General features: G+C 46.2%; 2 protein-coding genes across 2 annotated transcripts; both read left to right on the forward strand.

Moving 5' to 3' along the window:
- Positions 1-3,826: 3,826 nt before the first annotated feature.
- Positions 3,827-16,437, forward strand: PHAX (phosphorylated adaptor for RNA export). Its single transcript, XM_040969583.1, has 5 exons — positions 3,827-3,961; positions 5,722-6,326; positions 8,709-8,829; positions 13,167-13,250; positions 15,639-16,437. The coding sequence occupies exons 1-5, from the start codon at positions 3,866-3,868 to the stop codon at positions 15,906-15,908; spliced, it is 1,176 nt and encodes a 391-aa protein (XP_040825517.1). The 5' UTR covers positions 3,827-3,865; the 3' UTR covers positions 15,909-16,437.
- Positions 16,438-20,777: 4,340 nt separating this feature from the next.
- Positions 20,778-24,973, forward strand: TEX43 (testis expressed 43). The gene is made up of 3 exons (XM_040976362.1): positions 20,778-20,931; positions 21,413-21,521; positions 24,735-24,973. The coding sequence occupies exons 1-3, from the start codon at positions 20,846-20,848 to the stop codon at positions 24,942-24,944; spliced, it is 405 nt and encodes a 134-aa protein (XP_040832296.1). The 5' UTR covers positions 20,778-20,845; the 3' UTR covers positions 24,945-24,973.
- Positions 24,974-71,293: the final 46,320 nt, after the last annotated feature.

The following is a 71,293-nucleotide window of genomic DNA, read 5'->3' on the forward strand; positions in this document are numbered from 1 at the left end:
GAATTTAGTGTGTGTGTGTGCTCTGAAATAAACGGCTTCCACCCATTAATTTACTCCCAAGCCTATTTTAACACCAATGAACTTGCAGTCAGCCTTTCCAATAAAATAAATAAAAATTAAAATCTTTAAACAAAAGAAAAAAAGAAGCTTACAGCTTTTGACAGTCTTAGCTCCAGACATTGTGGTCATTTGGGGAGCAAACTAGTGGATGCAACATCTCTCTCTCTCTCTCTGTCCTATCTATGACTCTACCTTTCAAATAAAAATAAATCTTTTTTATACAACAGATCTTTAAGAAATTATTTTGTCATTAATAAAAGGCAGAGAGAGGAAGAGATAAAGAGTTTCCATCTACTAGTTTGCTCCCTAAACGTGCGCAACAGCTATGGCTGAGTCAGCCTGAAACCAAAAGCGAGGAACACCATCCGAGTGCTTCATGTGAGTGGCATGGATCCAAACTCTCGAGGCTCGCGGTGTTAGAACTCGCCACTGCCAGAACTCACTTCTGGAGGCCAACATTCACCTGTGAGAACAGCATCCATACTGACCCTAAGGGTCTCCCACGACGCCACACTAGGGCCAACCCTCCAACACCCAAACCCATGGGGGGAAACTCATACTCTATCAGAAAGTGGCACTACTATCCTGGGAGAACTATTGTTACTCAAGAGTTCACAAGCAACGATACTAGAGCAGAATGCTAGATTACTATTTTGCAGGGAGGACATCTTCAGAGAGCATCTTCCAGTCATATCCTGTCACTGCTGCATTCTAACCAAGAGAAAAAGTGCCTATCTGGTTGCTCAAGGAGGCCAGAAAGGCTCCTTAACACAAGAACTGCTCCTTAACAACCCAAGTCCTGATGTTGGCACTATGGATCAATGCATAAAGCAGCAGGCTGGCACCTGCATCCCCTATGGTATCGGTTGGCGTCCTGGCTGCTCCACTTCTGATCCAAATTGCTGATATGCCTGGGAAAGCACAGGGAAGGATGGCCCAAATGCTTGGGCCTCCTGCACCTGTGTGGGAGACCTGGAAGAAGTTCCTGCTTCCTGGTTTCACAGCCTGGCCAGCCCCAGCTACCGCAGACATCTGGATGAAAGATCTCTCTCTCTCTGTACATAACTCTGCCTTTCAAAAACACACACACATTCTTCAAACATATATACACTATATATGTACATATGTGCATTTAATAGCACAGGCTTCCCCAATGGAGATCTTGGAACTTGCTGTATCAATGACAAAGAATGTGGCTGATAAAAGAGCTGGCAAGAAGGTGCCTGGCAATGAGTTTCACTGGAAAAAGTGAAGAGACAGAACTTGCCACAGGTCGTAAGTTAGGCGGGCATCTTGGCAAAGGACCTAGAGCCCAGTCTGCATTCAGATGGGTTTTCATGGGCATTCCCCATTTCCTCTCCCTGGCCCCTTTTCTGGGAAAATCTAGGCAAGGGGGTTTTGGATGTGGAATTTCTGTAACTTCTCTCTTCTTCCCTGCCTCCCCACCCAGAGACAAAACTAGCCATCAAGGATTTTGTCTGTCAGAGAAGCAAATGACTCCTTCAGTCCAGTGACTATAACCTCGCCAGGCCACCTGCATCAACTCCCTCAGCTTGGTGGATTGCATTTCATTAAGGACAGGCAAGGGCACCTCGGACTAAGGCAGACAGACTAGAGGCTGGGTCCTGCATTCAGGACCTGTTGCCTGGTCTCACTGCACACAGACCTACTTTCTTTAAAACTTTCCATTATCTTCAGCCACTCTGACACACTTAGGTTAATATCTACCTAGTTGCCTTAATGACAATTAAAGTAGAGGTTGGCACTATGGTGTAGTGGGTTAAACCTCTGCCTGTAATGCTGACATCTCAGTTGGAGAAGGTTTGAGTCCCAGCTGCTCAGTTTTCCCTTCAGCTCTCTGCTAAAGGCCTGGAAAGGCAGTTGAGAATGGTCCAATACTTGGGGCCCTGCTCTTATGTGTGGAACTGGGAGGAAGCTCCCAGCTCTTGGCTTTGGATTGGGCAGTCTGGCCATCGAGGCCATTTGAGGAGTGAACCAGTAGAAGGAAGATATGTCTCTATCTGTCCTTCTCTATATAATTCTACCTTTCAAATAAAAATTAAAAAGAGTAAAAAACTCAAATTATAAGCCAATTCTAAAATTTGAATGGAACTACAAAGGATCTGGAACAGCCCAAACAATTTTTCAGGAAAGAAAAACATTTGTATTACCTAATTTCAAAGGTAGATCCTCATATGTACAATATCCATTGATGCTATCAAGCAAAATCAATAGGAAACAGCAGCATTTCCAACAAATGATGGCCTACTGATTTAATCTTCATATGCAAGGAAAGAGAGGGGTAGGGGAGAAGAGAGTATGCAAGGCAGGTTGACTCATACTGCAGACCATATATAATAATTAATTCAAAACTCACCACAGACCTAACACTTGAAAACTTCAAGAGAAACACAGAGGACAGTATCTCTCTGGGTGCTGCTGTACTCATCATAGAATGCTGAGTTACTGGGCCCGGCACAACAGTTCAACTGGCTAATCCCCCACCTCCAAGTGCCAGGATCCCACCCACGTGGTTGCCAGCTTGTGCCCTAGTTGCTCTACTTCCTGTTCAGCTGCTTGCATGCGGCCTAGGAAAGCAGCAGAAGACAGCTCAAGTCTTATGGATCCTGCACCCACATGGGAGACCTGGAAGGCATTCCTGACTCCTGGCTTTAGATCGGTTCAGCTCTGGCTGTTGTGGCCATCTGGGAAGTGAACCAGCAGATGGAAGATCTCTCTCTCTCCTTCTCTCTTTAAGTCTGCCTTTCAAATAAAAGTAAAAATAAAATAAATTATATATATATGTATATATATCTCCAGAAATATATGTATCTCTAGACATGATCAAACGCCCCCATCCGGGAACACCCCAGAGTTGGGGGGAAAAAACAGGGTTATTCTGTGTTCTGCAAACACAAAAAGCAGCAATCAGAAAACAAATCAATCCCTACGCTTGTAAGCATTAAATATGTGTGCTCCTCAAAGAACACTATCAAGTCGAACACACATTTCTGACTTTAAAAACAGACAAAAACAAAGCGAACATTCCTCCCCACCCCTTCATTAGAGCACACAGATAAACGTGAGCTCAGCTCTGCCTTCACTCGGGTGGTCTCCTGCCCGGAGCTCCCAGGCCCCCAGCGGGCGGACGGGCGCCCCCTCACCCCTCACACAGCCCCCTCGCCCCTCACACAGCCCGCCCGCCCCCTCACACAGCCCGCCCGGCCCCTCACACAGCCCCCTCGCCCCTCACACAGCCCCCTCGCCCCTCACACAGCCCGCCCGCCCCTCACACAGCCCCCTCGCCCCTCACACAGCCCGCCCGCCCCTCACACAGCCCGCCCGCCCCTCACACAGCCCGCCCGCCCCTCACACAGCCCGCCCGCCCCTCACACAGCCCCCGCCCCTCACACAGCCCCCCGCCCCTCACACAGCCCCCCGCCCTCACACAGCCCGCCCGCCCCCTCACACAGCCCCCCGCCCCTCGCCCCCCCCTCGCCCCTCACACAGCCCCCCCGCCCCTCACACAGCCCCCTCGCCCCTCACACAGCCCGCCCGCCCCCTCACACAGCCCCCCCGCCCCCTCACACAGCCCGCCCGCCCCTCACACAGCCCCCTCGCCCCTCACACAGCCAGCCCGCCCCTCACACAGCCCCCTCGCCCCTCACACAGCCCGCCCCGGCCGGCCTCGCGTTCCCGGCGTGGGGCGCTGCGAACCCGCCGTCCCCCGCGCGAGGGCGCCGGAGCAGCCGCCGCGCCGCCGGAAGTGCGCTCCTGAGGCGCCGGGCGCTCCCGCCACGGGAAGATGGCGCTGGAAGCGGGCGACATGGAAGATGGGCAGCTTTCCGACTCGGACTCCGACATGGTGGTCGCGCCCAGCGACAGGCCGCTGCCGGTGCCGGTAGGGACGGGAGGCGGCGGCGGGAGAGGGGCGGCCGGGCGCGCGGAGCGCCGGCCCCGGGGAGGCGGGGAGCGGGCGCGCGGAGCCTGCTGGAGGCGGCCGTGTGCCCTGGGCCTGCCAGGCCGCCGGTCGCGTTGTAAAACCTAGCGGCTTCCCGGGCCGGCGCCGGCACGTCGTGTGGCACGGACGCGCGGGGACCTGGGGGGCGAGGGCCCGGATCCCCTCCGCGACCCGCGGGGCCTGGCCGCAGCGCCCCACGCCCACCCGGCTCCCGGGCCGCGCGCGTTGCGGGGTGGCATGGCGCGGGCGCGGTGGCCCGCAGATGCGAAGCGCAGTGTTCAATGCGAGATGCTGCGGGGCAGCGTGTGTCCCACGGGCGTCCTGTTTGTGCAGGGCCGAGGAGGGGGTTGCAGGATGGCTGTGCTCCTCAAGGAGCGCTGCTCTCACTGGGCGCGCACCACCCGGCCAACAGCACCTTGTTCCCAGGAGTCTGTGCGGTTAATAATGCGGTGGTAGCTTTTTAAAGCGCCTACGACACTGCTTGTATATAAATGTCAGGAATTCGATACCAGTGTAATTTGTTCTTAGTGGTTTTCCCTAAATTGCTGTCACAAACTCAGCAGTTTGCCAAAGCAATGTTGGTGGGGGTGGGGGTCTGTGTGTGGCATGGCAGGTAAGGCAGCCTGCACACAGTGGTGCCCATGGTGCCGGTGTGCATTAGAGTCCTGGCTGGCTGCTCCACTTATTCATTTTTAAATTATTTATTGGAAAGTCAGATATACAGAGAGGTCAGATATGCAGAGAGGAGAGACAGAGAGGAAGATCTACTGTCCATTGAATCACTCCCCAAGAGGCCGCAGCAGCCGGAGCTGCCCCAATCCGAAACCAGGAACCTGGAGCCTCCTCTAGGTCTCCCAGGTGGTGCAAGATCCCAAGGCTTTGGGCCACCCCCCACTGCTTTCCCAGGTCACAAGCAAGGAGCTGGATGGGAAGTGGAGCAGCTGGGATATGAATCGTTGCCACATGGGATCCCAGTGCTTGAAAGCAGAGGATTAGCCGATTGAGCCATTATGCTGGGCTCAGCACTCCATTTTTCCTGCCTCTCTTCTTTCTTTGTACCTCTGGCTTTCAAATAAAAAAAAAATTTTTTTTGAAGTAACGTCAGGTGTTTCTGCTCATATAAGTTTACCTGCTGATCCAAAGGAAGGCAGTCACAAAGCTATATTAAGGACGTTGATGTGTTCATAGCCAAGATCGGTGGTATCTGGAAAGAAAGAAAACAATTCTAATTGCTAGAAACAGATTGTGGGCATTCGCAAGCATTAAGTGCTGCCTTACTTCTAGAAACAAGAATTGTACCTCCTCCAGCTCCCCAGGGTTTATTTATTTATTTGAGCACAGAGAGAAAGAGGTCTTTGATCCACTAGGTCGCTCCTCGGCTGCCTGCAATAATCAGGGCTGGGCTAAGCCAGGGGCCCAAGCACTTGGGTCGTCTGCTGCTGTTTTCCCAGGTGTATTAGTAGGGACTCAAATACGGGATGTGAGGTGTCCCAAACAGTGGTGTAACCGTTACACTATAACTATACCCACCCCTACCACATTCTTAGCTTTAAATTGGGTGTATTTCGTAAGATGTTTTTGCAGTCACTTCTGTTCCAAAATTGTCCAGTTGTGTATCTAAGTGAGTTTTTTAAAAGCTGTATGTGGTGGGTGGAGGGCATGTGCTTTGGGGAACTGACTGTATTGCCTTTGCTTTGCAGAAGGCTCTAGTGGGGGACAGCGCCATGAGGGGCTTCCAGAGCGCCACAGCAGCGTGTGCACCAGCAGCACACTACCGGACTGTTCAAAGTGTGGATTCAAGTGAGGAGAGCTTTTCTGATTCTGACGATGATAGCTCTCTTTGGAAACGCAAGAGGCAGAAGTGCATCAACCCTCCTCGCAGGCCAGAGTTTGACCAGGGCGGTCAGAAGCCGCCTGCTGCCGGCGGAAAGAAGGTGAACAACATCTGGGGCGCTGTGCTGCAGGAACAGAACCAGGATGCCGTGGCCACTGAACTGGGCATCTTGGGCATGGAGGGCACCATCGACAGGAGCAGGCAGTCGGAGACATACAACTATCTGCTTGCTAAGAAACTTAGGAGGGAATCTCAAGAACATACAAGAGATTTAGACAAAGAGCTGGATGACTATATGCACGGTGGCAAAAAGATGGGCTCAAAGGAAGAGGAGAATGGGCAAGGTCATCTCAAACGGAAACGACCCGTCAAAGACAGAGTAGGACCCAGGCTAGAAATGGACTATAAAGGCCGGTATGAGGTCACGGAGGAAGATTCTCCAGAGAAGGTGGCTGATGAAATTGCTTTCAGGTGAGTCCCTAAAATTGACCTTCAAGTGAGTCCTTGACTGGAATCTCCTCTGTTGGCAGATGTATTCATGATGCTGCTTTGAATTTTATTCGTTTTTTTTTTTTTTTTTCTTAAAGGATTTTGGGCTTATTTGGTTATGTGAATGTGTTTGTATTTCCTTAAACTTGGACACTCTTAAGAGAATAATCTTGGAGACTTTTATAACTTTAAGTAACTCTTTGCATTTCCTGCCAATGAACTCTTCTATAAGACCTTTTAAAAAGTATTTTATTTGAAAATCAGACAGTAGCTCCCATCCACTGGTCACTCCCTGAATGCCCACAACAGCCAGGTCTGGACCAGGCCAAAGCCAGGAGCTGGGAACCATCTAGGTTTACCACATGGGCTGTAGGGAGCCACAAATTCGGCCTAGCCTGCTGTCTCTCATTTACCAAGAAGCTGAGTCCGAAGCAGGACTAAGTCTTGAACCAGGGCTGTCTGACATGGGGTGCAGACATTGGCAGCAGCACCTTAGTGCCTGTGTAAATGGCCACCCCTTTTGTAAATCACGTCTCTTACATACGATAACACTTGTTTCTAGTATTGGGCTTTTTTGTTTTGTTTTGTTGTTTTTAAGCAAATTTATCAAGCTGTACAAAACTTTTTCCTATTTGTTTAATTTTATATATTTGAAAGACACAGAAAGAAAGAGATCTGCAATAGCCAGAACTGGGCCAGGCAAAGCCAGAGGGCAGGGACTTCATGATGGTTTCCTGTCTGGATGACAGGGACCCAAGTGCTTGAGCCTTCATCTGCTTCCTTCCCATGGTGTCCATTAGCAGAAAACTTGATCAGAAGCCCAGGCAGGACAGAGTCATAAGCACTCAGGGAATGCATGTGTACCAGGTATTGGCTTAACCTGCTGTGCTGGAACCCCAGCCATTTCCAGTATGACCATTTGGCAATTTACAGTTGTTAATCACAGTTCTTACTCCCATGCAACTTCCGATCTACTCTCTGTATAAATTTGCCTTTTCCAGGCATTTCACAGTAAGTGAAATTACACAGCTAACTTATTTCACTTAGTGTGAATGTTTTGAGTCATGCTGTAAGAACAAGTCAGTCCATCGTTGTGTGTGTGTGTGTGTCTCCATACTGAGTGGGTATCTTCTGTTGGGAACCTTCACCTGCACATATTTGGGCAAATATATAGCAGTAGTATTGCTTTTTGAGAGTTAAACTTACCATTCATGTATTTTTAAACTCACCTTTATTAAGTTTTCATTACATCTAAGTTGCTCATGTACAGTGTGTCACAAACTTGAAATTAGATATGGTTCAGGAGTAATATATGGGCAGACATTTGTACAGTAAGAGGTTTTACTGAAAAGGCAGGTTTAACTGAGAGAAGGAATGACAAGAAATCTTCCATCCGCTGGTTCTTTCCCCCAGATGCTTGCAATGGCCAGAGCTGAGCCAATCTAAAGCCAGGAGCTTCTTCCCAGTTTCCCACATGGATGCAGGGGCCTCAGGACCTGGGTCATCCTCCACGGTTTTCCCAAGCCATTAGCAGGGAGCTGGATGGGAAGTGGAGCAGCTGGCACCCATATGGGATATTGAGCACCCATGCTGGGCCCACACTAATATGAATTTTTATACTGGGAAAAAATGGATAGGGTCATAGATTTAGCTTCAGACCAGAACAAGGCCCTAGTTCCTTCGCTCTATCCTCGCTTGAAGACTGTCTTCTATTGAAGAGACAAGATGCCAGGTCTGCGAGACATTGGTGCTATTAGTCCTCCCTCTTTTGTACGAAGTGGTGGTTCTGACATCAGGAGACTGTCTTAGGCTCCCTGAGTTTTAACTGAAAGTGATAGTGTCTGCCTCATAACGTGGAAACACAGCTGTTGGACACAGTGTGTGTGAGGGTCTTAGTGTGTGTTTCTCCAGCGGTAGGAAGCTGTTGGCTAATTCAGCTATTTCTTTGTTGTTCTGGGACAGTGTGTGAGGGAAAGGGCCTGTTCTTTTGGGTCTTCAGGCAGCTCTGGGGTTAGGAAAGCTGAAAGCAGAGTTCAGCACATGTTTGGTGTGACAGGAAGTGGAGTGCTCTATCTTCTTTTGGATTTAGGCTTGCATCCACCTTCAGCTGTACATTGAAATCTGTTGCAGCCATTTGGGAGTGAACCAGCAGACAGAAGATGTTTCTCTCCTTTTCTCTGTAAATCTGCCTTTCCAATAAAAATAAATGAATGTTTGTTTTTTTTTGTTTTTTTAAAGCAAAGAAAAGCACATGTTAACTAGAATGAGATCTCTGTGGTGGAGAACTAAACTGGAGACTGGTAGATTTCTCCAACTCTGTCAGCATAGCAAGAGGTTAATTATACTTTATTTGTTCATGATCAGGTTACAGGAACCGAAGAAAGATCTGATTGCACGGGTAGTAAGGATAATTGGAAACAAAAAGGCAATTGAACTCCTGATGGAAACTGCTGAAGTCGAACAAAATGGTGGCCTTTTTATAGTGGTAAGACTGCTTGATTATTGTTTTTTCCTACTTTTCAATGTGATTTTGACAAACTTGCCTGTGTCTCTTATCCTTTATTATAATGTTTCATTTTTAAAAAACTGTTGGCATCAATGAATACTGAATTTTAAAACTCACAGCTTTTTGGCAACTAATACTTAATATTCACAAAGGTTGATATGTTTTAGTGTGTTAGTGTAAAGAGTGTATCTGACTCACTAAAGTTAGGGAGTGGAATTTTAGCACAACTGTGGAAGAGCTTAAGAACTTCAATTTTGTAGAATTGGGAGATGGTGTGTCTGTTTTTGGGTTTGAGTCAGCAGCTCACTGAGATTTAGCTGAAGTTTCTGGCTCGTTGGCATCTCGGTCTCCTCAGGTGTAAAAACGAACATCAGCCAACCTGATGCAGGTAAAGTGTTACCTGCAGTGCTCACTGCTTAGCAGCTGGAATGGAAGTGTTACCTTGGGTTCATTTAATTCACATTCCCTTGAAGAAGAGGACCAGAATCTCTTCTTTCACACATGAAGGGCAGATATATACACTATGGCCATCTAGTAGATCTGGTACTGTGGCACAGTAGGTTAAGCCTTCCCCCCTGGGTTGTTGGCAACACCTGAGTGCTGGTTTGGTACTTGGCTGCTCCACTTTCAAGCCAGTTCTTTGTTCATACACCTGAGAAAGGAGCAGCAGATGGCCCAAGTGCTTGGGACCCTACACACCTGGGAGGGCCAGAAGAAGCTGAGGTTTCTGTCTTTGGCCTGGCCAAGTGTTGACCATTGTGGCCACTTGAGGACTGAACCTGCACATGAAGATCTCTCTCCCTCCTCTGTCCCTCCCCTCTCTATAAATTTGCCTTCCAAAAAAGATATTAAACATTTCATGGGTCGTAGGGGTGGAAGAAAACTCTCATGTGAAGGGATGTTGACAAGAGTTGAGAGCCTCTGTGGGCTGAGAATGACAGAGCGCCCTTTGGGCTGGACCAAACCATGGGCGGCAGCGGTCACTCACCGTGCTGGACAGCTATACAGACCTCAGTTCATGTTTTCACTGCAGGGTGAGCATGAAAGTGAAATGGCTTCCTTTCCTGCTTCTCATGAGTCTTGAGTGGTAGCATCACAAGAGAGTGGATTAGCATGCTGTGGAGACAGAGAAAAGAAGCACTTAGCATTGGCTGTGGTAACAGATTCTGAGCCTAAATTTCAGATACTAAAATGGAATTTGGCAGTGTAGCAATGGGGAATAATCAGAATGCACTCCATCCCTGCTTGTGTTCCTGTTGCTCGACTAGTTTCATTCCGTGTACACAAGAGTTTTAGATGCATCAGTAACTTTAGCATTGTACTAATATAACTTGAGAATCCAGTGAGCTGATGCAGGCTAGAAGCCAGACTAGAAGCTGGGAAAATGGAAATCCACATTCATTTTCCTTAGATATGTTCTTTTCTTTTTCAAAAAGTAAGAAGTATTATTATTTTGATTGAGAAGTCAGATTTACAGAGAGAAGGAGAGAGAGGAAGATTTTCCATACATGGTTCACTGCACAAGTGGCTGCAGTGGCCAGAGCTGAGATAATCTGAAGCCAGGAGCCAGGAGCTTCATCTGGGTCTCCCACATGGGTATAGGGTCCCAAGGCTTTGGGCCATCATCTCCTGCTTTCCCAAGCCACAGTCAGGGAGCTGGATGGGAAGTGGAGAAGCTGGGATATGAACCAGAGCCCATATGGGATCCCGGTACATGGAAGACGAGGACTTTATCACTAGGCTACTGTGCCGGGCCCTGGATACGTTCTTTTCGGAAAACAATTCATTGAGTACCTGTTGGGTACCAAGCAGTGTTCTCGAACAAAGAGTGTATCTTAAGAGGTGAGAAGGAGACAGTCTATAAACAATAAATATAACATTGTCAACATTAGAAAGTGGCACATCCTGGGGGAAGGGGAAGGATCAGATGGCGCTGGAGGAAGCAGAGGAGGGAAAGTTGAAGGAAATGAATGTGATGAGGGCAGAGCTCGTTAAACTGTCTTGAAGAGGGGAAAATGGCAAGGCAGACTAGGCTGCATGGGCAGTTTACTTCCTTTGGATAGAAAAATTGAGGAACTCCTGGAAATGCCCAATAATCAAGATAGAACATATTGAAACATCAAAATTCATGCAAAAAAATCTGCAGTAGGCATTTTAAAAATTTTCGTTTCAGTTGATAAAATCCACTGGTTCACTCCCCAATACCCACAACAGCCCTGGCTGGGCCAGGCCAAAGCCAGCTCAGAGCTCAGCCCAGGTCTCAGCTGCCTCCCACAGTGCACCTCAGCAGGAACTGAAATCAGAAGCAGAGCCAGGAAATCAGCCTGAGCACCGTGCTAGGCGTGCCGGCATCCTCAGCAGCGTCACTGGCACAGAGCTAGCGTTTATTTTTAATTATGTATTTGAAAGGCAGAGCAGTGGAAAGATCTTTCGTCTGTTGGTGCACATGTCTGTACCTGGACAAACCCGGGACGTGGTCCTGCCACGTGGGTGGCAGGGGTCCAAGGACTGGAACAATAATTGCTATTGCTTTGGAGAGTAGCGGGAAGCTGGATTGGAAGCAGAATAACCAGGACTGGAACCCATGGTTCAGTGTGGGTTGCTGTCCTCACAAGCAGCAGTGGGAAAACTGTCCGTTTCTGTGTATATTTGGAAGGTAGAGCCAGCAGAATATCCTAATGGATTAGATGGAAGAAATAAGAAAAAGAAGAGTTAGGGTGGGCGATATGAAAAAAATGGGTTAGGCTGCTGCTTGGGACACTGATATCCAGTATGAGGATGCCTGGGCTGAGTTCTTACTGTTACTGGCATTCTGGGAGAGAACCAGCTTGAAGAACCTTTCTCTTCATCTCACTCTACCTACCAGATAGATACACTAAAAAAAAGAAGAAGAAGAAATGGCCCAGCATGGGAGCCTAGTGTCTAAATTCTCGCCTTGTCTTGCATGCTCCAGGATGCCATATGTGCACTGGTTCTAATCCCAGCAGCCCCGCTTCCCATCCAGCTCCCTGCTTGCGGCCTGGAAAGCGGTCAAGGACAGCCCAAAGTCTTGGGACCCTGCACCTATCTGGGAGACCCGGAGCAGAGTCCTGGTTCCTGTCTTCAGATTGGCTCAGCTCCAGCTGTTGCAGCCACTTGGGGAATGAACCAGAGGCTGGAAGGTCTTTCTGTAAATCTGACTTTCCTGTCAAAATAAACACATCTTTAAAAGAGAGAGGAAAAAGAGGCATAGTTGTTGTGCAGCAAGTTAAGCCAGCACTTGGAACACTTCCATATCCAAGTTCCAGCTCGGCTTCTCTTGCAGCTCCCTGCTATCATGACTGGGTGATGTCTCAGGTACCCGGGCCCTCCTGCCCTCATCGGAGGCCTGGATGGAGTTCCCTGCTCATGGCTTCCACTGGGCATGGTCCCGCTGAAGTAAATTTTTAAATAAATATAAATCGGGCCCGGCGCGGTGGCGCAAGTGGTTAAAGGTCCTCGCCTTGCACGCCTGGGATCCCATATGGGCGCCGGTTCTAATCCCGGCAGCCCCGCTTCCCTTCCAGCTCCCTGCTTGTGGCCCGGGAGAGCGGTCGAGGACGGCCCAAGGCTTTGGGACCCTGCACCCGCGTGGGAGACCCAGAAGAGGTTCCTGGCTTCGGATCGGCATAGTATCGGCCCGTTGCGCTCACTTGGGGAGTGAATCATCGGACGGAAGATCTTCCTCTCTGTCTCTCCTCTCTGTATATCCGCCTTTCCAATGAAAAAATAATAAAAATAAATCTTTAAAAAAAAAATAAAATAAAATAAATATAAATCAATAAATCTTAAAAAAAAAAAAAGGAATTTTTGTTTTACTCTTGATTATTGTAGTTTTATTTTAGTGGCACATTGGTTTAAATTGACTTTTTACATCGATTTCTGCTGCATTCATTATCTTTTTTGAACTTTCTTTATTTGAAAGGCAGAATTAGAAAGAGACCTTCCATGCACTGGTTCATTTCCCAGCAGCCAGGGCTGGGCCAGGCAGAAGCCAAGAGCACAGGACTCCATCCTGAACTGCTTTAATTATTGACTATGATGTGTCACTCATTTGACCAGATGTCACAAAGGAGCAGAATGCTTAGTCATTTGTTAGCTTACTTGAACTGCACCTGTCACCAAGTAGATTTTATAAATCATAGATTTTATAAATCAGACATATAAAAGACTGTAGGAGTCACATTGGGACTGGACTTGAGATCTGCTAGTCCTGGCGTTGTTTAGGTGTATCTGTTAACCCATGCCATGGCCCCTCATGAGGAAAGTCTGTGCACTTTTTGTGTTTCTTTTTGTAGAATGGGAGTCGAAGAAGGACACCAGGTGGAGTTTTTCTGAATCTTTTGAAAAATACCCCAAGTATCAGCGAGGAGCAAATTAAGGTAAAGATGACATCCTTTTAAGGCCCACCATGATGCAGCTTTCCCGCAGCCTCCAACCAACTGCATTTCCTGTTCATCTTCCTGGGCCACTCTGCTTCTAATGGACCAGTTCTGACATTGTGCCTTGTGTAAATCTTTGTCTCTTTTTTCCCTCCCTTTTAGGCATAAGGTCTTTTTCTTTTCTTTAATAGAATGCTTTTTCCTTCTCTTAGCATGTAATTATTTTTTCCTTCCTCCTGAAATGTTTTAATTTAAGAAGCAGACAGTGCTGTCATCCTCTGTTTCTCTCCCCAGTTGTCCTAACCAGTCTTAGCCTAGATCTCCCATGTTGGTAGCAAGGACCAGCAACATAAAGTCGCTGCCTCCAGGAATCAGAAAAGTTATTTTACTATTTGAGAGGCCTACTGAGAGGGAGAGAAGCAGACAGAGAGAGAGGTAGGAAAAAAGGGAATGAATTCACTTCTGTGACCAGAGATGCATTCGTGAACATGGAGCTTTCATGATGCAAATACCTTTGTTTTGTTTCATTTTGTTTTGAAGATTTTTGAGAAAACTATCCACTGGTTCAAACCCCAGATCCCCGCAGCAGCTGGGGCTGGGCCAGTTTGAAGCCAGGAGCCATGGACTGCCATCCTTGGGCCATTACATGCTGCCTTAGCAGGGACCCTGGTCAGAACTGGCACTATGACATGGCAGGCTGTTGTTGTGAGCAGTGACTTTGCACCACAATGCCCGTCCCCTCCGACATACCTCATAAACTGGAAAAAGGGCACTCAGTATGCTTAATATTTCTTGAAATGTCTTCTATAGGGATTCTTTTGCAGCATGGTTCACCCCCCCATTCCCCCCCATATAGATGTATTTTATTTTTATTGGAAAGTCAGATATATAGAAAGGAGGAGAGATAGAGAGGAAGATCTTCCATCTAGTGATTCACTCCCCAAATGGCCACAACAGCCAGAGCTGCGCCGATCCTAAGCCAGGAAGCAGGAACCTCTTCCAGGTTTCCCGCACGTGTGCAGGATCCCCCAAACATTGGGCCATCCTCAACTGCTTTCCCAGGCCACAAGCAGAGAGCTGGATGGAAAGTGGGGCTGCTGGGATTAGAACCAGTGCCCATATGGCATCCTGGCACGTTCAAGGCGAGGACTTCAGCTGCTAGGCTACTGCGCTGGGCCTTACAACATGGTTTTTAACAAGTCAGAATTCAGTACTCAGTTAATCTTGTGCTTTGGGTTAAGCCTCCATTTAGAACATACACAGGCGGAAGTGCCACCTCTAGTCCTAGCTGCCTTGCACTTCTGATCCAGCTTCCTGCTGAGCACCCAAGGAGGCAGCAGGCCATGACCTTAGTGCTAGGGCCCCTGCCACCCACAAAGGAGACTTGAGTCTCCTGGCTCCCAGCTGCAGCCTGGCATTTGGGGAGTGAAACAGCAGACAGATTTTCTCACTCTCAGTCCTTTTGCCACTGTACCTTTTGGATAAATAATATATATTTTTTTTAAGAGTTAAAAAAAAAAGGCCATAGCCTAGTGACTAAATTCTTACCTGGCATGCCCTAGGATCCCATATGGACACCTGTTCATATTCCACTTGCTCCAGAGTCCATCAAGCTCTCTGTGCCTCTCTTTCCTGTGGCCTGGGAAAGCACTGGAGGCTGGCCCTAGGTCTTGGGACCCTGCACATGCATGGGAGACATGGAAGATGTTTTTGGCTCCTGGCTTCACCTCGGCTCAGTTCTGATGGTTGCAGCCACTTGGGGAATGAGCCAGCAGATGGAAGATCTGTCTCTGTTTCTGCTTCTCTCTGTAAATCTGACTTTCCAGTAAAAATAAATATTAAAAAAAAAAAAAAAACTCATCTGGTTTCCTTCATGGTTTCCTTCATGGGTGTCCAGGGTTCAGTTACTTGTGCCATCCCCCTGCGGCTGTCCCGTGTGCATTAGCAGGGAGCCGCATCGGAAGTGGAGCAGCAGTCGGGATGCCAGCCAGGATGCTGTTCCGGCGTTTGGTAGGTGGCCTGATACCGGTGCGGCCGTAACTTCGGTTTTATCATAGCAATCAGTTATAATGACGTTTCAAAGTTAGCGCGTCTTTGTTTCAAGGACTTCTCCTTTCTTGTGGGATGAATTGTTACTTAAACTTAACCTGAACACATCGTTTTCCTACTCTATCATTTGGGAAACTTAAAATGACCGAATTGATGAGTTAGGGGAGAATGTCAGCTTTGATCTTAACTTGCAGTGGAAACTTACTCCATATCTTGGACTCTAATAATGAACCTACTGTTTGTTTTCTGGGGGAAAAGGAGGTGAGTACAGAATCTGCCATGTGACCTTACTTAGTAAGTGTTAACTTCTTGTTAACTAAAGTTGTTCTTTTATCACAGGACATTTTCTATGTTGAAAATCAAAAGGAATATGAAAATAAAAAAGCTGCAAGGAAAAGGAGAACACAGATACTTGGGAAAAAGATGAAACAAGCCATTAAAAGTCTAAATTTTCAAGAGGAAGATGATACCTCACGAGAAACTTTCGCAAGTGACACAAACGAGGCGCTGGCGTCTCTTGATGAACCCCAGGAAGGACACGGAGAAGCCAAGCTGGATGCAGAGGAGGCCATTGAGGTGGATCACTCTCACGAGCTCGACATCTTTTAAGTACCTTTTGGACATCTGAGGAATAAGCCTTTCTAAGATATCAACATAATAATTTCTACTGAGATTGCTTTGTTTTACTTTGCACTGAAGTACATAGAGAGAACTGTTCCTTGTTTTAAATAAAAAATGTGGGAGACAAAAGCAATTAACATTTAACAATGGCTAATGGCTGCTGAAACACTGAAGTCTCTAACACAAGTTTAATTCTCAGTCGGCTGCGTGTGAACTGCTGTGAGAAGCACTCGGTGATTACCAGTTGTGGCTAGGTCATAACATGCCATTCACATGTTCATTTCTTTTTGTGATTTATCTTTGGTGAATTATGCTTTGATTTAAAAACATTCCGTTAAAAGATCCAGACCAGATGCTCAGATTGTTAGGCTGTCACTAATGCATTCAAAATTGTTTTTCTATATCCAAGAACTCTTAGGCAGTTGTAAGAATAGAGACTAATTAGGTTTAGACTAATTTTTCCTCCCACATACTGTTTATCCAGAAGTAAATAAATGTCAGAAACTTTACGAAGAAATATTGGTTCTTGGCTTTGTTTTTCACTTCTTACTAATTAGGAATCTAATTTACATCTGTGTATTACTGTGAACTTTTCTTTAAAATTTCCCACTGATGGCCTGCTTAAGAAAGTTTTACCTTATGTTAAGGAACACAAGAATTTAAACTGATGTATCATAAAGTTTCTAAGTTTTCATTTTTATTGTAAACATAGTAAAAAGGGAAAACATAGTTTATACAACATGTTCCAGGAGGTACTAGCTCATGAAGCATCTTAAAAATGTGTATAATTTAAGTAAAAGTGTACATTATTCAGCAGTTATAGATTATTCTTTATAGTTACTGTACTTGAAGTTTTTCCAAGAGTTTCTGAAAAATATGAGCATTGAAGTTGGATATAAGAAAAATGTACTTACTGGTTGCTTTTTACTTACATAGAGTGAATAAATAAAATGGTTTTGTCATTCCTTAATGAACTTCAGGTGACTTTCATAAAATTGCCATTCCAAGGACAGGCATTGTGGCACTGTGGGTTAAGCCACTGCTTGATATTCCTGCTTCTCGTACGAGTGCTGGTCCAGGCCCCATCCGGCTCCCAGCTTCATGTGCAAGTGCTAGGGCCCTGCCACCCATGGGGGAGACCAGGATGTTCCTACCTCTTGGCTTTAGCCTGGCTCAAGTCCAGCAGTTGTGAGCGTTTGGAGAATGAAGCAGAGGGTGCAATATTTCTGTCTTTCCTTTCGTGGCTCTGCAACTAGAATAAAATATTCCTATTACTGAAAGAATACCTCAATATTCTAGTAGGGGTGGTATAGTGGGTTAATCCTCCACCCTGTGGTACCACAATCCCATACGGATGGCGGATGTTGTCCCGATTGCTCCACTTGTGATCCAGCTCCCTGGTAAAGCAGCAGAGGATGGCCCAAGGCCTTGGGACCCGAGACCCAGAAGAGGCTCCGAGCTCCCAGCTTCAGATCAGCTCAGCTCAGGCCATCTGGGGAGTTAACCACTAGATGGAAGACTATGTCTCTACTCTAAAAATTAGCCTTTCAAATTAAAAGAAGCAAATCTTTATAGAAATAATTATTTTAGGTGGCCACCCATATATGTTACTTACAGGAAGTTTTTTTTTAAATTGGAAAGTCAGTTATACAGAGAGAAGGAGAGACAAGAAGATCTGTCTCTGATTCATTTCCCAAGTGACCACAATGGCCAGAGCTGAGCCAATCCAAAGCCGGGAACCTGGGGCTTCTTCTGGGTCTCCCACATGGGTGCAGGGTCCCAAGGCTTTGGGTCATCTTAGACTGCTTTCCCAGGCTGCAAGCAGGGAGCTGGATGGGAAGCGGGGCTACCAGGATTAGGACCGGTGCCCATATGGGATCGTGGTGTGTACAAGACGAAAGCTTTAGCCACTAGGCTACCGTGCTGGGCCCTTAGAGGTTTTTAAAGAAAGTACATGTTGAGCTGCTGCTGCTGAGACTCCCATGTCCCACATCAGGGTGCTGGTTTGAGTTCTGGCTCTGCCTAGGATCAGAAGATGGCCCACCCAAGCGTGCAGGTGCCTGTCATCCACTGGGGAGATCCTGATGGAGTTCTTGGCTCTTGGCTTCAGGCTCGCCCTGCCTTAGCTGCTGTAGGCACTCAGGACGTGAGCTGGCAGTTGGAAGATGTTTGCCAACTCTGCCTTTCAAGTCAAAACATAAATCATTTATTGATTGGTTAGGAAAAAAATGGTCACAGGCCTGGCACAATGGTTCAGTGGCTAAACTCTCACCTTGCATGTGCCAGCATTTCATATGGTGCTGGTTTTTGTCCTGGCTGCTTCACTTCCCTTCTAGCTACCTGCTTGTGGCCCAGGAAAGCAGTAGAGGACAGCCCTGTACCTGCTTGGGAGACCCGGAGGGCACTCCTAGCTTCTGGCTCCTGGCTTCAAACTGGCTCAATTCCAGCCATTGCCTTGGCCAATAAACCAGTGCACTGAAGATCTTCTGTCTGTTTCTCTCTGAAAATAGCCATTGCAATAAAAATCAGTCAATCTTAAAAAAAAAGTCACCATTCAGCTTATGGCTAATTTTTCTAATCAAAGTTAAGGAATTACATTTTTTATTTTGAGAGACCTCCCATCTGCTGGTTCATCTTGCAGATGCCCCGGACAGCCAGGAATGGAATTGGCTGGGGCCAAATGCAGGAACCAAGAACACAATCCAGGTTTTCCATGTGGGTGGCAGGGATCCACAAACTTGTGCCATCATTGGTGCCTCCCCAAGGCCACACTCACAGGAAGCTGGAATCAGAAGCCAGGAATGAGTATCAAACTTGGGCAGAAGTGAGTAACATAATGACCAGGTCAAACACCCAAAAAGTTAAGTTTCTAAAAGTTAAGATATCCATGCCTGCAGTGCTGGCATCCCACTTCTGATCCAGTTTCCTGTTTATGGCCTGGGAGAGCAGTCCCTGCAGTTCACACGGGAGACCTGGTAGAAGTTCCTGGCTCCTGGCTTTGGCTCAGCCCAGCTCCAGCTATTGCAGCTATTTGGGGAGTAGATGGAAAGTCTCTTACTTTCTGATGCTTTGAAATAAAAACAAAAGGGCCTGGTGTGATGGCTCAGTGGCTAAATCCTCACTTTGCAAGTGCCAGGATCCCATATGGACACCAATCTGTGTCCTGACTGCTCCACTGCCCATGAAGCTTCCTGTTTTTGCCTGGAAAAGCAGTGGAGGACCATCAAAGCCTTGAGACCCTGAACCTGTGTGGGAGACCCAGAAGTTCCTGGCTCCTGGCTTTGGTGTGGCTCGCCTCCCTTCTTTGTGGTCACTTGGGGAGTGAACCCACGAATGTTGCATCATTCTCTCTCTCCTCTCTGTAGATCTGCCTTTCTGATAAAAATAAATCTTCAAAAAAATTTTTTTTAAAGATTATTCTTTTGCTTACCTGTCTGGTTAGTTTTCATAAAAGTCTGTTTACCATTTTCACACATTCTAGCTTGTATTGCATCCTACTGTCATGCAGAAATAACACTTCATTGTTTCCTTTAAAAAAAATTGTACAATGAAATTGCTGTAAATGTGTTTATCTAAATACAGGAAGCTGCCTGATATGCTTTCAGTTATTTCTCTATAAAGAGCATATTTTACAGAGGTTCCTCCTGCTCTGCCTAGCAGCATTCCTACTTGACAGCCAGTGAGAGTTAGTTTGAACCATCTTCACTCACAGGTGCCGGTCTGCACCCAGGACCTTTCTGGGCTGGCGTTGTGGCACAGGGCGCTGAGCTGCTGCTTGGACTGTGTGCATCCCCTAGTGGAGTGTGGCTTTTGCAACCTGTCTCCTCTACTTCTGCCCCAGCTTCCTGCACATGCACTTCCTGGTAGGCAGCAGGCAACAAGGCTTACATGCTTGAGGCTCTGTCAACCACATGGGAAAACAGATGGAATTTGGGCTGGCCTGGCCTAACCCTGGCTGGCATGGCGTTTGGGAGAATAAATTAGCAGATGGAAGTACCATCCTTGTGTATCTCTCTTTTGATCTCTCAAATAAAAAATTAATATAAATATTTTGAAATCAGTTTTTATAATCTAAAATATTCAGTATAATACGACTGATCGGCTTAGGTTTAAGCAAATAGGGCTGGTGCTGTGGTATTACAGGTAGAGTGGATTGAGCAGGGCCTACATCACTGGCATCCCATATGGAAGTTGTGGAGTCTTGGCTGCTCCAATTCTAACCGAGCTTCCTGCTAATGGCCTGGGAAAGCAACAAAAGATGACCAAGTACTTGGGTCCCTGCACCAGTGGGAGACTGAACAAGCTCCTGGCTCCTGGCTTTGACCTGGCCCAGCCCCTGTCACTGTGACCACTTAGGGAATAAACCAACACATTTAGCTATTCTTCCTCTCTAACACTTTCAAACAAGTAATTAAAAAAAAATAGCGAAGTTACAGAGAGGGAGAAGGAGAGACAGAAAGAGAGATGTTCCATTCACTGGATGACTCCCCAACTGACTGTAGCATCCAGGGCTGGTCTAGGCTGAAGCCAGGACCCTACAACTTCATCCAGGTCTCCCACCTGCTTGGCAGGGGTTCTAGAGCTTCAGCCACAATCACTACACCTCAGAGTGCATTTCAGGGAGTCAGACTGGAAGGAAAGCAGAGCTCAAACAAGGGCCTTGGTACCACGTCTAATGCTGACCTTGCAAGTGCTGACTCAATGTGCTGCATCATTATGTCTGTTCATACCCCGATTTTTCAGTGAATTATGGTAATGTTTCCCTCCAGAAGGGAAATTGCTTTAGAAGAAGCAGTTTCCAGCTGAGAGTGTAACTGCTAAGGGTTGCTATGAAGTTAACAAAGCATTGTTACATCAGAGGCAGCAGCATAACTGGGCAGCAAGTTAGTGTTGTTCCAGGTGAGTATTCCTCCACTGCCCGCAGGATGGCTGCTGGAAAAGACATTTGTCCACTCTTTCCTAAGCTCACCAACAACTATTCTGATGAGAGCTGCTGCAGACCAGTGACCAAGTGAGAACTTGTGGGACCTAGAGGCCTGGTTGTTTCTGCTTTTATTTTGCCATTTGGGTGCTGTATGGATGCATGTTTCTCCTTCGCATCTACATAGAAAGCCTTTGTGTGTATATATATATATAAAACATATATATGTTGCAGGAAACACAGGTCTCTGAACTGTATATGTTCAGACTCTGAGTTTGTTACTCTGTTCTGTAACTGTGCAGAGAGTTCCTTTCCCAAATGTGCTGTCTTTTCTGTTAAAACTGAATTAAAATGGATATCATGGGCCAAGTAGGGGAGAGGGTACCTGGCTGGAGACACTGGTGCCCAGCCCTGACTCCAAGATGGGGATACTAATAAGTAGGTGACCTCAAGTGGCACACCTGTTCTTCCCGCCTCCAAGCCAATCCAAGCATGATGGACACGTGATCATCCCTGTTCCCAACAACGGCACTAAAGTGATGGCTTTAATTTATGCTTTCCTCCTCTTCAGGCACAAGGACATCCATTTGCCACGGTTTTCGCTAAAGCAAGGGCTGATCCCAAGACATTACATTATGCCTTGGAAACAAAATATGAAATTCAGGAATCTGAATCTGAAGGTATTTTTTCATAAATGTTTGTCATATTAAAACCTGGACTGTTTACTATCTGAATAGAGACACATAATTATGCAAGACTCTTGGCAGGCATGTTCACACACAGTTGGAAGAAAATGCAATGTCACTGATTAAAACCTCTACTTTTCATGCAAGCCTGCAGTTCCCAGGTTCATGAGACCGTGACCAGCAGGCATTGTGGCACAGTGGATTAAGCTGCTTTTGGGACACTCGCATCCTGTCAACTGCACATTTCTGCTAATGTGCCAGGGAGGCAGCAGAGGGTGGTCTAAAACTTTAGGTCCCTGTCATTCACATAGGACACTCGGATGGAATCCCTGGCTCTTGGCTTTCCCCTGGCCCATCCTTGCCTGTTGCAAGTATTAAGGGAATGAAACAGGATGGAAGATCTCTTTCTCCTTATCTGTCTCGATCACTCTGCCTTTTCAATAAACCTTTTAAAAAGTACAGCTTTGACACGTGAGCAGTGCCCTCGGAGCACGCCTCATGTTGGGGACCTTGGGATGGATGGGAGGCTGTGTGGGGCTTCTCCCTTTATCTCCTCCCTTACCCTAGATACAGAGAAAAAAGAGAGAGAGAGAGAGAGAGAGAGAGAGAGAGAGAGAGAGAATGTGGGAACAATGGTCTTACCACTTTCCTGTAGCCCTTGACCCTTTGTGCCTTAATCAACTATGTAAAGATTATCAAAATAAAATAATAAGTTTTTTAAAAAGTACAATTTTGGACCAGGGCAGTGATTCAACAGGCTAGTCCTCTGTTTTGCAGGTGCTGCCATCCCATATAGGTGCCAGTTGGTGTCCCGGCTGCTCCACTTCTGATCCAGCACTCTGCTTATGTGTGCTTGGAAAGCAGCAGAAAATGGCCCAGCCCCTGTGTCCACATGTGACATCTGGGCAACGTTCCTGGTTCCTGGCTTTGGATCCACCTGGCTCCAGCCATTGTGGCCATTTGGACAAGGAACCAGCAGACAGATCTGTCTCCTCTGTGTAAATCTGTCTTTCAAATAAAAATAAATAAATATTTTAAGTGTATGTTACAAAAAAGGAGAGTACAATCACATGTGTTCAAGGTAGACTGGATTTCCAGGTGAAAAACCAAGGGAACAGATTGGTTGGAGTGGAATATGGCCTGAGTGCTGGGGTCCTTGTCACCCACGTGGCAGACCAAGATGATCAAGGCTCTTGCTTTCTCCCGGCCCAGCCCATTGCAGCCACTGGGGAATATACCAAGACAGAGCATCTGTCGTGTGCACTCTCTCTCTCTTTTTTTAAAGACCCTGTAACCTAGTGGCTAAAGTCCTCGCCTTGCACATGCAGGGATCCCATCTGGGTACTGGTTTGTGTCTCAGCTGTCCCACTTCCCATCCAGCTCCCTGCTAGTGGCCTGGGAAAGACAGTGGAGGATTGCCCAAAGTCATGGGACCTTGCACCTACACAGGAGACCCCAAGGGGGCTTCCTGGCTCCAGACTGGCTTAGCTCTGGCCACTGTGGCCATTTGGGGAATGAATCAGTGGATGCAAGATCTTTCTCTATCTCCTACTGTCTGTAAATCTGACTTTGCAATAAAAATCAATAATACAAATAGATAAATCTTTTTTAAGAAAGAAATGAAATTAAAAGGATCAGATGTATATATGGATATAACTCTAAGAAGTCTAAATAGCTGCTATTTGTTATTTGCTATTCAACAAATTCCTTACTATCCCCAATTATGCAGCAGTAAACTGAATCTTCTAGGAGAAAAGGACTCGACTTCCAAGTGTGTCACCTTTATTGTTTGTACAACACATGGCTCTTCTTGGTAGTCGAGCAACACTCAACGACACAACAATCCTTTAAAAAAAAGATTTATTTTTATTGCAAAATCAGATATATAAAGAGGAGAGACACAGGGGAAGATCTTCCATCTGCTGAGCTGAGCTGATCTGAAGCCAGGAGCCAAGAGCTTCTTCTGGGTCTCCCATGCTGGTGGAAGGTCCCAAGGTTTTGGGCTGTCCTCAACTTTTCCCAGTCCATTAGCAGGGAGCTGGATGGGATGCAGGTTCGCTGGGACATGAACCAGTGCCCATATGGGATCCCAGTGCATGCAAGGCAAGGACTTTGGGCACTAGGCTACCATGCTGGGCCCCCATCTCTTTTTTTTTTGAAGGCCAGTATTTTTAATTTTTATTTTTGTTTTATTTTGGGGGCCAGTATTATAGTGTAGTGAGTTAAGCTGCCTTCTGGCAGTGCTAATATTCCATATGGGTACCAGTTCAGATCTTGACTGCTCCACTTCCAATCCAACTCTCTGTTAATGTAAGTGGGAAAGCAGCAGAACATGGCCCTTGCGCCCTCGTGGAAGATCTGGAAGAAGTTTATGACTCCTGGCTTCAGGACAAGCCCAGCTGCAGCCATGGCAGCTATTTAGGGAGTGAATCAGTGAATGGAAGATCTCGGCTTCTCTCTCTCTGTCTGAAACTCTCTTTTTCAAGGAAATAAATCTTCAAATAAGAGGATTATATTTTTTGTTTGAAAGTCAGAATTATTAGAGAGAAAAGAGAGATTTTTTTAAATTGGTTGGTTCACTTTCCAAATGGCCACAGTGGCCATGGTTGGGCCATTCTGAAGCCAGGAGCCTGGAACTCCATTCAGGCTCCCTTGTGGGTACAGGAAGCTGCATCAGAAGTGGAGCAGCTGGCACTCCAACTGGCACACATATGGGAGGGGGTGTCACAGGCAGTGGCTTTATCTGCTGCAACACAGTGCTGGTCCCCCAGCATTGCTGTTAGAAAAGGAAGGTTGCAGGCTTGGTGCATAAGCCTAGCAGCTAAAGTCCTTGCCTTGAATGTCCAGGATCCCATATGGGCGCCAGTTCTGATCCTAAGCCCCACTTCCCATCCAGCTGCCTGCTTGTAGCCTGGACCCATGTGGGAGACCCGGAAGATGCTCGGGGCTCCTGGCTTCGGCTCAGTGCAGCTATGGTTGTTCGGACAGATCTTCCTCTCTATCTCTCCTCCTCTCTGTATATCTAACTTTACAATAATAAATAAATCTTTAAAAAAAAAAAAGCAAATGAAGGCTACTCTGTCCCTAGACCGTCCTTCTCTTCAGGGAGAGCTGGAAAAAGTACTGGGGTGTTTCACTGCCCTCTAACGAGAGAGTGCTGGTTGATGTGTATATGACGTGTGATGGCAGACTCCTTTCTTCCCGCAGCAAGCAGAAGCATCCGGAATCTACACCGGTCCCTTAGAGGACTCTCTGTTTCTGAACCACAGTGAGAGGCTTTGCCACGGTGAGGACCGACAAATCGTCTTGAAAAAAGGCCCCCCTGAAATAAAAATTGCGGATCTGCCTCTGCACTCGCCTCTCTCCAGGTACCAGAGCACCGTGATCTCCCACGGCTTCCGGAGGAGACTTGTCTGATGAAAGAAGAATAAATCAAGTCTTTCCTCCTCTGTCTCCTGGCTGCAATGTCTGCATGACTGCCAGATGATGGAACCTTGAGAAAGGAAACAAGTTTTGAAAAGGCTGAGGGGGAGGGAGAAGGGCAGGGACACTGCCTCGCAAGCACTAATCTCACACCAAGTTGCTAAGCAACGGTGGATTGGTCCCGCTCCACTGCTGGACCTCCCTACAGTCTTCTGCTTTTCTCTCCTCCTCATGTTTGTACTGCTGTTCCCTCTGATATTCAGTGGCACCTGAGCCAACCTGCCAGAGGGGGAATTCTGGGGCTTTGCTGGCTGCCCTCAGCCTCCCCCTTTCTAACCTACCTCTCCAAAGCATGTGCCCTAGTAATGTGTTGCCATGGCAATTACAAGTACATGGCAGATAGCTCTAGGGTACATAATGTCATTTCAGCTCAGACGTCCTTTCTGCTTTGGTTCAGCAAACCCAAGTATCAGTTTTCAACAGCAAATGATAGGTTAACTTTTTAATGTTTATTTATGTATTTGGAAGCCACAGAAAACAGACAAAAATTTTCCATTCACTGGTTCACCCCTCCAACGCCTGCAGCATCCGGGGCTGGGCCAGGATGAAGTGCAGAGCCAGGAATGTTCATCACATTTCCCCTGTGGCAGGCAGGAGCCCAAGCACATCTGCTGCCCGCGAGGCAGGTGCACCAGCAGAAAGCTGGATCAGAAGTACAGGCATTCCGACAGAATGCAGGCATCCCAAGAGATAGCTTAATTCAATAAGCTATTAACTCACGGTCCTTCATTATTTCATTTTTGTTTGCTTACATGAGAGAGGAAGACAATGAGGTCCCTTCTTTCAGTTCACTCCCCCAAAAAACCTGTGCTGAAGCAGGCTGAAATCAGGAGCAGAGAACACCATCCAGGTCCCCAGTGATGGGCAAGGACTCAGCTTGTTGAGCTGTGACTGCTGCCTTCCAGGGCTCTCAGCAGCAGACAGCCGAGTCAGGGTCCTGAGCCGGGGATGCAGGGCTGATGTAGGCCAATGCTGGCCCTCTATGCTGCTTTACATCCGAGCTCTCCGGAAAACAGTCTACTCTGAATAGCTAGTAAAAACACTGGGAAAATGCTGATCCCTCAGCTGACAAATGTGAAAAAAGAAACCGGTGAAATACAATTTATATAACATTGTCTATTCCCAAATTCAATCCAAACTTGGGAAATAACTGGCAGCAGCCCACAGAGTCACTTTATACCCAATTCCAGTAGCCACAAATTGGAAGTCCCAGATTTCTGAAGCTATTATTATCAGTAAAAGGTTTTCATTTCCTATCATCTCTTAATTCCACTTTACCTACAAGATAGATCTGAGCCGATCACCCATTTCTCCAGAGTAAACACTCGGGGCTCCCTCTGCTCCGGGCAGGAATCTCACATGGCTTTCTCTCTCACTGATCTCAAAAGGAAATGTGGGGACCTGGTGTAACGGCTCAGTGGCTATATCCTCACACTGCAAATGCTGGCATCCCATATGGGTGTCTGTGTCTCAGCTACCCTATGCCCCATCCAGCCTCCTGCTTATGGACAGGGAGGACGGTGGAGGATGGTCCAAAGCCCCTGCAAAAGACCCAGAAGAAGCTCCTGTCTCCTGGCTTCAGATCAGCTCAGTTCCAGCCACTGCGGCCATTTGGGGAGCCAACCAATGGCTGGAAGATCTCTCTCAGTCTCTCCTTTCCTCTCTGTAAAACCTGTCTTTCAAATAAAGTCTTCAGAAAGAAATTTGGTTAGTAATGGGATAATTTCCAGGAAAGCCTTGGAGTGAAAATTTGAGATGTTCCTTGTGATTTCATCACTGAATCAGAATCTAAAATCCCACATGAGTGTGAAAGCCCCAATCCTCGTTCCAGGAGGGAGGAGCAGAGTGCTCCAGGGCATCATTGAGAGGAAAGTGAGTTCTGAGGGGTGATCCAAGGTGGATCTTCGGCTGTTTCAGGAGTACAGGGAAGGAAACCTGAACAGAAGAGAACTGATGTGCAGTTCTTGGCCTGGGCCTCATGAAAACGGCTGATACTCAACGCTGCTTAATCCTTTCACCTGAGTGTGACACATGGACGGCTTTTTTTTTTTACCATGCACTGCCAATCTTCCTGTGCTAATTCCACCCCCCCCCCCAGAGTATAGTGTAAAAAGGATAGAACTTTAAAAATGCTCCCAAGAGGCAGCCCTATGGCACAGCCAGTTAAGCCATGGCCTGCAACACTGGTATCCCCTATGGGCACTGGTTTGAGTCCCAGCTGCCCTACTTGTGATCCAGCACCCCGCTAAAGCACCCGTGAAAGCAGCAGAGGATGGCTAAATGGAGACCCAGAGGGAGTTCCTCGCTCCTGTTTCCAGCCAAGTCCAGCCCTGACTGTCATCATTATTCGGTGAATGAGCCAATAGATAGAAAAGCTCTTTCTCCCCCAGTGTATTTTTTTTTTTTTTAACAAATAAGCTCCCCCAAACCCAAGGGGAATTCTGAGACTAAAAAATGAAGGAAGCACCTTATAAAATGAAGAGCGGGATGAGCCTGCAGCTGGTTAAGCCAGTGTTTGGGACACCTGGATCCCACATTCCATATCAGAGTGCTCATTGAACTCCCACCTACCCCACTTTAATCCCAGCTTCCTGCTGCTGCACCTGGGAGACAGCAAATAATGATTTAAACACTTGGGTTTCTGCCAGCCCTGGAGGACACCCTGTACGGAGTTCCTGACTCCCAGCTTCAGCAGCACCCAGCCCTGACTGCGAACAACTGGAGACAAAACCAGGAGATGGAAGATTAATGTTTCCGTGTTGGTTCTCCATCCAGTACTTCCACTTCCTGACCACAAGGAGTCTCTGTAGCACTACATAAGAAAAAAACATTGTCCTTGTTCTAAACATTTGGTTTTTGCTCTTTTTTCTTTAGAGACACTATGGTATAAGTAGATAAAAATTCACTTGTGGGCCCGGCACGGTGGCGCAGTGGTTAAGGTCCTCGCCTTGCACGCCCGGGATCCCATATGGGCGCCAGTTCTATCCCTGCAGCCCCGCTTCCCTTCCAGCTCCCTGCCTGTGGCCCGGGAAAGCAGTCGAGGACGGCCCAAAGCTTTGGGACCCTGCACCCGCATGGGAGACCCGGAAGAGGCTCCTGGCTTCGGATTGGCATAGTATCAGCCGTTGCGCTCACTTGGGGAGTGACTCATCGGACGGAAGATCTTCCTCTCTGTCTCTCCTCTCTGTATATCCACCTTTCCAATAAAAAAATAATAATAATAAAAATAAATCTTTAAAAAAAAATTCACTTGTGCTTTTGTAACTGACCAATTTCCAAATAAAGTATTTCTTTTTTAAAAAAATTTATTTTTATTTGAAAGGCAGAGTTACAGAGAAAGATCTTCATCTGCTGGTTCACACCACAACAACCAGAGGCAGACAAGTCTGCAGCCAGATGTCAGCTGTTTCCTCTGTGCCTCCCACACAGGTGTGGGGACCCAAGCACTTGGGCCATCCTCCATGGGCTTCTCAGGCACATCAGCAGGGAGCTGGATCAAAGCGGAACAGCTGGGATTTGAACCACTGTCCATATAGGTTGCTGGCACTGGGCACTGTGTTCAGGGAGAAGCTGAACTTACTATGCCACAGCGCTAACCCTAGTATTTATTATTATTATTTGTTTATTTGAAAGGCAGAGGAAAGGAGAGAGAGGCCTTCATCTGCTGGTTCATTTCCCAAGGGCCAGGTTTGGGTCAGACTGAAGCCAGGAGACTGGAAGTCTGTCCCGTTTTCCCACAGGAGTGACAGGTGCTGTAACATGGCATGCCGATATCCTGTGCATGGGCTTAATCTGTTGGACCATTACCTCAACTCCATTCAGAGTATTCCAACAGCAAAGATGATGTTCCTCTTTGGGTACCCTCATTAGTATCTAACGCTTTACCCAGCCACCAAGGGAGTTTGTCTGACACATAAACATTTGACAAAAGAAAGAAAAAGCAAAGGAGAATAATAATACACTTACATAAGAAAGCACAGGTTTTCCACGAATGAATCAAAAACTTTCAGTACAGGAATAAGCGTCATGGCACAGCTGGCTAAGCCACTGCCTAGGACCCCCACCTCCTACATCATAAGGCCAGGTACTCGGCTTGTGGTCCAGCTTCCTGGTCACACCCCTTGGGAGGCTGCAGATGTCAGTGCAAACATCTGAGCCCATGCCATCCTCACAACAGCATCTCTCTAGGTACCAGTTGGAGACCCAGCTGCTCCACTTGCAATCCAGTTCCTTGTTAAACACCTAGGAAAGCAGCAGAAGACGGCCTAAGTGGTCATGCCTCTGCACCCAAGTGGGAGAACAGGAAGAAGCTTCTGACTCCTGGCTTCAGCCTGGCCCAGACCTGGCCGTTACAGCCAGTTGGGAGTGAGCCAATGGATGGAAGGTATTCTCTGACACTTTTTCAACTAAATGATAAATAAAAATCAGACAGACCACTTTGGTCTCAAACTGTTACTAACACCAGGACATCAACCTCACGAGTATCCCTAAGACAGCAGGATACACCTGCTGATTCTTCAGTCTTTCTACAGAATTGAAAGCTTTCTTTGCAAGCACAGGAAGCATACTTGTCATTGGGCCCTGGAAGACAAGGATGGGGGTGGTACCTTGGTTTTCTCCAGCAGTCACTTGTGCACGTCTTGCTAAATGTCCACTGGGCTGGCCAGGGGGAGAAGCCCTCCTGAGCCCAAGCAGCAAGCTGTGGGACTGGGTCCCAAGAGGGACTGAGATGCGCAAGATTCAAGATGAGGGTGGCACAGACTTTCTGCCTTGGGCAAAGTGCAAACAGAGGCAGGATGTCTTCATGTTCACACAAGGACAACATGCTGGTTAGAGCAGAGGGCTTTGCTGGACACTGAGAGAGCAGACAGCTGTGGGACACTTGTTTGCAAACAAATCCAGGTGGTAAGTGGCAAGTTAAGATCAGAACTAGTGAATGCAGGCGTTGACACTGATGGACACCACTACACTGGCCATCCCCACAGAGACCATTCTGCAAAAGGGAAATGGCACTTGTTCCCTTTTTTGGTTACATATATATATTTTTAAAGATTTGTTTTTTATTACAAAGTCAAATATACAGAGAGGAGGAGAGACAGAGAGGAAGATCTTCTGTCCAATGATTCACTCCCTAAGCAGTCACAACAGCTGGAGCTGAGCCAATCTGAAGCCTCTCCCAGGCCTCCCATATGGATGCAGAGCTCCAAAGCTTTGAGCCGTCCTCGACTGCTTTCCCAGGCCACTAGCAGGGAGCTGGATGGGAAGTGGGGTGGCCAGGATTAGATTAGAACCAGTGCCCATATGGGATCCCAGTGCGTTCAAGGCAAGGACTTTAGCCACTAGGCTACCACACTGGACCCACGTGTTCCCTGTCTTAGGGAAGCCAGTAAGACACACTGAAGAGTAAAGTGACTTTAATCTCTGAGAAAAACCATGAAGCTCTTCTGCTGGAAAGACAGGTGGTGAGAGAGAGGGAGAAAGTCAACATGTGGTGTGAAGTAGGAAGAGATGTGGTGCTTGCTTTTACGGGGAAGAGTTGTAAGAAAGTCATCAGTGTGACTAATCTGCTTTCTGCTGCTGAGACAGCTTATTTAAGCACAGCCTAATTAGGAGGCCAGAGATAAGGCACCCAAGGTTAAGACTGGACCAGCTTTGTGTTCTTAAGGTTCACGAATGCAAGACAGATCTTTGCTCTTACGCATTTGGAGTGAGCTCTGAGCTGCAGGGTCGCTATGTATGTTCATGGAAGAGACAGGTCACTAACTCAAGGTTTGCTCACGTCTTCATGCAGATCAAATTAGCACCACAGCTCTCACTCCTCCAGTTGTTAAGAAGGCACAAACCTGAAGATGAATTATGTATTTGTTCAGAAAATAAATCAGTTTCTTAGATGCTTTGAAGCGGTAAGATACCCCGGAGCCACCAAGGTCAGAGGCCAGTCTGCTGCTGCATTGCCTGCACCATCACAGACGCAAGCACTGGCCCTCGCGGCTCCCTACACCCCTCATGGCCTTGCGCAGTGGTTTCTTCCTGGATTTCAGACAGTGCTGAGCTGGATCCATCTCAGAACTTCCTGGGACGCTTCCCTAGAGTCTTTCATGTGGCTGCTCTAGGTTATCACTCACTCCTTGCTTTTTAAATTAATTTGAATGGAAGAGCGAGAAAGCAAGAGTCGTTCATTTAGTAGTTCAGTCCCCAAACGCCTGCCGCAGCCCAGGCTAGTCCAGGAAGACACAAGCAGCCAGAAACTCAACCTAAGTCTTGCACCTGGGTAGCAAGGACTTGGCTATCTGAGCCATCACCTGCTGCCTTCCAGGCTTCCTATTGGTGGAAAATCAGAACCGGAAATAGCTGGGACCCAAGCTGAAGCAGAGCAATACCGGATGCAGGCAAAGTGAACAGCTCCACCAAGCACACACCCTTCTCGTTCCATGTTCAAGCTGTGTCCCCTTCTCAGTGACACAGAGCAGATGTTGACAGGCGACCATCTCCCTTCTACCCGGTTATGTTTCTCTTCCAGCTGCTGTTGATGAGGGAGGGTTCTTACTGGCCTACAGGAGCCTCCTCACCAGGCGGTGGCCCTGGAGGCAGTGGCTGGCAGGGACATCTTCCACCCAGGACAGGGCTGCTGCCCAAGGCTACTGACAAAGGCCTCCTCGCTCTGGTTGGCATAGCACCTGGGAGGCAACACACAGCTCAGGGCTTGTGCAGCATAAGGCTGACACGGAGCTTCTCCTGAAGTCATCACTTGACCTAACTTTTCCTCCTACCGGCTCCTGTTCTCTCACTCTCAGATTTCTCCACTACACCTCAAATGCAAGGGCTTCCAAGGCAGGTTCTGCTCAGAGAAGGCTGCTGGGAGCAGAAGTCCTAGGAAGCCAATGAGAACCACATTTTGGTGTTGCACCTCTCCTCCACTAGATGGCAGTGAGCGCTGCATCATCGGTCCACGGGAACTAATTCAAATACTTAACCGTAGTGAGGCAACTCCTGAGGAGCTCACGTGCAGTTTACTGAGATGAGATAAAGTTAGAAGCTGTGATAGGTTATGCAATGGACTTGGGTGTTTAGATTAGTGGTCAGGTGCCCACGTCCCACACTGGAATACTTGGGTCCAACTGCTAGCTGCAGTTCCTCACCCATGCCGACACAGACTCTGGGAGGCAGCAGTGATGCTCAGGCACTGGGGTTCCCGCTGCCCGCTTGGAAGCTCAGCTTCCATCACTTCTTGGCCTTTTGCCTAAGATCAAGTGTGGAGTTCCTGGCTTCTAACTTCAACCCAGCCCAGCACTGACTGCTGTAGGAATTTGGAGAATAAATGGTAGTTGGGAACACACTCTTTCTGGTCCTTCTCTTTTGACAGTAAATAAAACATTGAAAAAATATATTTTACGTGAATGATCTGGCCCTGCAAGGCAGCTGTGAGGGCACTCAAAATTCACTATCTTTACAGTAGGTGAATTTTTAAGCCGATAATTTTGTGTGGCCCATGAATGACTTCATAAACATCCAAATAGCTGCTGGCAGAAAAATAGGTCCCCACCTCTGAGCGCAATGACTCCCAAACATTGAATCCAATCGTTTGATCTCTACAAAAACCAAATGAATGACGGCAGATGACACAGACTCCCAGGAACTCAGAGAATGTTTTCAGGTAAAGTTTTGGACGAGATGTGGTGTCTTTAGGAGCAGAATGATATGCTCACAGACCTTGGTATGTGGACTGCAGCCAGTGGACTGCAAACGGCTCAAGCATTCTTGTCTGTGCTTATCAGAAAGGTGAACTAGAAACAATGTGCTTCTAGGAGGAATAGATAATCATACACACTCACAACTGAGACACAGAACCAGGTTCACTCTCCTACTCTCCGTCACAGAATAGCTCACAGTGACCCAGGTCACGTGGGCATTCCACAGAAGCCCCTGTTGGTCAACAATGTTGACAACATGGAGCCAAGTGAACCTGATAAGAAGGAATGGACAGGGACCATTGTTGTGGCATAGTGCGTTAAGCTGTCTCCAGTTACACCAGCATCCACCTATGAACACCAATTCCAGTCCTTGCTGCTCCACTTCCAATCAAACTTTCTGCTAATGTGCTTAAAAAGACAAATGATGGTGGCCAAATACTTTGGTCCCTGTCATGCAAGTGGGAGACCTGGATGAAGCTCCAAGGTCCTGGCTTTGGCCTGCCTCAGCCTTGGCTGCTGCAGCCATTTGGGGAGTGAACTAGATGATAAGAGATAACCCTGTCTCTCTCTTGCTCTGTAACTCGGCCTTTCAAACATATAAATAGATATAGTTTTTTTTAAAAGAAAAAGCAATTTCTGGGACCCTGGTCAGCCACTCCAGAGACAGAAGATGAATCCTCCAGGGATGAAGAAGCTGCACGCTGATCAGGTCTACAGGAATCCAATGTTCCAGAGTGTGTGAGGAGTCTTCTGTCTGATAAAGGGCAAGTTCCAAGGAAGAGGCACGAAGCATGCTGGGCCATGGAACATTCTGGAGTCAGATGTCTCTGGACCATTTACAGAGTAACAGGAAAGCATCTGTTTAATAGAGACCCAGAGCAGGAAGAAGCCCTGCTGAGGATCCAGCTTGCCCAATACCTCTTGGGCCCCAGGCAGAAGACTCTACAGCGTCAAGTGTTCACAGAATATAGATACTGGATGAAATATCTCAATTACTCCTTTCAAAGATTTATTTATATCAAAGGCAGACAGAGACAGAGAGAGACAGACAGACAGACAGACAGACAGTAGGATGGGACCCAAGGTGAGAAAAAAATCTTTCATTTGCTGTTTCACTCCCTGGATGGCTGCAACCACCAGGCTGAAGCCAGAAACCTGGAGCCCCATGAGGGTCTCTCACATGGGCAGCAGTCAACCAACTACATGGGCCCTTCCCTGCTGCTGTCCCAGGCACACTACCAGGGAGCTGGATGGAAAGCAGAGCAGGCAGAACTCAAACCAACACGCTGATACGGGGTGCCAGCACCATGGGTCAGCTTAACCCAAGGTTTCACAATGCTGGCCCCTCGAATTACTTAAAAACATTTTTATCTTCACTTTCACCTAAAAGGCTGGAGATAAGCAGACAGAAAAGCAGAGGTATCTTCCATTCGCTGCTTCATTCCTCACATGACTGCAACAGCCAGGGCCAGGCCAGGCCGAGTCAGGAGCTGGGAGCTCCGTCTGGGTGCCTTACACGGGTGGTACACAGACACTTGGTCCATCACCGGCTGTTTCCCAGGATTGGGACTCAAATCAGGCATTCTGATAAGAGATATAGGTATCCAAAGTGACATGTCAGTGGCTGCTACAAATACTTTCCTCAGTGTGTGAAATGCATGGAAAGCTCAAATATTACAGTTTTGGTGCAGCCTAGATGGGTTTGGGGTATAGACGTGCCAGCAATGACAAAACCACACACCATTCAGGAAATAGCTCCTGACCTCCTATGGGGACCCAGGAGAGACACGCTGTGTAGGAGACATCACCAGTCGTGAGCTCAAAGCTGTTCCTGGTGACCCGAACTCTGACAGAATCACCAAGTAGTGAGGCTGAGGTCACCAGCAACATTCTGTCCTGAAATTGGGCCCAGTAGGCCCTCAGACCACACACAGACCAGGCTTACAGCGCACGCTCCCCTTCACACGGTTTTTCCCTCAGCTCATACCCATAGGCTGTGCTGACACTGGCAGAAGTGAGATGGTGCTTGCCCCACAGCTCACTCCCTCAGCCTAACGGTCAATGCTGAGGTCAGGTCTCCTCTGGGCAGAGCTTCAGGAGCAGGTCTGTATCAGCTTTGCATGGACAGAAAAGTGACCCAGCATAAGGGTATTCGCTCTTTATGGACAACAGCAATAACAAAAGCAACATTGGGCCCAGCACAGAGGCCTAGTGGCTAAAGTCCTCACCTTGAATGTGCCGAGATCCCTCATGAATGCCAGTTCTCATCCCAGCAGCCCTGCTTCCCACCCAGCTCCCTGCTTGTGGCCTAGGAAAGCAGTCGAGGACGGCTCAAAGCCTTGGGACCCTGCACCCACGTGGGAGACCTGGAGGAAGTTCCTGCTCCTGGCTTCGAACTGGCATAGCACCGACCGTTGTGCTTACTTGGGAAGTGAATCATCGGAGGGAAGATCTTCCTCTATGTTTCTCCTCTCTCTGTATATCTGACTTTCCAATAAAAATAAAATCTTAAAAAAAAGAGAAAGCAATAAAGAGAAAGAGAACATTTTTCTATCTGTTGGATCACTCCCAGTGTCCCATAAGCTAGGTCTTGGTCAGGCTAAACCCAGAACCTAGCAACTCCAACCGAGCCTCCATGTCAATGACACAGACCCAAGTACTTATGTCATTGTCTGCTGAGTCCCAGGCACATTAGCAGCAAACTGAATCAGAAATGAAGGTGGGACTGAAGCCCAGCCACTCCAAAATGGGAAGCGGACATCTCAAATGGTAACTTAACCTGCTGCGCCACAGCACCTGTGCCAAGCAGCTGGTTCATGTCCAGTAAACAACATCATTTGTAGTGGAGGCGCTGAGCGGGCCTGTGCTGTGGCACACCAAGTGAAGCTGCTGTCTGAAATGACCTCATCCCCAGTGGGCATGAGTTTGTGTCCCTGCTGTTCCACTTTCAATACAGCTCCCTGCTAACATGCCTTAGGAAAGCTGTGGAGGATGCCCTGTGTGCTTGGGCCCTGCATCCAAACAGGAGACTGGAATGAAGCACCTTTGTTTTCTTTTTTAAGATTTTAAAATTTTTATTGGAAAAGTAGATTTACAGAGAGAGAAAGATACAGAAAGATCTTCCATCTGCTGGTTCATTCCCCAAGTGATCACGAAAGCCAGAGCTGAGCTGATCCAAAGCCAGGAGCCAAGAGCTTCTTCTGGGTCTCCCACATGAGTACAGGGTCGCAAGGCTTTGGGCCATCTTTGAATGCTTTCCTAGGCCACAGGCAGGGATGGGAAGTGGAAGTGGGATCCTGGCACATGCAAGGAGAGGACTTTAGCCAGTAGGCTACTGTGCCAGGCTCCAGCTCCTTTCTTTGTTCTGACCCAGTCCTGGCCACCATAGCCATTTGGAGACTGAACCAGCAGATGGAACAGCTCTCTGCTCTCTCTCTTGGTTTTACTCCCCTTCTTTAACCCTACTTTTAAAATAAATAAAATCTTTAGAAAAATTAATTAAAAAAAAAAAGAGGCAATGAACAACCTAAGGACGAGAGAGACAGTGGATGAGAGCTGGCTTCTGTTCTATCTTTGCTAGTCAGCCACTGAACATAGTAGCCATGGTGGCAGGGTGGATTGTGCACAAGTCCCATACATGGCCTCCCTTTAATCCCAGCTGAGGCAGCCACTGCTGCTCTCCCGTCTCCCGTACTCAACCACCTGCAATGTGGAATAGGGCCCAAGGAAGGCCCTTGAGAAAACGAACCAGCAACATGTTTATTTCAGGCCCCTTTCATTCAGAACAACCGGACATAGCTGTATTCATCACAGCCTCGGGACTGGCTGTAGAAGCCAGGACTGTTAGGTTATTGCATTAACCCTCCTCTCAGAATCCTGACGGTGCAGAGAAGCCTGGAGGACCTGGATGGGATGACATCAACATGAGAAACTATGGGGCTGAGTGGTAAAAGGGTGGACAGTGTGTTCCCTAATCCCCTTGAAAGGTGGCTCAGTTCACCTGTGCTTCTTCATGAAGGCTTACATTTGGCTTCAAACAGCTGCAAAAACCAGAGATGACCCATGCACAGGGGCCTGGGTGGGTCATCTGACACTGACTGACAATACAGGGATCTGGATCCAGCTCCTTTGCCTCTGGGAAGGCTAACCAAACGTCAGTATTGCCCCAGGCAGCGTCCAGTCACAGCCCGCATTTCTCAGAGCCCTGTGATCAGCTCTCATCAATCATATGTGAGAGGACAGGTGCATTCTTCCAAAATCAGGAGGATTAGAAACTTGACAGCTGGTTCTTCCCCAGCCTCCTCCTGCAGAAGCTATGGAAACCCCGAAGCAGGACGTGCTGGGCTGCTGCATTAGCACACGGGAAGCTGCCTCAACTCAGGGGCGCCTGTGCTGTTACACGCCTTAGGCGAGAACTCCTGGTGGCTGCAGCCATCACGCCCTGCAACTGCATTTTTAGAGCAGCTACTACTGCTCTGACAAGCGTATGCTTTGCTGTGAACTCAGACAGGATTCCTGAGGAATCAGGCAGTGGATGATTCCAAAGCTCCCTGCTGATACAGAATTTCTGTTAATTGCCTCTGAGAAAAAAAAAAAAGGACAGAATTGGCAATGCATTGTTTCACTAGAAAGTAATATTGCCATCTAGTACCACCGAATTATGCTGTAGTGAACACTCTACAGAGTTCAGTTGCTACTGGTCAAAGGAGCTGAATTCCAATTCTGGCCCCTCGAACAGCCTGTTACAAGGTTTGATTGCAAAACAAACTCTAGGGATTGGCATAGTGGCACATCACATTAAACTACTGCTTGAGCCATCAGCATCCTATATCAGAGTGATCTGCCAATATCCTAGCTTCCTGCTAACGCATCTGGGAAGCCAACAGAAGATTGCCCCAAGTACTTGAGCCCCTGCCACCTGTGTGAGAGACCTGGATGGAGTTCCTGGCTCCTGGCTTGTCTCCACTTAGCAGAGGCTGTTCCAGCCACTTGGGGAATGAATCATCAGACCAAAAAACTTTCTGTGTATTTGTCACTTTTCCTTTCTTTCTCTGTCACCCTGCCTTTCAAATAAACAAACAAATCTTTTTTTTTAAAAGATTTATTTTTATTATTTTTTCATTGGAAAGGCGGATATACAGAGAGGAGAGACAGAGAGGAAGATCTTCCATCCGATGATTCACTCCCCAAGTGAGCCGCAACGGGCCGATACTATGCCGATCCGAAGCCAGGAGCCTCTTCCGGGTCTCCCACGCGGGTGCAGGTTCCCAAAGCTTTGGGCCGTCCTCGACTGCTTTCCCAGGCCACAGGCAGGGAGCTGGAAGGGAAGCGGGGCTGCCGGGATTAGAACCGGCGCCCATATGGGATCCCGAGCGTGCAAGGCGAGGACCTTTAACCACTTGCGCCACCGCGCCGGGCCCGAAACAAACAAATCTTAAAAAAAATAAAAGGCTGGGTCATTGCCTAATATGTTGGTATCTTACATGACACCAGTCCAGGTCCTGGATGCTATACTTACATCTTTTTTTTTCTTAAATTTATTTATTTTTATTTGAAAGGCAGAGTTACAGAGAGAAGGAGAGACACAGACAGAAGTCTTCCATCCACTGGCTAATTCCCCAAATGGATGCAATGGCAGGGGTTGAGACAACCTGAAGCCCAGGAGGCAGGAGTCTGCCAGATCTCCCATGTGGGTCCAGGGGCCCAAGGAGGGGCCATCCTCCATGGATAATGGCCCCTAAGGGAGTGAGCCAGGGGATGGAAGATCTCTCTTTGACCACCACCCCCCCATTCTGCATTTCAAATAAATAAACAAATTTCGAAACAAAACAAAACAAAAAACCCTCTAAAACCTCTTCCTGTGGACAGTGTGGTCAGTGAGTTAAACCCGTGCTCAATTCTTTGTCCTTCCTGGCTCAGCATGAGACACACAGCGCTTTAGCTCTTGTCTGAGCGTGCTCCATCAGGCCCCAGGCAATGGGCTATCTGACTCTGTGACCTCCAAACTCCAGCAAAAGATCCTGGCATACTGCTGTGACGGTCAAGGAAAGGAGCCACGGAGGCAGCAAAGTGGAGAGGAGTCATGGGAAGAGCCCCCTAGAAAGCACCAGTCACCCTTCATACAGGTCTCTGAGATGGACCTGCCTGAAGCACCTGGAATACAGAGAGCCCCAAATCCTTGGTCTAAGACTCCTAGGGGATGCCCAAAGCCATTCAGGCCTAAATCCTACAAACCATGGGGTTTTTTTCTATATATATATATATAACGAAGATAAGGTTTGTCATAAAAGTAAATGAGAGATTAACAATAACAAATGGTGATACTGAATAATTTTAGCAATATATTATAATAAAATTATGTGATTATGATTTTTCTCTCTCTTAGAGAAAAAAAAAAAGGCTATGGCTTGGGATACCTACAACCTTCACAAAAGAACTTAGTGGAAGTTCTGGCTCCTCAGCTTCTAATGCTGCTTCCTGTTAAAGCACCCTAGGAAGCAACAGGCACGGTTCAATGCTTACCCACTCAGGAGACCCAGATATGTGAGCCATTAGACGGGAGATTTCTCTCAGCCTCTGTCTCTCTCTTACTCAATCATTCTCTCAAGTAAATTAAAACAAACATTTTTAAAAATCTACCTTTCCGGGCCTGGTGCCGTGGTCTAGTAGGTAAAGTCTTCGCCTTGAATGTGCTGCGGCGCCAGATGGGCATAGGTTCTAATCCCAGCTGCTCCACTTCCCATCCAGCTCCCTGCTTGTGGCCTGGGAAAGCAGTCGAGGACGGTCCAAAGCTTTGGGACCCTGCACCCACGTGGGAGACCTGGAGGAAGTTCCTGGCTCCTGGCTTCAGATTGGCACAGCACCAGCCATTGCGCTCATTTGGGGAGTGAATCATCGAATGGAAGATCTTCCTCTCTGTATATCTGACATTGTAATAAAAAATAAAATAAATCTTTAAAAAAAATTTACCTTTCCGAACTATAAAATGTGAGAAGTCAACACACCTTCAGAGGGCTTTTGTAGATCTTCCAGTTAATGATTCTTAGTATTGCTTGAAAATAAAATCTCTCCAAGATGCCTACAACAGCTCTTTACAGAGCAGGAGAAAAGGGAGCCCAGAACTTTGGTGTTTTAAATATTCTACTAAAGCTTACCTATAATGAACTCTCGAATCACCAAGTATCTTTTATTACTGGACTTTGGCACCTGGAGATGAGTCAAAGATATTAAATTCTTTGCTTTTCCTGCTGGGTATAAGAGAGCTCAGACACTCCCTTTGAGTTAGACAGCAGTTGGCAGAGGAGTGGGAAGTATGCCAAGCCAGGCCTGCAGGAAACGGTTGGATCTGTCAATGCCAAGAAACACTGTAGAGGACCTGGCTGGTACCGTGACAGTGACATGTGGACCAGGCTGGGAACATACAGCTACAAGTTGACTGAGGTTTTGTTCCTTTGCATGACAAATAGGCACACTGTATTCCAATAAAATTGTACTTACAAGTTTCAGCAGTTTTAAACAAAATGTTTTTTAAGTTGTTCACTTTTCGTTTTTGAAAGAATGATGAGAGGGAGATTTTTTTTTAGATTTATTTATTGGGTCCCGCACAATGGCCTAATGGCTAAGTTGTCACCTTGCAAGCAGTGGGATCCCATGTGATTGCTTATTTTTATTGGAAAGGCAGATTTACAGAGAGAACGAGACAGAAAGATCTTCCATCCACTGGTTCACTTCTCAAGTGGCCGCAATGGCCGGAGCTGAGCCGATCCAAAGCCAGGAGCCAAAAGCTACTTCTGGGTCACCTATGCAGGTGCCTTGTTCCAAGGCTTTGGGCTGTGCTCTACTGCTTTCTGAGGCCATAAACAGTGAGTTGGATAGAAATGCAACAGCTAGGACACAGACCAGCACCCAAATGGGATCCTGGTGTATGCAAAGCGGATTAGTCAATTGAGCCAATGTGCCAGGCCCCAAAGAGAGAGATCCCACACAAGCTAGTTTACTCCCGATGGCCTAGGTCACACTAAAGCCATGAGCTAAGAATTCCATCAGGGTCTCCCACATAAGTTCAGGAACCCAAACACTTGAACCATCTTCAGCTGCTTTATCAGGGAGCAGATTAGAAACATAGTAGCTCTCCGACACTTTGTTACAGATTCTTAAACAGTGACAATCCACTGCACAACACCTGCCTGAATTTTTAAAATTTAACAAACTTGAAGCATTTAGAAGGCACAGAATAATGAAAGAATTTCCACAAGCTACTACACACAAACTTGTCTTAAAAGTCTTCTCATATTCTGCTTCTCTGATTCACACAGCTTCTTCTTTGCACAGGGTGGGGCCTTGGACTAGACTGATGTTTGTGCAAAAAAAGCAGGGTCAAATGTAGATAAGGAAGGGATTAGGAAGCATCAGAGCTTTGTGGGCTGCCCTGTCCCAGCTGTTACATAAAGAGTGTGTTTTCCTTCAGTCCCTGTATTGAACAACTATGCACATTTTTGTCACTTTCTAGAAACCAGCTCTAGCTTGAACAACAACAAACATAAAGCATTTTTTTTTCAGAGACTTATTTGACAAGCAGATTTACTGAGAGAGTGAGAAGAAAGATCTCCTATCTGCTAGTTCACTTCCCACATAGTCACAACAGCCAGGACAGAAGCAGGAACTCCGCCTAGGGATCCTATACGCGTGGCAGGTGCCCGAGCCCTCCGGGGTCACCTCCTGCTGCTCTCCCAGGGGCATTCGCAGGCAGCTGGATTGGAAACCAGACCTGCTCTTCAGCCTTCCTATCCAGCATTTTATTCTGCTCAGCCAGGCCATCCAGCCAGCATGGCTCTTCAGAGCTGGGGACCCCTTGTCACTAATACAAAGGACACAGCTATTCTCTCATGAATGAGAGTAAAGACGCTGTTGGCTTTCTCAGTTGAGGATCTTCAGTGCAACCTCCAAAACTATGTGCAGATAAACAGCTTGAATTACCAGGGAGACAGTGGAAGGTCCAAGATCAGGTTCTGCCAAAAACCCACAGGTTTGTGATGTGTTCCTGGGGTCTCAGTGCCACATCTCCTGCCATATGATCTTCAAGAATCAGTTACTCACCAAGACCCACAGGGATCTATACACAGCTCCTTTCCGAAACATCATCACTTATTTTCAACTTTTTGTGCAGCCCTTTGAATTCAACTTCCAACTGGTCTACCCAACCTCCATTGTGTCCCCCCCCCTTTTTTTTTTTTAAAGATTTATTCATTTTTCTTTAAAAGATAGATATACACAGAGAAAGAGATACAGAAAGATCTTCCATCTGCTGGCCCACTACCCAAGTGGCTACAACGACCGGAATTTAGACAATCTGAAGCCAGGAGCCAGGAGCTTCTTCTGGGTCTCCCATGCATGTGCAGGGTCCCAAGGCTTTGAGCTGTCCTCAGCTGCTTTCCCAGGCCATAAGCAGGGAGCTAGATGGCAAGTGGAGCAGTCAGGATATGAATCAGCACCCATATGGGATCCTGGCACATGCAAGGCAAGGATTTTAGCCACTAGGCTATTGCACTGGGCCCATCCTAGCATTTCTTAGACTGAGCCTCAAACGTGCATTTTCTAGGTTTCATTTTTCAGTTCTGGGGGCCAGCACTGTGATGCAGTGATTTAAGCCTCACACCATGTTAGAGCATGGCTTGAGTCCTGGCTGCTCTACTTCTGATCCAGCAACAGAAGATGACTTGAGAGCTTGGGTTCCTGCCACCCATGTGGGACACCCCAGTGCAATTTTAGGCTTCTGGTTTCAGCCTTACTTAGCTATGGCCATTGTATCCATTTGGCTCAATTGGCTAACATTCCACTTGGAAGCACCACCATCCCATACAGTTGGTTTGTATCCGGCTGCTCCATTTCCCATCCAACTCCTGTTGTGGCCTGAGAAAGCAGCAGAGGATCTCCCAAGGCCTTGTGACCTCACACCCATTGGGAGACCCAGAAGAAACTCCTGGTTCCTGGCTTAGGATTAGCTCATCTCTGGCCATTGTGGCCATTTGAGAAGTGAATCAACAGGCAGAAAATCTTTCCGTCTGTCTTTCCTTCTTCCTATAAGCCTGCCTATCAAATAAAAATAAATAAATCTTAAAAACAGAACAAAAATATTGTAGGCCGATTGTGGTAGCCTAGTTGCTTAGAGTCCTTAACTTGTATCTGCCAGGATCCCATATGGATGTGCCGGTTTGTATCCTGACTGTTCCATTTCACATGTAGCTCCCCGTTATGATCTGGGAAAGCAGTAGAAGATGGCCCAAGGCCTTGGGACCCTGCACCCACTAGGGAGACCCAGAAGAAGCTTTTGTTCCTGGCTCCTGGCTTCGGATCGGCTCAGCTCCAGCCGTTGTGATCCCTTGGGGAGTGAGCCAGTGGGCAGAAGATCTTTCTCCCTGTCTTTCCTCTCTGTGAAGCTGACTTTCCAATATAAATAAATAAATAAATAAATAAATAAAACTGTAAACAAAGTCTAAATAAAGATGAGTACGAAAAATATTTGTAGTCAATGTTACAAAACAAAGTTTCCCAGAGCAGCAGTCCTATGATTACATAAAAACGACACATACACGCAAACCATGGGTGCCTTTTCTAGGTGAGACTCGGTGTCACTCAGATGATAATAAGCAAAGCACAACGGGAATCGCAGCACAGCAGCTCAAGCTCCATTTGGATGTCCTGCAAATGCAGCTTTCTGTTAACGGATCCTGGGAGACAGCACTGAAGACGCCTCAAGTGCTCAGCCCTCCACCCACAGAGGACACCGGATGGACTTTCAGGTTCCAGCCTTTGACCTGCTTCGGCCTTGGCTGCTGCAGCCATTTGAGAATGGAATCAGCAGATGGAAGATCTCTTTTCTCACTCTCTTGCTCTGTCTTTCAAGTACAATGAATAAGCTTCTTAAAAAATAAAAAGCTATGATCAGAAATTTTTTCCTTATCACACTGATAAAGATCAAAACATTTAATAACGCAGGGCGTTGGCTAGATTGTAAAGAAACAGCATTCCCATAAATCACCTTCTGTGCCCAGCAACTTGGCGACCTTCATTTTAAACACAGAGTCTCTGTAACCAAAATCTCTATAACCAACGAAACAATTCTACTTCCAGCTACGTATGCTAGAAACATAGTCACCTATTTTTGAATACAGACATAGAAAGTGATGTGCTTTAGCATGATATGTAATTTAAAAAGATTGGGAACAACTTAATCATACAATAACCACAGAGTAATGGCTAGATAAATGGCGGCATATCCATTGTAAACATCCATTAAAAATAATAAGGCAGTTTTGCAAGATACACTATTAAGGTATAGTTGTATGATTAAAAGGAAAAAATCAAAGTATGGAATAGTTTCTGTAATAAACTATTATTTGTGTGTAAAATAAGAGAATAATTTATGCACATACGCTTATAACTGCAAAATAAAGTACCTGGGCACATGTATACAGAAAATAAATAGACATATGACCAGGGAAATAAGTTGGGTGGCTAGAGAATAGAGTAGAAGGAGACTTATTCTATTTTTAAGATGTGTTTATTTGAAAGGCAAGCGTGACAGAGAGAGATGGACAGAGAGCTCCCATTGGCTGCTTCACTCCCCCAAACGCCCTCTGACAGCCGGGCCTGGGCAGGAAGCTAGAAAGCAGCTGACACTCCAGCTCGGGACACTGGTGTCCTAGATGCTGGCTTAACCCACTGTGCCACAGCAGCTGCCCCCTTTCCTCTGCTTGGAAAGCCACTGCCACAGTTACGGTGCCTCATCAATATCCACTTCATCTAACCCCAATTACCTCCCAAAGGCCTACCTGCAGATATCCTCAACTTGGGGAAGTTTCCGACACAGGGAATCTGGAGGGACAGTCACACCATGGCAGGACTCTGATCCCAGAGAAAGTGTAGATGACCTGGGGAATGCTACGCACATGCAAGGAGGGGAGGAAGGCAGCCTTGGGCATTGGGAGAAGCTGATGTGCATGCGATTACAGCTGGGGCGTCAGCCTGTCCTACAGGCCTGGGAGAGCTCCATGGCTGGGATGGTCTTTCAGCATTGTCCCAGATCCAGGCAAGGAAAACAGGACTTTGTTCCCCAAACCCTACTGTTAGCCACTGACCTGGCCTCTGGTAAGGGCAGACCCCTATAACTGAGGGCAACTCCTAGGACCACTTCCCACAGTGAGGGTTGAAGATTTGGGAAGAATACCTTTAGACGCATTGTGTGTGTGTGTGTGCATGTGTGTGTGTGCACGTGTGTACACACACACACATACATTCTTAAGCTCTTAAGCAGAACAGCTGAGGGGAGGGGAGCAAGAATCACAGGAAGCAGGTGCCGGGGAGCTCCCCTTGCAAACTGCCTTTGGGCATTGCTGACACTCTTTTTCTGTGGGTTACTTGGACACTGTTTGAACACCCAGCCTGCAGGCTCCGCCAAAGGAGCCCTTACATTCCTACAACCCCCATGATCTTTCAGGAGATGGAAGACAGAAAAGAAAGCAAAGTAATTGTGTCTTGAGAAAGTAACTCACTCTGTCTTGTAAATGCCATGAATTATCTCCCTGCCTAACTATAGGCAGAAATTCTAAGCTACATCATATTTGAGTGCATTATGTTTTAAATTCAGTTTGTTTTTCTCATCTTTTGTTTGTACCTTTTTTACTGTCTTCATGATGGAATTTAGTAATTCATCTATTAGCTAGAAACCTCAACAAACAAATAAGATGAAAAGAGATTTGAGAGACTGAGGAAATGGATGCAACTTATTTGAAAATTCAAAACTGCAAATGATTTGAAAATCAGCAAATGGAAAATCTCTTCTTTTATTTCTTTGTATTTCTCTGTCTCCCTGCCTGCCAAGAAGATCAAAGTAAAGAACAAACTGCAGCCACGACTCAGTCTAAGCACTCTAATATGGGATGTCACATCCCAAACAGGTTCTCTCTCTCTCACTTGCTTTAAAGATTTATTTATTTATTTCTTATTGAAAAGTCAGCTTTACAGAGAGAAGGAGAGACAAAGGTCTTCCATCTGCTGGTTCACTCCCAAAGTGGCTGCAATGCCTGGAGCTGAGCTGATCCAAAGCCAGGAGCCAAAAGTTTCTTCTGGATCTCCCATGCAGGTGCAGGGTCCCAAGGATGTGGGCTATCCTCTGTTTTCCCAGACCAGAAACAGGGAAGTAGATGGGAAATAGAGTAACTGAGATATGAACTCATGCCCATATGAAATCCTGGTGCTTGCAAGGCAAAGACTTTAGCCCCAGGCTATTGCACCAGATCCCCAACTAGGGTCTTGACCAGGGTACCACATCCCCACTCTACCATTGTCCATTTTAAAATCAAGAATTGACTAACCTACCCTCTGCAAACACAAGCATCCCATATGGGTGCTAGTTACGTCCTGGCAGCTCCACTTCCCATCCAGCTCCCTCCTTGGGGCCTGGGAAGGCAGTGGAGCATGGCCCAAAGCCTTGGGACTCGGCATCTTTGGGAGACCCAGAAGAAGCTCCTGGCTTCTGCCTTTGAATTGGCTCAGTTCCCGCCACTGTGGCCCCTTGGGGAATGAATCAGTGGACAGATCTTTCTCTATCTCTCCTCTCTGTAAATCTGATTTGACTTTCCAATAAAAAAAAAAAGATTTTATTCATCCAACATTTCCTAAGCAATGCTAGCTTATGTATTTAAATTTTCAGTGCATTATTTTCTCTGTACTTCTTTTTATAAGGATGTTATTTATTTCCATTCTGTAAAATGTATTTAATCAGTCAGCTCTGATCAACATTCTACTAATAATGTGTTATGGTGCTTTTTGATGATGATGATGATGATAAGATCTTCCATCTGCTGGTTAACTCTCCAAATGGCCTCAATGGCTGGCATTTAGCCACTCTGAAGCCAGGAGCTAGGAGCTTCCTTTGGGACCAGGAGCTTCTTTTGAGACTCCCATGTGGGTACATGGGACATCCCCCACTGCTTTCCCAGGCCACAACAGGGAGCTGGATGGAAGTGGAGCAGCTGGGACCCAAACAGGAACCTATATGAGATGCTGGCTCTTGAAGGTAGAGAATTAGCCTGTTAGGTCACCACACCAGCCCCAATGCACTACATTTCTTTAAGCATTGCATTTATTTATTTTCATTTTATTTGAAAGGCAGCATCACTGGTCCACTCCCAAACTACTTACAATAACCAGGACTGTGCCAACCTGAAACCAGGAGCAAGGAACTCCATCTGGATCTCCTCTGGATAACAAGGAGTCAAGCACCTGACCCATCTCATGCTGTACCAAGAAGGGGGAAGGAAAGTAGGGCTGGGACTGACCCAGTCACTGGGAAGTGAGATGCAGTCATCCCAAGCAGCATCATAACAACTGTGCCCAATGCCTATTGCAGCACATTACTTTTTCAAAAATAACTTTGACTTGTTTTTTCTTTCAGTTACAAAAGTAAAACATTATGGAAAACATTTTTTAAAAACTACATAAAATATGAAGAACAAAATAAAGGTTATACATAATCTTAGTTGCCAGAGACAAACACTGTTAATATTTTATGGTCAAGTGTTTGAAATTTGACTCTATTTATCACTGCACATAGAGATAAAAGACATATAAAACCAAGAAATCAAACAATTAAAACTGACCTATTTGACTTCACGTTTGGAGTAAATTCAAGCTATTTTTGCCTCTCAAATAAAATAAATTATGGTGATTAAAGACAGAGTATCTTATAAACCTAGAAAGTTATCATACTATTGGTTTTTTTTTTCATATTTTACTACAGTATGAAAAATTCATTCTTTCACTTAATTTTCAAAAAAAAGTATCTGAAAAGCAAAAATACAGAGACAGAGACAAAGAAAGAATACCTTCCATCTGTTTTACTCCCGAGATGCTTTCAACAGTTGGAGCTGGGCCAGGCCAAAGGCAGGAGTGCAGAATCCAAGCCAGGCGCTCATTCGTGGCAGGCATCCAAGCACTGGAGCTGTGGCCTTCCGGGGTGCTCATGAGCAGGCAGCTGGAATCTAAAATTGAGGCAGAATGCCACTAAGCACATCTGTATGAAATGTATCCCAACCAAGAGTCTTAACCACCGAGCCAAGCACGGGTCTAAAAGTTAACAACATGATATTACTAACCCACGTACATTTTGGTCTCAAGACAAAGTTCACAGTTAGATAAATAGGACAGTTTATCCGTTTGTTGGCAACACTGGTTTTGGCAAAATTACAGGAACTAATACCTACCATACAACTTCTTGCAGATGTTCATGTAAGAGAAATATCTGCTCACACCTTCCAAGTCAAACAACGGTGATGTGTGTGTGTGTCTCCTTGTGTTCTGCTACTGTGTTATCACTCTGCGGTGCTTCTCCAGTTACTCCTTGGAAGCTACTTCATTCAGCACTGTATAATCAAGCATGAAAATCGACAGGAAACCATCAAATAAAAAGTCAAAGTCATCTTCCTTTCCCTCCTTTGACATTAGCTAACAAAAGTTAACTTACCATGTGCCTTGCACTATCGGTGTGAGACTATCAGGATCCATTCTCTGCCCTGACTCCACTCCACAGCTTTGCTTTTTCCTTTTAAATGTCCCTGAGGTGGGGAAAGGGGTTGTTTTTGAAATCACAGACCCCACCTTCTCTGGGTGGTCACTCCAGTAAGCCTGTAAGCCTACAATCTCCCTCGCTGCGAGGATTAAACAGGTTACAAGAAGACTAGAAGCAGATGTTCCTGTTTTTCCAGTCAGCAGGGGAAGAATTTTCAGAGTTTACTACCTATCCAGTCACCTGAGCGTCTCAGTGCTAACTCTCAAGGAAATAGGTCAGCTTTTCCCAGGCCCTTCTGCATGAAAGTTTTGGGAACCCAGACAGCTGGGAAGCATTTTACTGCTTTAGCTATATGAAACGTCTGGAGCCAAATCCGGCATCTGGAAACTGCATTCAACTTTGAGATCTACAGTTTAGTCTAGTCTGGTTGATTTACACCGTGATGGCCGACAAGGTTACACCTCATCGCAAAATGTGTTTTAGAAAATTTGTATGGATTTTTAAAAAATCTCTCACAGTGATAGGAAGATGTGACAACAGTAGAAATAGGGGTGTTAGACCATGGATGGTGTGGGAAAATGCGTCATACAAAAAAGAAGTTCCACATTTTGCTCAAGTTTTCCATGATCCACCAGGATAAAACAAATTCAAATAAAAATCATTGGATACTTTATTATTGGAGATGGTGGATCAGAGGTTTTCATCTTGGCATAGGAAAGAATTCAAATGTGAGATGAAGGACAGTGGAAGTGAGGTAGCTATGTGTCCTTAGCAAAAATGCACCAGGCAGGTGACTCAGGAAGAACTGAGCATGTGGTGTCCCCTGAGACTGATGGGGTCCTGAGGAGTACAGCTGATAGGCAGCAGGCTTACCAGGAAAGAACTGAGAACCCTGCTGCCTTCAGACTGCAGTCTACAGGAGTCCTGGTTCTCTCCCCTGCCTCCCCAAAATCCTCCCAGGACCATCTGACCCAACAGATTCCCCTAAGCTGCCCCCAAGGAAAGGGGTGACATTCCCACAGTAGAATTACTAAAGAAGGTCAGTGACTTCAGGGGCAACTGCTGCTCTGCTTTTGGACCTGGTTTCCTCATTCCATTGCATGTTTTTTTTTTCTTTGAAAATTTCTAGTGCCAGAGTTGTGGGGAGGGTCCTTGCAACCCACATGCAATTACTTGCTTCAGCCTTGTTAAATCCCAGCTCTTGTGGACATTTGAGGAATTAACCTGTAGATGGAAGATAAGTAGGTGCCTCTCTTTTTGCCACTCTGCCTTTCAAATACCAACACATATACATGAATTTTAAAAATAATCAAGCATACTTTTAAAAAGTGATAAAAGTTATCAACACTTGGCTAAAAATTTTCCCAAAAAACATTCATATTTCAGTTAAATAATCTATCTTCACTTTTTGTTTTTATTTGAAAGGCATAGTTAGAGAAAGATATTTCATTCACTGGTTCACAACTCAAATGGCTGCAACGGGTAGGAAGTGGAACAGCAGGGATACAAACTGGTGCTCACACAGAATGCCAGCACCACAGGCGGAGGCTTAGTTTACTACGCAACAGTGCCTGCTTACTATCTTCATTTTTAAATGTTTTTCTCTTATCTTATATAGGCATAGAACCTAACCTAGAAGAATTAACTACACAAATATTTTTAGTTTGTTTAAGAAAAAATATTTATTATTTTTTTTATTTGAAAGGCAGAGTCTCAGAAAGAGGAGACAAGAGATCCCTCATTTGCTGGTTTACTCTGCAAATGTCCACAACAGCCATGGCTGAGCCAGGCAAACACCAGGAACCAGGAACTGCCTCTGGATCTCCCATGTGAATTCAGCAATAGAAATCTGGGGCCATCCTTTGCTGCTTTCCCAGGTTATCAGCAGAAATCCGGGTCAGAAGTGGAGTGGCCAGGGCTCAAGCAGGTGCCCACATGGGATCCCAGCGACGCAGGCAGAGGCCCAGGCTGCTTTGCCAAGGGGCAGGCTCCTTGTTCATTCTTAATTACAACTTGTCCATTGCCCTTCTCTCTAAACTCATCTGGTTGTAGAAAATTTCAAAGGGTAAACAATGTGTGACTTCCAGCCCTTTCCACTCAGTCTAAGCTTATTCCAAAGGCTTCTTCCAGGGAGTTAACATGAGGCACCCTTGGCTGTACAGAGAGGAATCTGGCAGGTTGAACTGACAAACCCACAGAAGATTTCAAATGTTCATTTACAGCTACTCTTACTCCCAGCCAAATTAAGGTTCTACTAGGACAGGCAGTTGGTATCCTGCTTGGGATGCCAGCATCTCACATGAGAGACGCTGAGTTTCAACTCTGCTTCTGATTCAGCTTCCTGCTAAAGTACATCCTGGACGTAGCAGATGATGGCTCAAGCACCTGGGTTCCTGCCTCCCATCTGGGAGACCTGGATGGAGTCTCTGGCTTCCGACTTTGTCCTTGACTGAGCCCTGCATACTGCAGGCATTCAGGGAGTCAATCAGTAGAAAGAAGACTCCCTGCTGCATTTCAAACAGACATGTAAAATAAATACATAATGAGAAATTGTTAGAAGATTTTACTGGAGGAAAGGGGAGGAAGAAGTGAGCCAGGAGGAGGAGTGTCTGTGTTGAGCAGCGGCCAGGAGGGCCAGTGTCAGTGGTAGGGCAGTTCCCAGAGACCCTGTGTGCTGTCCCTCCTAACATCATTTGACACCACAGCAGTATGCATACCACACAGGGCTCCTCCATCAGGACCAATACCCCCTTTCTCAGCAAAGCTTTCCTACCTACTGTACCCCCCAGCTCTATACTCTCAGCTGGCCCTCCCCAGCCTGGACACTGCTCACCTGAACAAGATCGGACCAGCCAGATGCCAAGGCGCCCTCTAAGTCAGGGGGTGGGAGCACACAAAGGCCCCTGAAGCTGTGTGCTCAACCGCACTGGGGCAGAAGCAAGAGATAAAATCGCAGGCAGCAAAGGATGGCACAGATTATACTTTCCACCAGCTCACATTTCACCCAGGGCTGCCTTTCTGCAAATTCCACCTCCAGAACCTTACTTAGGAATGGCCTCTGGATAGGGTGGACAGGAAGAGCCAGTCTGAGATGCAGCCATGGCCACCTGCTCACTGGTGAGTGTCGCCAGTGTCTTTTTTCTTTTTGAAAACAGTAACTATTTCAGTATTAACAGTTTTTATCTACTGGTTCAGTTTCTTTTTTTTTTGAAACTTGTTGCATTTCTTGACTTACAGAAAAACAGACTATTTCAAGTGTGTAAACACTAAGTTGGCTGAAAATATTCTTCACTCATCTCTTTTTTAGCATGTTGGATAAGGTTACACGCAGCTCGAATCCAAATGTGATTTAAAATATTTTCAATTCCAAAAGATGATGAAGAATGAAGTAATTTGTTTTGAGCTAATAAACTGGCCACTGTGGAATCAATTGTAGGATTTTAAAAGACATGTCTTACAACATTTTAAAATGTATTTTCATCTACTTGAAAGGCAGAGGCAGAGGGATGTATTCTATCAATTGATTCACTCACCCAAAATGCCCACAATAGCCATAGCTGAGCTAGGCCAAAGCCAGGAGCCAGAAATTTCATCCGGGTCTCCCGCTTGGGGCTAGGGACCCACGTACTTGAACCATCCTCTGCTGCATCCCAGGCCCATTAGCAGGATGTTGATGGGAAGCAGGGATGCTGGGATATGTACTATGCCCTCTAATATGGGATGTTGGACAATCATGGGGTGGCTTACGTGCTGTGCCACAGTAGTATCCCTTGCAAGATTTTTTAAATGACACAAGTATTTATATATTTTTTAAAAGCTTAGAATCTCATGGACTTGTAAAATTTGGACAGTTTCCTTCTTCTGTGTTGGATATCCAAACACAGACAATTATCTTAGACTTGACAATTTTCTTGTGTAACACTTATCTCTGCAGTTGTAAGTGCTTATGTATGCTAAACCTCGATGAAAAGGCAACAATCCAGCGCTCCGAAAAATTCAATCAAGTTTGCTGAACATTATAGCAAAGCATATTTGCTGCACAGATAATCTGGCACCTTCTCTGATATATGATAATCATTCTTTGAAAGGATACAATGTGGGACTGAAGACATTAGATTGCCTTGGAAGTGGAAACCCAGTTTCAAAGATGTTGGATAAACTACTTCTGTTCCTAGAGCTTGCTTCTCAGGGCACGCGACACTCTCAGGGGAGCCAAGCCGCTTCCAGGAGCAGAGCCAAAGCCTCATGTAGTAACACCTCATGTGCAAACGATTTAGAGGATGTGGCCAGAGCAGCTCCAGCAGTCCACACCCATTTTGAGCTTTCTAAAAACATGGAAGAAAATTTTAAAATTTAATTCAGTATGATCTGCATTCCAAAGAAGTATATGTCAGAATTACTCTCTTATTCTACTCAGACGCCCATTTCTTGTGTCTGGCTGCCATATCTTACAAGGAAAAGAGACAACTGCAAAGTACTTGAAGTGAAAAATCAGGCAAGTTAAAGGAATTGGCATGTGTGCGTGCATACTTGTGTGCACACAAATACACACATACATTGTGCAAGGAATAGTGGAACAAAGTTACCTTAGCTTTTTTTTTTTAGATTTATTTATTTTTATGGAAAGTCAGATATACAGAGAGGAAGATCTTCTGCCCGTTGATTCACTCCCCAAGTGGCCACAACAGCTGGAGCTTTGCTGATCCAAAGCCAGGAACCAGGAGCCACTTCTGGATCTCCCCTGCAGGTACAGGGTCCCAAGGCTTGGGGCCATCCTTGATTGCTTTCCCAGGCCGTAAGCAGGGAGTTGGATGGGAAGCACGGCTGCTGGGATTAGAACCCATCCAGCTCCCTGCTGTGGCCTAGGAAGGCAGTAGAGGACAGCCCAGAGTCTTGAGACCCTGCACCCGCATGAGAGACCTGGAGGAGGCTCCCAATTCCTGGCTTCAGTTCAGCTTGACTCTACCTGTCGTGGCCACTTGGAGAGTGAACCAGCAGACAGAAGATCTTTCTCTCTGTGTCTCCTTTTCTCTGTAAATCTGACTTTCCAATAAAAATATAGAATTCTTCTCTTTCTCCTTCTCTTCTTCCCCCTCTTTCTCTTTTTAGAAAGAGACAGCTTAGTTATATAGGTTGCCTGAATTTTGGAAGGGTGCTCTGTGGAAGACACTTCAAACTGAAACCAACCCATATGCAAAACCAAGCTTTAATTTTCAAAATGCCCTGCAGTTTGTGTCTTCTAAAGAGCAGAGTCCTGAGTTCCAGGTCCTGGGACGGGCTGGGCGGCTGGGTCCAGGAGGCTTCAACATCACATGTGTCTTTCATGAGAAAATTTCTGAAAGCATCTGCACCATTTCAGCATGAGGAGTCCAGGATTTCAGAGCAATGGAATGAATGCTGTTTTCCTCAAAATGTGGCTGAGGTATCCTGTAGGCAGGGATACAGGCAGGGCATCCCATCTGTTCATCCTCAGGTTACCGGTTGGTGCGGTAACCATCCCCTGTACCTTCTCTATCTGTTAAGGATTCCGGGTCTGGTGCAGTAGACTAGCGGCTCAAGCCCTCAGTTTGCAAGTGCCAGGATCCCATACAGGTGCCAGTTCACATCTTGGCGGCTCCACTTCCCATCCAGGTCCCTGCTCGTGGCCTGAGAAAGCAACAGAGGACAGCTTAAACTCTTGGGACCCTGTAGCCATGCATGAGACCTGGAAGAAACTCCTGGCTCCTGGCTTCGGATCAGCTTAGCTCTTGCTGTTGTGGTCACTTTGGGAGTGAACCAACAGATGGACTGTCTCTCCTTCTCTCTGTAAATCTGCCTTTCCAATAAAAACAAATAAATCTTCAGGCCTGGCGCAGTAGTCTAGTGGCTAAAGTCCTTGCCTAACAGGCTTCAGTTAGCCCAGCCCTAGCTGCTTGGCCATTTGGGGAGTGAATCACCGAATGGAAGATCTTTCCCTTCCTCCCCCCTTCTCTGTTTTTTAAAATAAATAAATAAATAAATAAATATTTTTAAAAATTTCAGTTCAACAAGGATTTAAAGATTTATTTTTATTATTTTGTTATTGGAAAGGCGGATGTACAGAGAGGAGAGACAGAGAGGAAGATCTTCCGTCCAATGATTCACTCCCCAAGTGAGCGCAATGGGTCGATACTACGCTGATCCGAAGCCAGGAGCCTCTTCTGTCCTCGACTGCTTTCCCAGGCCACAAGCAGGGAGCTGGAAGGGAAGCGGGGCTGCCGGGATTAGAACCGGCGCCCATATAGGATCCCGGGCGTGCAAGGCGAGGACCTTTAACCACTTGCGCCACCATGCCGGGCCCATCAACAAGGATTTTTATACTGCACTTCAGAATCCCTGGCTTTAAGCAAGAGAAAAAGAATCTGAGTGACTTAGGGAAGAACATTCTGGAAGGCTGCTTTAGGGCTCATGGAATCCTTGAGAGGGCTGAGGATGTAACTGGCATGAACTCATCTGGCCCAGTACCCACGGGATAGCACTACTTTCTGTTACCTTAAAACATCTGAGGCAGGGAGGGGCAAGACAACTGGCCAAGTGAGTTGCCTGGCTCTGCATGTGACTACAGCTTCCTGCTAGCGTGCACCCTGGCAGGCAGCAAACGATGGTGCAAGTTGGGTCCCTGTTAGCCAGGTGTAAGACCCAGACTAAGTCTCAGGTTCTGGACTTTGGCCTAACCCAACCCTGGCTTTACTGGGCATTTGGGGAGAGAATTAGAAAATGGAAGATTTCTAACTTTCTGCCTTTCAAATAAAATAAAACCAATAGGTTTTTTTAAAAAAAAAAAAAAAGATTTATTTATTTTTATTGGAAAGTAGATATACAGAGAGGAGAGACAGAGAGGAAGATCTTCCGTCCAATGATTCACTCCCCAAGTGACCCCAACAGCTGGTGCTATGCTGATCTGAAGCCAGGAGCCAGGAGTTTCTTCTGGGTCTCCCACATGGGTCCCAAGGCTTTGGGCCGTCCTTGACTGCTTTCCCAGACCACAAGCAGGGAGCTGGATGGGAAGTGGAGCTGCTGGGATTAGAACCAGCACCCATATGCGATCCTGGTGCGTTCAAGGCAAGGGCTTTAGTTGCTAGGCCACGCCGCCAGACCCCCAATAGGTTTTTTTTAAGATGTATTTTTTATGTATTTAAAAGGAAGAGCTGGAGAGAGTAAGAGAATGAGTTTTCCATCTATCTGCTGGTTCACTCCTCAAATGACTGCAATGGCCAGGGCTAGGCCAGGCCAAAGCCAGGTGATGGGAGCTTCTTCTAACTCTCTCACATAGACGCATGGACCCAAGCACTTGGACCATCTTCATTCTCTTTCCTAGGATCATTAGTAAGGAACTAGAATAGAAGTAGAACAGCTTGGACTCAAACCAACACTCAAATGGGATGGTAGTGTTGCAAGTGGAGGCTTAACATATATACATTACAATGCTGATCGCTGCACCCCACCCAATAAAATTGTTAAAACACCTGAGAAGAACTACTTAAGGAGGCAGAAGGTTCATCTTAGCTTACAGTTTGGAATGGTCACAAAATTGGGACAGTCTTACTGATTTCGGTTCTAGAAAGGCTGGAGAACAACAGGAGAGCAAGCACGTGCATAAGTGGGATGCAGAGACAGAAAACATGCTGGGCTTACACACCCAACCCTCTTGAGAGAACCACCTGCCAAAAGCCAGCCCCCAGACGCCTAAAGACCTTCCTCTAGGCCCACATCCCAGACACCCTAAGGAGATTCAGGTAGCCACCCTCCATCCACCCACCATAAACACATTCCCTATCCTGAGTAAGGGCAGATAGATCCTGCTTAAACCATAAAATGTTCTTTCCCTCCCTTTTCCATTGTAAACATTCAAATGGTATGTATTATATTCCAGCAACTCTTCTCAATGTATTTTACTTGTTAATTCATTAAAAAAAGTTGTCAGAGTGGCTAAATAACTCACCCCAAATCACAAAGCTAACCAGCATGAGAGTTACATGTTCCTGGAAGATTTGAAAGCAGTTTCCTGTGACATAGATACAGGACAGGGTATCATTTGAATAAGGAATCACTCACTCAATAATTGAAAAAAAAAATGGTTTTTAGTCCTCAGATTCACAGCATGTAGATCTGGTGCAAGCATTCTTCCTGAGTCACAAACTCTGGGTGTGTCCCCAGCAACCATGTTCCAACAGCACAGGTGGTTGTGATGTGTGCTCAGCTTCAGGCATCACCAAGCGAGTTTCACAACCACTTGTATAACGTTATTCCAGAAGGTGATGGAGCAGAGCAGCACTGACAGGAAGGGGTGTCCTTATCAAGTGAGGGATTGAGATCTTTGGGAATGTTTTGTCTTTGTGTGCAAAGCTCTCCTTCCTTGGGCAAACGGTTTGTATCCCACAGCAATGCCATCAGGTGATTCTGTTGTTGCTAAACTATGACCCTACTCAGTCCTGGGCACTCAGAACTCCAGACATTTCCAACCTCCTATTGCCTGGCCTCCAGAATCCAGACAAGGGCATGGAACCCAAGTCAGGGCATTTGGATCTGCTTCCATCCCAGGATTCACCTTCAGTGGTGGTGGAGAACAGCTTTGTTCTCTACATTGTGGAAATGGGGCAGATGTTACATGGGGGACCCTGGTCATCCCCTGACCTTGTGGGAAAAGCCCATCTGTGGAGAGAATAAGTCCAGGGCAGTGAGAGACACAGGAAGACCTGACAGCCTCATGCGGGACCCTGACTGTCATCATGAAACCAGCCCCACCCTGAATCTTCCAGCTGCACAACCGATTAAACTGATACTATTTCCCTTTGTGGTTGAATGCTTGTTGGCTATTACACTAAAGATAGGATGATGCTGACCTAGTTGTTTATCGTTCAGTTTTCAGGTCTGTAGTACTTTGGCCATACAAAGTGCTCCATTTAAATTACACTTTTGAACTATGTCACGCCTAAAACATTTTGTAACTAGTTCAAGACATTTGGCTTTTGTATATTAATGGTACATGAGCTCGCCCTTGTGTTTTTTTTTTTTTAACCCAAGCCACCACATCCATCTGTCACCAGTAGGCTAGGACACTTTTGGTCTCTACAGCTAGCACCTGCCATAGAAAATGTCAATTCCAAACTCCCAGCTCTTTGGGGAATTTGTTCACTTGGAAGGAAACTGAGTAGGATTAATGCTGACAGCTCTCTTTTCTCTGTTTGCTTAACCATAAGGAAAGCCCAGACATACAGGAGGCACTCAGTAAATAAATATTTGCTGGGTAAATGGAATATAAACCAGAAAAAAAACCCTAAAATTACATTTTTAAAAAACATCAAGGGTTTCTTTTCAGCAGCAAATTGTAGCCTGCCTGCAGAAATTTAGGAAATGCATGCAGTTTGGAGAACATTCTATGTCTTGATCAGTGAAGTTACAGTATCAGAGGTTGGATCCTTAAGTCTTTCAGCCTTAGGCAAGCCAAGCCACAACACCTGCACCACTCGGCCCCATGCCTGGGCTTGCCAGCCAGTAATTGAGCTAGAGTATTCAGCAGCCTTGTGTATTTATGACCCAGCTTCACCCTCTCAGCTGCCCAAGTGGATTACTGAGTTGTCTTGGCTCTCGGCCAAGGCTGACTAACACGTGTATTTCTGCCATGTTTATGGCCACTGAGATTCCCGCCTGCACGGTGCTAAGCACAGAGCTCGGAAAAATCACCCCCTAATGGGATAGACAGCCAGTCTAGAGTAAGCTCTAGGACATCTGTTCACTCTGCCTGGACGGCCAGACAGATTCTCATGATGCACCATGGCTTTCATTGTGTTTCTTCGACATTTTTGAAAGTTGATTTTGGTAAGCAGAGAATAATAAGGTTCCCCGCCTGGTTCATACTTTTTCCCCTTAAGGCAAATTCATTTGACCTGGAAGTAAAAGTATCTTTTGGCTGTCTAAGACACACTCTTTAAGACATACATTGCTGGAAACAATGAGTACAACTGTACATGCTATGTATTCCAGATGCAGTTCATTTGTGCTTTCTGGAAATTCCAGGCATTCCTGGAACAGAAAAGAATAGGTCTTTGGTGTTTAGAATCTATAACCTGTTTCTGAAGAATTGGGATAAATTGGTCTGTGGCTAACTCAGCACTTTACTTCGACACTGTTGTCATTGTGTCTGTGGTGGGTGATTCCCTTAAGGATCTGATTCTAAATAGATTTTGATCAAATGACTAGCAGGCTTCTAAATGTGAAACCTGTCCCACACTCCTCCTGAGTGTGCAATGGCCACCATGGTCCACGTGGGACGCTCCGGGTTGCTCAAATAGAACTCCTGTGATACCACAGTCACACAGCCAAACTGTCTCCTCAGATGTGCCTCTTTTGTTCCAGAAGAAAAGCTTATCCTGTGGATCTGTTTCTACAGATCGGATTTGTGTTTGCCTTGTGGAAATCTTTTCGTCTCCTTCTTTTCAGTTGTTCAGTCATATTCTTATGGAAATACACAAGTTCCAATTTGCCAAAGCAAACAGTCAAAGTGATCAGCACCGACATGTTCCTGGGAGGGCTTGGCATGCCCTGAAAGGGTGCAGACCTTCTGTCTTTATGCATGTACCATGTGCCCTTTGAATGGTAAGGCAGGCACTCCCTTTTGGGTGTGGAGAGCTTTGGGAATGCAAATTATGACACAAAGACACCCTTGCCCATACAGTATTTTATGCAGGTGTGTGCTTTTACAAAATTGACATTAGCCAATTTCTTCAAATTTAGGAAAGTTACTTGCCATCAAGGATGATTACAAAGACAAGCTAAAGTGTATTTAAAGAAGTGGATATGGTGGCCCAGCATGTTAATCCATTGCCTGGATAGCTGCATCTAGTAATAAAATGCCTCATTTATGTCCCTGCCATTTTCAAGCTTTTGAACCAGTTTCCTGCTAGTGCGCCCGTGAGTCAGCAGAAGATGGCACTAGTGCTTGGGTTCCTGCCCCCATGTGCGAGAACTAGATGGAGCTCCGGCTGCGGCTTTCAGCCTTGCCTACCCCAGGATGCTGTGGGCATCTACGGAGTGAGCCAGGAGCTGGAAGATGTCTCAGCCTGCCTCTCCCTCTCTCTGTCACTGTATCTTTCAAATAAATAAGTGAATCTTTAAGAACTTATTTTGGAGTCTCCATGAGTGCCCCCTCCACCTCTCTTCCATCCTTCCCAGCCTCAACAAGTACTCCCTTCTTTCCCCCTTCTCGTGCCTCTCTCCCATCCTCCATCCTGCCCCTTCCCCTGCCCTGGCAACTCCCATCCTGCCACCATGGCAGATGTCTCCCTTCTAGTTTTCCCCACCCACACTCCCGTTCCTATCCGTTTGGAATAAAAGGACATTCTAATTAAAAAAAAAAGAAAAAGAAGAACTTATGTTTAAGGACACAAACATTCGTTACTTTCAAAGGTAGATATGCAGTATCTCCACAGTTTTAATTCTGTACAAGAGCTATCAAACTGAGCTCAACAGCTTAAAGCTGTGTGAACACAAACACTCAAAACCTACTACAAATTACTGACTCCATTAACTCTCCTGAATAACTGAATCTATTTTCTTTCTGGCTTATCTGAGCCAAGTGTCCCTGTTCATATCCATCCCTTGCTTCATGATATGACCTCAACTCTCTTGTAAACTCTATCACCACCCCCCCCCCACCGCCTGTGTGTCCCATTCTGAAACATTCCAAAGCGTACAGCTCATGAGCAGAATGTAAAGCTCAGCTTCAGGCGATTACACGGGCCCCTGAAGTAGACCCAGGATTGATTTTTCTCCCTCTACCTAATGGGGCATTCTTTACTCTTATCTTTCCTGACTCCCTTGGCTCTGAAACCTCTGCCCCTGCCTCCACCCCTTTACACGAGTCATCTTCGCCTCCCCTCTCTGGATGGTGCAGCTCACCCTCAGGAGCTAAGGATGACAATCTCCAGGTCCCACCTGACCCAGGTCTCACAGCCCCACAGGTTGTCAAAGGGATCATCCATTTCATTAAGGACAGTCAAGAAGCCTCTAGGTTTCTAAGACATGCTTGGAATTCTTGTTTTCAAAAAACCGTTTCATCATTCAGACGGCAGAGAGAGATCTCCCAGCTGCCTGTTCATTCCCCAGATGTCTACAACACCCGGGGCTCTGCCAGGCAGAGGCCAAGAGCACTGAATTCCATTTGGGTATTCTGCGGGGGTGGCAAGAACCCAAGCATTTGAGTCATCATCTCCTGCCTCCCAGGACATATCAGCAGAGTTGGATCAGAGGCAGAGTACGCCGAGACTCAAACTGACATTCCAGAATGAAGGAGCTACGAGTGCCAGTTTAACCTGCTGCACCACGACATCTAGCCTTAGAGTTCTCTACAAACAACTATTTGGGGATTATAAATGTTAGTTAGTGGAAGGGGATAAAATCAACGAAAGATGTGCCAAGTGGATATAGGTGAGAATTCCTATCCATATCATATGCCTAACCCTACCCAAGGTGTGACCAGTTTTAGGCCACTAATTTTGGGGCACATAGGAGATCAAACAAATTCCACGACACCATTTATGTACTGGAAGGAGAGTTTCAGGTTTAACAGGTACCAGTATTGCTGCTTCTAAAGGAAGAAGAGATGGGTAGGAGGGATACAACCATACAATTTTCACGATAGAGATCCCCAGGAAGAAATGAGGGGTGCTTTACTCTGACTTCAGTTTAATTGAAACACACCCTGAATATTAAACAAAACCAAAATTGTTAGCTTCATCTGAACTTGAGAAGAATTAGAGACTATGAACTTAATGATGCTCCCCACCCCCACACTACACAATAAAGCACCTATTAACTCCTTCCAAAGCTCCCCGGGTCTGTGAGACAATGCAGGCCAGCCCAACGGATGTGGCAGAACAGGATACTACATCCTCTGTGTGCACTGCTAACAGCTCTGCCTTACTTCCTGCTGTTTAAATCGTGGGGTTTTTTTTTAAAGCATTGCCACATATACATTGACTTAGGACTTTCTTCCTGAGTGGGTCACCAAAAGCATTCACATGCAAAAGGAAGGCTCTTTGACAGCAGTGATGCTTCACAAATAGGCTAGTGTTTTGCTGGAATCCTGAAATCAAGCCTAACAAGACTCTTTTTTACTCAGGAAATAAGAAGAAAGCCCCACAAAACCCCTAAAGCAGGTATTCTGCCTAGTGGTTAAGCTGTCAGTGAAGGAGCAGGTCCTAGTGGAGCCGATCAAGCTGCTGTGTGGAACGCCTGGGATCCAGCCGAGACTCCACTTCTGATTTAGCTTCCTACTAATGCACCTAGTGTTAGCCCGCAGGGCCCAGGGGCAGGCAGAAAGTTCCTAGCTGGCACCAAAAATTCCCCTGAGGATAACTGCCTGGGACTCACTCAAATGGAGCTAACCAGTCAGAAGAGAACACATACCTCTACTAAAGGAATGTGCACCTCAGTCGAGGCGCGACTTTACCGGCCCACTCCCTTGCGGACTGGTGAGCCTCAGCCAGGAGCAAACCCCAATAAAGCCTGGTTTTATCATCATTCTGGTCTCGGTAGTCCCTCCGTTTTGGTGAGGTTTATCTAACACCCAGGAAGCAGTGTACACAGCTAGCCTACACAGTTGGGGTCCTGCCTGCCACTCCAGCAGGAAACTCACATGAAATTTCTGGTTCCTGGCTTCATTACAGTCCAGCCCTGTCTGCTGGGAAGTAAACCAGCAGACGGAAGGTATCTTATTGTCTCTGTCACTCTGCCTATCAAAAAGTAAATATAAGTAATAAAACATGTTTTTGAAAGATGCCCACCTCCCCCACCGAGTACCTGAGTATCATTCCCAGCTTTGGCTCTCTGGGTCTCTGCAGACCTTCGGTGGTGGCAGTGGGAACTCAGTGGGAACTCGAGTAGTTTTGTTTCTGTCACCCATGTGGTAGGCCTGGATTTAGTTCCTGTGTGTTTGAGGAGTAAACCAGAAAATGGCATCTCTGTGTATCTGTCTCTGTTTCTCACCAAAACAAAAGAGCATTTACAAGAACAGACCTCATGGCACACAAATTAAATTATCTTTAATGTACTGCCCTACCTTACCTACAAATAATCCTGAGCACCTTAAGCGTGGCTCTTTGGAGTTCTTGCACTTCAGAAAGGACAGTGTTAGAGAAGGTGACCCTATGAACTTCTTTTTACATTGCTAGTCAGAGGGCTGCCTCCAGACCAGCGAGCCATGGTGACAGGGCAGAACCACAAAGCAGAGCCTTGCTTGGAAGCACTCACTCTGTGAGCACATTTTGAAGTTCTCAGAGAAACAGCAATACATTGTCCAGCACACATCAACATAAAACCATACCCAGGTACAATGGTTGTAAATTAGTCAGCTTTTTACTACTTTAAGTCAAGTAAGATCTCCGAGCAGAACTTCTCAGGAATAAGGATGATTTGTACCAGTTTATAGTTTGGGAGGTTTAAAGTCCAAGGTGGAGCAGCCCCTCTGGCCTGATATCTGAGGAAGGTGGAACATGTGTGGAGGGAGGATAACACGGTGAGCCAAAAACCGATGAAAGAATACCTGGCCTGACCTCAGATTATATAACCAATCCTCTCCCAAGAACCACCTTCTGGGCGCAAGCTTCTAACAACCTGATAACCTCCAAGTGAGCCCACCTCCCACACAACATAATCAGATGAAGTCTCCACCTTTAGTTCACTAATCATTAACCTTAAGCCATCAACTATTAACATAACAGCCTGGAGACCAAGCCTTCCAATCCACTAGCATCTGGGGAACTTCTCAACTATTATCCAAAATGTTGTGCCGGATTTTTGAAATCCCCAGATAATCATCAAGTCTGAAGTTGGTGCTAAGGCATAAAGGTGGTTTATTCAGGTTAGCTTAGGTCTCCCAGCCACCTCCCCCAGCCCAGTGATGTGCTCTTTTTCAACCTTATAGTATCAAAATTTTTTTAAAATTAAGTCCTAGTGCAGTCATATGTCAGAGATATGACCAGTGGAAACTATAGGATGAGTATGGCATCTTGGTATGCAAATCAAGGGACAAGAGAAACATAACTTATACTTATTGTGAACATACAATCCAGAAAGTATTTAGCTGATAAGCTTCTTCAATAGGATTAATTTTTAAAATAAAATTTATATATTTCTATTGTAAAGGTACTCCCTACTTGGCCATGATGGTGTTGTGCCAAATTTTGAAATCCCTAGAAAATCATCAAGTCTGAAATCGGTGCTAAGGCATAAAGGTGGTTTATTCAGGTTAACCTAGGTCTCCCAGCCACCTCCCCCAGCCCAGCATGGCTGCAGCAGGATCTGCAGGGAGGACAAAAAGAGAAGGAAGAACGAGTGAGAGAGAGCAAGAGCCAGAGCAAGAGTCCCCCAGTTCTTATACATTTCAGGCTATTAATTATACAGTCATGATTTAGCAGGCTTCTATTGGTGGATTTGAAACAAGCAACTTTCAAAAAGTACACATTGCCGAGCTATAGGGTGGTGAATCTTATCAAACACCAGGTACCTTCCACCTGAGGAGTGGTCTGCCTACGTGATCTGCCAGGTGTCCTGCTGGGTGTCCCGCAGACTATCAGGCCTGGGGTTCACACAGCCCCCAGCCAAGCCATAAAGGCAGAATCACAAAAGGCAGAAAACACCTAGGTTCTTCAAAGGCCAGAACTGGGCCAATCCAAACCCGGGATCCAAGAGCTTCTTCTGGGTCTCCCACATGGTGTAGGGTCCCAACAACAACTTGGGCCATCTTCCACTGCTTTTTCTGGGCATTAGCAGAGAGCTTGATGGGAAGTGGTGCCCATATGGGATGTGGTGCTTGCTGACAGAGGATTAGCCTACTGAGCTAATGTGCTGGCCCAAGGATTTAAATTTTTTTTTTTAAAAAAAAAGACTTTATTTATTTGAAAAGCAGAGTGAAAGAAACAGGAAGAGAAACAGAGTTCTTCCATCAACCATTTCAATCCCAAAATACCCACAACAGCCAGCCCTGGGCCAAGTTGAAGCCAGGAACCAGGAATGCTAACTGAATCTCCCACATGGGTAGCAGAGATGCAAGCACTTGGGCACCTTTCAAGCCTTCCCAGGCACATCAGGAAGAACTAGATCAGAGTAGAGCAGCTATGACCTGCCTTCCGATATAGGATGCCAGTGTCACAAAAGACAACTTAATCCGCTGCATCACAATTCAAGTCTCTAGCATTTAATTTTCTAAAAAGGATCTCAAAATGTGTCATTCATATTCTGTGCTATGGACATTAATTATCTTCCAGTTTTGAATGTGTATATGTGTATAGATACATTTGTTTAAAGATTCATTTTTATTGGAAAGGCAGATGTACCGAGAGAAGGAGAGATAGAGAGAAAAAAACTGCACTTGGTACTTTGCTCCCTAAATGGTCACAACAGCCAGAGCTGAGCCAATTCAAAGCCAATCCAAAGCCAGATGCTCCGTGTCTCCCACGTGGGTGCAGGGTCCCAAGGCCTTGGGTTGTCCTCCTCTGCATTTGTAGGGAGCTGCATGGAAAGTGCAGCAGATGGACACAAATCAGCATCCATATGAGATCCCAGCGCATGCAAGGGAAGGATGGAGCCATTGTGTTGGACCTGACACATTTTAAGATTTATATTTAGCTAAGAGACAGAGAGAGATCTTCCATCTGCTGGTTCACTCCCCAAATGGTTGCAATGATCAGGACTGGGTCAGACCACAACCAGGAAACAGGAACTTCTTTGATTCTCCCATGTAGATAAAGGGGCCCAAGGACTTGGGCCATCCTCTGCTGTTTTCCCAGGTCATTAGCAAGGAGCTGGATTAGAAATCAAACACCCAGGACTGGAATTGGCACCCACATGGGATTACAGTGTTGCAGGCAGAGGATTAGCTTGCTGTACCACCGCACCAGCTCCAGTAATCTTCCCTTCTAAAAAGTAGAGAAGTATTTCTCTCTCCTCCAGAACTTCAGAGATATGAGAATCTGGAAAAGCCCGCTGCTTTTCAAAACTGCTTCATTTAACATTCTAGATGCATAATTGATAATGCTATGTCTTCAATTGTTTATATCCTTCTAACCCAATCAGCCGAGATTTGTTAAAAAAGCTCTAAAAATACAATCTTAGATAGCCAACATAGGGGGAAGAGGGTAAAGCCAGTATCTGCAATGCTGGCTTCCCATAAGAGTGCCAGTTTGAGTCCCAGCTGTTCCACTTCCAATCCAGCTTTCTAGGAAAGGAGAAGATTGCCGAGGTTCTCAGGCCCCTTCATCCTCATGGGAGAACCAAAAGAAGTTCCTGCCTCCTGGTTTCATTGCAGCCTTTTGGGAAGTAAGCCAGAAGATGGAAAATCTCTGTCTCTTCTCCTTTCTCTAACTCTGCTTTTCAAATATATAAATCTTTATAAAGGGTCTTGGGGAAGGCTCAATGGCTAATCTCCCCCATAAAGGTGCTGGCATCAGTTCATATCCCAGCTGCTCACCTCCTATCCAGCTTCCTACTTCTGGCCTAGGAAAGCAGAAGAGGATGGCCCAAGGCCTTGGGACCCTGCACCCCTGTTGGGTACCCAACAGAAGCTCCTGGATCCTGGTTTGGGATTGGCTCAACTCGAGCCATTGCGAGAATTTAGAGAGTGAAGCAGCAGATAGAAAATTTTTCTATCTCTTCTCCTCTCTACAAATTTGCCTTTCCAATAAAAATAAAGGGTCTTTAAAAAAATGAAATAAAAAGCTTAGTAATATTTCCCTCCTATTATTTACAAATAGTACATATACCTGTTCCTGTCAACCTCAGCCCACAACTTTAAAAACACATTAGTCACCCCTGAAGCAAAACAAAACACTAAGAATGCATGTCTGGGGGGGGCTGGGTGTTGGGACAGAAGCTGATGACACAAACACCATGTTCCTTAGACCATCATATTTTTCCAAATGAAGTTTACATCTCAACTACCAGACTGAAGGAGCAGAAAGTTGGGATACCAAACCAAAAGAGAGCTGCCTTTTTGTCGCCATCTATGGCAGTCCCAGGAGAAATCACCCAAGTGCCTCTAAATTGCATTAGCAACTCAATCTTCCTGGTTTTCCCAAGGAAGCAAGAGCAATAACTCTTGCAGGTCTTATTTCTTTCATCTATTTCAAAGACACACAGACTTTCCACCCACTGGCTCACTCCCAAAACAGCCACAACAGCCAGGTCTGGGCCAGGCTGGAGCCAGGAGCCAGGAAGTCCACTCAGGTCTCCCATGAGAGAGCCAAGGATCCTAGCACATGAACCAATCATCAACTGCTGTGTCTTTGGTTGCACATTAGCAGGAAGCTGGAATTGGCAGCACAGCCTGACAGCCTGACTCAGAACTCGGTATGAGTTCAGGAGGCACAGAATGTTGTTACCAGTCACTGGTGATTAATTGCAGCTCCAGTCGCTCTGCTTTCCACAGAATGGGAATGGAGGTGAGGCTGAACATTCCAAGCCTGTAATCTATTTGCTCCTGTGGACAACCGGCCTCCCCACCCCAGGTCTCAAGGACCCTACCCCCTTGTGGGACTCCCAGAAGAAGCTCCAGGTTTCTGGCTCCAGTCTGGCCCAGTCCTGGCAAATGGAATATTTCTGTCTCTCCTTCTTTCTCTATAGCTCTATCTTCCAAATAAATAAAATAAATCTTTAAAATAAAGATAAATAAAAGTTAATGCCATCACAAATGCAAAAACAAACTTAGTTGGGTAAGTGAATCGTATCATATATATTTTTTAACAAAACTATTAGAAATATTAGTTTCTTAAATAATATTTATTTAGGGCTTGGCACGATGGCTCAGTGGTTAAATCCTTGCCTTGCAAGTACTGGGATCCCATATTGGTACCAGTTCAAACCTTAGCCGCTCCACTTTCCATCCAGCTCCCTGCTTGTGATCTGGAAAAGCAAGATGGCTCAAAGCCTTGGGACCCTGCACCCATGTGGGTAGACCCAGAAGAAGCTCCTGGTTCGACTCTGGGAGTTGTGGCCACTTGGGGAGTAAACTAGCAGACAGAAGATTTTTCTGGTTTTTTTTTTTCTTCTCTCTATAAATCTGCCTTTCCAATAAAAAAGCAAATATATCTTTAGAATATAATAGTATTTATTTATTTGGAAGGCAAATTAATGACAAAGAGACCTTGCATCCTTTGGTTCAGTAGTCAGGAGCACTGAGAATAGCCCTCTTTCTCTCTCTTCTTCCCCCAGAAAAACAGGAGGAACAGAAATCAAGTTTGGAAGCAATTGTTTCACCTACTTTCCCCCATTCCTTGATCCTTCCTATCCTAATCAGTGGTTCACATGGATATGTAAACTTCTCAACTATGTAAACATTATCAAAAATAAAATGAATCTAATATGGGGGGCAGGGGAGAGGAAGGGGAAGAGTGAGGAGCTTCTTCCTGGTCTCCCACATAGGTGCAAGGTCCCAAGGACTTGGACCATCTTCTATTGCTTGCCTAGACCATAACCAGTGAACTGGATGGGAGTAGAGCAGCTGGAACACAAGCCAGCTCAATATGGGATGGCAGCACTTTCAGGCAGAGATCACCTGCTGTGTCCTGTGCTGGCCCCTTCACCAATAATCTTATCTTCAATTGCCTTTTTAAAAATTTTTTTAATTAAAAAAATATTAATTTTAAAATCAGATATACAGAGAGGAGGAGAGACAGAGAGGAAGATCTTCCATCCAATGATTCACTCCCCAAGTGACCACAATGGTCGGTGCTGTGCCGATATGAAGCCAGGAGCCTAGAGCTTCATCCGGGTCTCCCACTTGGGTGCAGGATCCCAAGGCTTTGGGCTGTTCTCAACCGCTTTCCCAGGCCACAAGCAAGGGGCTTCATGGGATGTGGAGCTGCTGGGACATGAACCAGTGCATGCAAGGCAAAGACTTTAGCCACTACACTACCGTGCTGGGCCCAGCTTCAACTACCTTTTATGAGCTGCATACAACTTGTCAGAAAAACTCCACTTCCTTCCATGGCTCCCTTCTCTCATTCTCTCTTGAGTTGTTATTCCAGAGGCATTTCCCTAATGGGTTCTTCATCACAAGCCTTAGAAGCCAATTTTGGTTTGAGAGGAAAAGGAAGTTGGAAAACATCTTGGGAAGCCCACGGACTCCTGCGAAGGCTATTGTTGCCTCCAAAGCATAGACTCTGCAGCTGCCACCACTGCGCACCAGCGGGTGCAGCTGTCCCCACGGCCTCTGGAAAGTGGACATTGCTAACAGAACAGACTCACTTTCCTCCCACTGCAGTTGGTCACTCTCAGGTTGGTGACTCCGAATGGCCAAGCCTAAGCCTGAGACATAAACGGCTAACTTTTAAGAATCCAGCTTAGGAAAAATCCCTGTCTCTTGCGAAGACTCAGATCATGAGGAATTCCCCTAGGCCAGGAAGACGGTTCAAGGATGAACAGCCTGAAGAGTTATGATTGCCTCCCGCTGTTCTGATCAGTTCTGGGTCCCAGCTTAATGTCATCCAATTTACAAAAATATTCTAAAGTGTGTTACCCTCCCTTTTCCTCTGTTAAAACATAAAAACACACACTTAGGCAATTACTATCAACACAGTTTTAATGAAGGAAAAACTGTGATATCAAAATCCTGCAGTTCGGGATGGGTGTTGTGGCACTGCAGTTAAGTTGTTCTTTGGGATGCCTCCTTCCCACACCAGAGTATTGGCACAAGTCCCCACTACCGTGCTTGCCATCCAGCTGCCTGCTGATATACCAAGGAGCAGTGGATGACGGCCCAGGTACTGACGATCTTGACACCTACCTGGAAGACTCAGCGTTCATGGCTCCTGGCACCCAGCCTGCCGTGGGCATTTGGGGCATTTGGGGCATTTGTGTCAAATTCGTGCTCCCTGGATTCTTCTTCTCATCAGATAGTGTTTTAATTTTCAACGTCTGTTTTTTATTGCCTTTGCTCCTTTAAACTGGAACTATTATTATTTTTGTTATTATTTTAAGTATAAAAAGTAGAAGAAAGTCAACACAGGGAAAAACTACAGGGAGGAGTAGGTATCTGACCCAGGAATTAAGTTGCCACCTGAGATACTGGTGTCCGATGCCACAGGCCTGGGTCTGAGTTCCAATTCTGTTCCAGGTCCAGTTTCCTGTGAATGTGCACCTTGCTGCATCATTAATGGCTCAGGTGGTAGGACCCTTTCTACCCTGAGGGAGACTTGGATTGAGTTCCTGGCTTCTGGGTTTTGGGCTGGTCCGGTCCTGGCTGGGACAGGCATTTGAGAATAGAACAGGAGAATGGAAGGTCTCTATTTCAACGCTCACCTCTCTGACTTTCAAATTAATACATTACAATAAAAGATTTTAAAAATAAAAATAAATTATTTTTTAAAAGTTTAAACAGCTTTTAGGCATTCCATAGGTACAATTGCAAGAATGCCATTTTCCTCACTTCTCTAGCCTCCCCATTCCTCTCCTTCCCGGCCCTCTCCTCATCACTTTTTACTAAGACATAATTTCTTTCTCTTTTTTATTTTTTACTAAGACATAATTTCAATCCATTCTAAATTCATAGGCTTAATTCATCACAAATCATAACTTCAGACAAGTAACAAGTAGACAGATCCCCAGTTCCACAGGAGTATGAACAAGAACTAAACACAACAATCAAATCCCAAAATGACCATTTCATTCCTATTTATTTTTGCATTCTTTTTTAAAGATTATTTATTTTTGCATATTTTGCTACCCAAAAGAACGTTCATTTTTTTTTTTCTGCGCTTTCTCAAATCTTAGCTGGATTTTCTCTTTATCTTTCTTATCTTTAATGAGTAATGACATTTGAGCTGCCACCGCTGTTGCATGTTAAGCATACCCTCTTACCATTTCCGGTGGCTTGATGATGCAATCCACTGCATTTACTGAATGGTCTTGTTTTCTATTTTTTGCCTCCCAAACCTAAAAGAAATCAATGAGAAAGATTCAGTGGGGGAATTGGACGCTTGTCTGCCATTAGACGACTGTCATAACACTGCCGATATTCCAGGTGTACTAACTTTCTTGAACGAAGGCTGCTTTGGGTATGGTAGCAGGGATCGGTGAAAGAGAAGCTATTGTTGGGAGAGTGGGAAGGGAACTTGCATAATTTACTTCTAAATTCTAGAAACTTACCTCCAGGGGTACTGCCAAAGCCTGTTCTTGTCTGTTGCAGGGAAGTGAACATCTCTTGTCTCCTCAGAGCAGAGGATGCAGGAAGAAGTTGGTGTGGGTAGGAACTGGTGGTCACCAGAGGGTGGAGGCAGGGTGAGGGTGATCATTAGCTTTTCCTGCCTCACCAGCAGACAGTGGCAAGCGCACGCCACCCCTTTGCTGCAAAGTAGGTACAGTGGTTGACCCTGTGGTCATGTAGAATATAGGCTTTTTTGTTTCTCTTCAAAATGTACAAATGGTGGAGGGACCTATAAAGGAAAATTGAGATTTAAACGCTGTGTGTATCTAAGACAAGTAGATTTTAATCTCCTTCTACCTCTTGCTCTAAGTAGCTGCCTGTTCCTCTTTGTACTGAGAGCAGCCACAGAAAATGATGTATTCTGTCAGGGGGAAAATCAAGCAGGAGCCACTGGGGGGGGGCCAGGAACCCTCCTCCAGGGGAGGGACCAGGGATCTGCCCACAACAGCCCATTTTGTAACTTAACTTGTGGTTAAGACAGTCCACAACATGGGAGTGAGCCAAAGCTACATGGGCAGAGATCCCAAACGTATGCAACTCCCAACTGTCAATCACAAATGCCAAACACGAGCACAGAGGGCTCATCACCAGCTAGCATCCCTCGTACTTCAGGGGTAAAACCCCCAAACCAGGCAGGAGGAAAGGATGCTGTGCATTCTTCTGCTGGCCCACACCTGCCTTGGAGCACCCTAAAATGTATGTTTCCTTTGCTATTCCTGCTTCTGTTTCTTTTTTTTTTTTCTTAAGATTTATTTATTTTTATTGGAAAGTCAAATATACATAGAAGAGGAGAGACAGAGAGGAAGAT

Source organism: Ochotona curzoniae, unplaced genomic scaffold (genome assembly GCF_017591425.1).
Source record: "Ochotona curzoniae isolate NIBS_2020 unplaced genomic scaffold, NIBS_Ocur_1.0 contig_1, whole genome shotgun sequence".
In the NCBI taxonomy this organism is placed as follows: Eukaryota; Metazoa; Chordata; class Mammalia; order Lagomorpha; family Ochotonidae; genus Ochotona; species Ochotona curzoniae.

Bases quoted from the DNA above. Each gene is read 5' to 3' on its own strand.
- PHAX (XM_040969583.1), top strand. From the start codon at position 3,866: ATGGCGCTGGAAGCGGGCGACATGGAAGATGGGCAGCTTTCCGACTCG. The intron at 6,327-8,708 runs GTGAGTCCCTAA...GTTCATGATCAG, and splicing joins GCTGATGAAATTGCTTTCAG to GTTACAGGAACCGAAGAAAG. The intron at 8,830-13,166 runs GTAAGACTGCTT...TTCTTTTTGTAG, and splicing joins ATGGTGGCCTTTTTATAGTG to AATGGGAGTCGAAGAAGGAC.
- TEX43 (XM_040976362.1), top strand. From the start codon at position 20,846: ATGGCTGCTGGAAAAGACATTTGTCCACTCTTTCCTAAGCTCACCAAC. The intron at 20,932-21,412 runs GTGAGAACTTGT...CCTCCTCTTCAG, and splicing joins TGCTGCAGACCAGTGACCAA to GCACAAGGACATCCATTTGC. The intron at 21,522-24,734 runs GTATTTTTTCAT...TTCTTCCCGCAG, and splicing joins TCAGGAATCTGAATCTGAAG to CAAGCAGAAGCATCCGGAAT.